We start from the raw sequence: 72,089 nt of genomic DNA on the forward strand, positions 1-72,089 counted from the left end.
TCCTCTTAATGAAGTCCATGAGAAAAGGAATTATGTTTATAATTTCTATCCTCATGACGGAGAGAGCATAGTTCAAGCTTGGGGGAGACTGAAAACTATAATGCTAAAAATTTTGGGGAACGTAGTAAATTCAAAATTTTCCTACGCCATACAAGGATGTATCTATGGAGAGATGATGACCCACGAGTGTAGGGGATCTATCGTAGTCCTTTCGATAAGTAAGAGTGTCGAACCCAACGAGGAACAGAAGGAACTGACAAGTGGTTTTCAGCAAGGTATTCTCTGCAAGCACTGAAATTACCGGTAACAGATAGTTGTGTGACAAGATGATTCGTAGCGAGTAGCAAGTAACAATAGTAACAAAGGTGCAGCAAGATGGTCCAATCCCTTTTGTAGCAAGGACAAGCCTGGACGAACTCTTATATGAGGTAAAGCACTCCCGAAGACACATGGGGATTTCTGTCAAGCTAGTTTTCATCATGTTCATATGATTCACGTTCGCTACTTTGATAGTTTGATATGTGGGTGGACCGGTGCTTGGGTGTTGCCCTTACTTGGACAAACATCCCACTTATGATTAACCCCTCTCGCAAGCATCCGCAACTACGAAAGAAGAATTAAGACTAAGTCTAACCATAGCATTAAACTAGTGGATCCAAATCAGCCTCTTACGAAGCAACGCATAAACTAGGGTTTAAGCTTCTGTCACTCTAGCAACCCATCATCTACTTATTACTTCTCAATGCCTTCCTCTAGGCCCAAATAATGGTGAAGTGTTATGTAGTCGACGTTCACATAACATCACTAGAGGAAAGACAACATACAACGCATCAAAATATCGAACGAATACCAAATTCACATGACTACTTATAGCAAGACTAATCTCATGTCCTCAGGAACAAAAGTGACTACTCACAAAGCATAATTATGTTCATGACCAGAGAGGTATTGAATAGCATCAAAGATCTGAACATATAATCTTCCACCGAGTAATTCAACTAGCATCAACTACAAAGAGTAATTAACACTACTGGCAACCTTACAAGTACCAATCGGAGTCGCGAGACGGAGATTGGCTACAAGAGATGAATGCTACCTCTTGAGCTTGCGTTGGATTTTTTCCTTGAAGAGGAAAGGGTGATGCAGCACAGTAGCAGTTAGTATTTTCCTCAGTTTAAGAACCAAGGTATCAGTCCAGTAGGAGTATCAAGGACGAAGCACCAATGTACCTGCGCAAAAACAGCAAACTTGCACCCAACGCTACAAAGGGTTGTCAATCCCTTCAAGATTGATTGCAAGGTGAGATCTGAAGGCGAAAAGTGCAACAAAGTAAAAATGTAGGGCTGAAAATATGATGTGAAGTAGACCCGGGGGCCATAGTGTTCACTAGAGGCTTCTCTCAAGATAGCAAATATTATGGTGCGTGAACGAATTACTATCGAGCAATTGATAGAACCGCGCAAAGTCATGAAGATATCTAAGGCAATGATCATACATATATGCATCACGTCCGAGACAAGTAGACCGATACTTTCTGCATCTACTATTATTACTCCACACATCGACCGCTATCCAGCATGCATCTAGTGTATTGAGTTCATGACGAACAGAGTAACGCCTTAAGCAAGATGACATGATGTAGAGAGATAAATTAATGCAATAGATATAAACCCCATCTTTTTACCCTTGATGGCAACAACACGATGCATGCCTCGCTACCCCTTCTGTCACTGGGTGAGGTCACCGCACGATATGAACCCAAAACCAAACACTTCTCCCATTGCAAGAATCATAGATCAAGTTGGCCAAACAAAACCCACAACTCGAAGTGAATTACAAGGATATGAAATAATGCATATAAGAGATCAGAAGAAACTCAAATAAGATTCATAGATAATCTGATCATAAATCTACAATTCATCGGATCTTGACAAACACACCGCAAAAGAAGATTACATCGGATAGATCTCCATGAAGATCATCGAGAACTTTGTATTGGAGATCCAAGAGAGAGAAGAAGCTATCTAGCTACTAGCTATGGACCCGAAGGTCTATGGTGAACTATTCACGCATCATTAGAGAGGTCATGGTGTTGATGAAGAAGCCCTCCGTATCCGAATCCCCCTTCCGGCAGGGCACCAGAACGAGTCCCAGATGTGATCTTGCGGAGACAGAAGCTTGCGGCGGCGGAAAAGTATTTTCGTGGATCTCCCGCGTAGTTTTGGATTTTTCGGGAATTTATAGGCGGAAGAGGTAGGGCAGACGAGCCTCAGGGGGCCCACAAGCCTGCTAGGCGCGGTCCCCTGGCCGCGCCTGGGGGCTTGTGACCTCCCTGGTGGCCTCTGCCTTGGTTCTCACGTCCCCTGCGTATCTTCTGTTCCAGAAAAAATCTTTTCGAAAGTTTTATTCCGTTTGGACTCCGTTTAATATTCTCCTGTGAAAAAGGTCAAAAACACGGAGAAAACAGGAACTGACACTTGGCGCTGAGTTAATAAGTTAGTCCTAAAAAAATATAAAAGGCATACAAAACATGCAAAGTTTGATAAGATAATAGCATGGAACCAACAAAAATTATAGATACGTTAGAGACGTATCATCCTCTCTACCCCATATTTGAAAAAAAAGAAGCAGAATTTGAGGCTACCCCGATTTGAGGCACGTGATAGAGCACCTGTTGAAGAGCGTTTTTTGCTCTCCCGTTCCTCAAAGAAGGGTTATTAGAACACCATGGCTAAAATGGGGCATAGATGTTCTTACGAAAAAATGATGGGTCCTTCGTATGGTCCCATGTCCATGTCACCATGTGCACACAGCCTCAGTTCTCACTTTAGTCATCTCCAGATAAGATGTGGAGCAAGAGCCCACCGACGACGAGAGACGAGGGGAAATGCAAATCAGGGACGACGAGAACCCTCTCCCAAGATCCAGAGCTGCCCGTGCCCTGAGCTCCTCGGCCGCAGCGTCGACGATCCCGCCCGGACGCCAGGGGCGGGGGGCTCCGTCTCGCGTGCGGCGGCGGCGAAAGAGGATTTGCATGCCAGTATCCGACAGTTGGGATCCGATTGATTTGCTTGCTCATGGTTCAGGTTCGGTTCCGCTTCCTTTTCCTTTTTCAAGCACGGCTGCCATGTATATGTATTACGGGCTGATTTGAGTGGTTTCCACATGGCACATGCAATCAACAGACGCATTGCTAAATGAGTAATGCTACGCCTACAAAAACTTACGTAAAGATTTTACGTACAAACTGATGTGTAAGATTGTGATTAGTAATTGAGGAATGAGGGGCCCCACCCCCACTGAAAATCAGGGGGGAGAGAAGAGTTAGTTTGGAAGGTTAAGTAAACCTTTGTAAGAAAAATCGGTCCTGGGTGTGGCTAGCAGCTTCAGAATGGACAAAATGTGATTTAAGTTCATTCCTACAGGGTTAGAAAAAAGAAGAACGAAAACTCAGTCCTGGTTGTGTGCTGCTGCTGCTGCTGGTCGCATGGAGGTGGCGGTGGTGAGCGTGTCGCAGGGCGCCATAGGCTTCGTGATTGCCAAGCTTGGCGATCTGCTCGCTGGCAAGTACAAGCTGCTCAAGGGAGCCAAAGGAGAGATCATGTTCCTTAAAGCTGAGCTCGAGAGCATGCGAGCATTCCTGGAGAGGATGTCGGAGGCGGAGGAGGAGCCCGACAAGCAAGCGAAGTTATGGACGAACGAGGTGCGTGATCTGTCCTACGACATTGAGGACAGTGTTGACGAGTTCATGCTCCTAGTGGAATGTGTTGGAACAAATCTTGTGATTAGTGCATAAAGTAGTTGATTAGATCATGTTTATTTTAGAATTCGGTCTTACACTAGAAGTTGCGGCTGGGTACACACGTATAGGCGTGTTCACCTGTGAAAATATGCAAAACTTCTAATGTTAGTTAGTGCATGCAAGACTGGCCAAGTCGTGGGGTTGGTTAGTGGCCGGGAGAAACGGCAGTAGAGTTAGCTCATGCATTAGTTAGTTACAGGACTGGCTGCGCATGGTGGACGTGGCGTGAGTTTAGGATTAGTTGGCAGTGGAGATACTATTGTAATGTCTATTTAAGTTGAGTAAATGAATGAAAGGAGGCTGTGAGGGCCAGCAGAAAATATGTAGGTTTTTGTGTTTCGCCGGGAGAGATGAGGCAAAGCTAGTTTTCTCCTTCCTGTGTGTGTGTGTGTGTGTGTTTTCTTCCCTGGTGTGTGTCCTTGTGTTCATGAGTGTTCTTGAGAGAAACCACAAGGAGAGTTGTGAGAGGAAGAACACGAAGCGGCGCTGCAACAAGGGCGGCGCCAACACTTGGTATCAGAGCTTGGTTGTCTTGGGCGTCGTTCGTCAGGCCGGAGGCGTGCCGGTGAGGACGGCGTTCGTCAGCGGCCGCGCGAAGCTCCGGACCGTGTGTCTGCCTATGAAGGTGCGTGGCGCTGCGGTTGCCATGGTGGACACGGTGGAGGCCACGCGGCGGACTCCATGTGAGGGGGACGTCGGTGGCGCAAGGTGGACGCCGTTGGCGGCGTGATGCTGCTAGCGGCTGGTGTGTCTTCATCATCGTCAAGCTGCGTCACGAGTGATGGAGAAAGGTATGCTGCCGGTAAGTTGTGTCACCGGCGGCAAGGAGGAGATGGCCATGGAGTGGACGTCGTTGCCATGAGGAGTTCATCGTCCATGTGCGAGTCGGCGACAAGGTGTGTCATCGTCGACAACATGGAGAGGAGTCACCGGCGAGTTGTGGCACCGGTGGCGAGGATGAAGACGAGTCATCGGCGAGTTGCGGCACCGATGGCGAATATGAGACAACGAGTGTGTCACATGACACGCTCGTGATGAAGGCATAGGAGGTGTGGCTCTCATCGAAGCAAACGGCGACGACGGAAATCGACGTGACAAGATGGCAATGGCGGCCGTCTCCGTGTTGCACTGACGACATCGACGACCATGAGCTTCAAGAGAGGAGTAAATAATAACAAGATTTGAGAGGAGATTGTTGGAACAAATCTTGTGATTAGTGCATAAAGTAGTTGATTAGATCATGTTTATTTTAGAATTCGGTCTTACACTAGAAGTTGCGGCTGGATACACACGTATAGGCGTGTTCACCTGTGAAAATATGCAAAACTTCTAATGTTAGTTAGTGCATGCAAGACTGGCCAAGTCGTGGGTTGGTTAGTGGCCGGGAGAAACGGCAGTAGAGTTAGCTCATGCATTAGTTAGTTACTGGACTGGCTGCGCATGGTGGACGTGGCGTGAGTTTAGGATTAGTTGGCAGTGGAGATACTATTGTAATGTCTATTTAAGTTGAGTAAATGAATGAAAGGAGGCTGTGAGGGCCAGCAGAAAATATGTAGGTTTTTGTGTTTCGCCGGGAGAGATGAGGCAAAGCTAGTTTTCTCCTTCCTGTGTGTGTGTGTGTGTGTGTTTTTTCTTCCCTGGTGTGTGTCCTTGTGTTCATGAGTGTTCTTGAGAGAAACCACAAGGAGAGTTGTGAGAGGAAGAACACGAAGCGGCGCTGCAACAAGGGCGGCGCCAACACTTGGTATCAGAGCTTGGTTGTCTTGGGCGTCGTTCGTCAGGCCGGAGGCGTGCCGATGAGGACGGCGTTCGTCAGCGGCCGCGCGAAGCTCCGGACCGTGTGTCTGCCTATGAAGGTGCGTGGCGCTGCGGTTGCCATGGTGGACACGGTGGAGGCCACGCGGCGGACTCCATGTGAGGGGGACGTCGGTGGCGCAAGGTGGACGCCGTTGGCGGCGTGATGCTGCTAGCGGCTGGTGTGTCTTCATCATCGTCAAGCTGCGTCACGAGTGATGGAGAAAGGTATGCTGCCGGTAAGTTGTGTCACCGGCGGCAAGGAGGAGATGGCCATGGAGTGGACGCCGTTGCCATGAGGAGTTCATCGTCCATGTGCGAGTCGGCGACAAGGTGTGTCATCGTCGACAACATGGAGAGGAGTCACCGGCGAGTTGTGGCACCGGTGGCGAGGATGAAGACGAGTCATCGGCGAGTTGCGGCACCGATGGCGAATATGAGACAACGAGTGTGTCACATGACACGCTCGTGATGAAGGCATAGGAGGTGTGGCTCTCATCGAAGCAAACGGCGACGACGGAAATCGACGTGACAAGATGGCAATGGCGGCCGTCTCCGTGTTGCACTGACGACATCGACGACCATGAGCTTCAAGAGAGGAGTAAATAATAACAAGATTTGAGAGGAGATTGTTGGAACAAATCTTGTGATTAGTGCATAAAGTAGTTGATTAGATCATGTTTATTTTAGAATTCGGTCTTACACTAGAAGTTGCGGCTGGATACACACGTATAGGCGTGTTCACCTGTGAAAATATGCAAAACTTCTAATGTTAGTTAGTGCATGCAAGACTGGCCAAGTCGTGGGTTGGTTAGTGGCCGGGAGAAACGGCAGTAGAGTTAGCTCATGCATTAGTTAGTTACTGGACTGGCTGCGCATGGTGGACGTGGCGTGAGTTTAGGATTAGTTGGCAGTGGAGATACTATTGTAATGTCTATTTAAGTTGAGTAAATGAATGAAAGGAGGCTGTGAGGGCCAGCAGAAAATATGTAGGTTTTTGTGTTTCACCAGGAGAGATGAGGCAAAGCTAGTTTTCTCCTTCCTGCGTGTGTGTGTGTGTGTGTGTGTGTTTTTCTTCCCTGATGTGTGTCCTTGTGTTCATGAGTGTTCTTGAGAGAAACCATAAGGAGAGTTGTGAGAGGAAGAACACGAAGCGGCGCTGTAACGAGGGCGGCGCCAACAGAATGCGAGCCGGACTGCGAGCCGCATGGATTTAAGGGGTTTATTTCTAGGAGCATCAACTTGTTGACGACGATGAACACTCAGCATAAAGTTGCCAAGGAGTTCCGAGGCCTCAAGAGGCGTGTTGTGGAGGTGAGCGAACGACGCGTGAGGTACAAGATTCATGGTGCTGTCTCCAACCCAAACAAGACAACCATAGGCATTCGCCTGCTGGCACTCTATGCGGACGCAGCGGGCCTTGTGGGTATCGACGGGCCGAGGGATGAATTAATTCGACTGATGGCGTGCGAAGAGGGTGGTTCTGTTCAACAGACGAAGGTCCTCTCCATAGTGGGGTTTGGAGGGCTTGGTAAGACTACACTTGCGAACCAGATTTACCACAGGCTAAAGTGGCAGGACCAGTGTCAAGCTTTTGTTTCCGTGTCCCAGAAACCAAACATAAGAATGATTTTGAGAAGAATGCTCTCTCAAGTTGGCTATGAAGTCCCAGGTGGAACTAACATGGAAATATGGGCTGAGGATGAACTGATCAGTAAACTCGGAGAATTCCTTATAGATAAGAGGTACGCCTGTTCGGAATGAACTGTGATCCAAAGTAATTTGTATTGTTTGGTCTTGTATCTGTTCTTTTTATCTTGCCAGTACTCTCCGGCAAAATTTGTGTACTCTCTGTAGATGTTCTATGCTCGTGGTTCACTAGAGAAACTAGTTAAATACCAGTTTTAATAGCTAGAATCCGATAATTGATTTCATCTATTCTGAAAATAAAGTTCCTCAAATCAACTCCTTCTCACAAATGCAGATACAAGATTCAACTTTAACCACTATTAATTCAATACATAGACAAGTAGAGTTGCATTTTTAACGTTCAAGTAATAAAGGTTTCATTTGGTTTTTTGCTCTTTGAGATAGAGACTGAGTATTCTTTCATGTATATTCTACTTTTGCATATAGTTCACTATTGCCTTGTACTTATTGTAGTTTGTATGAAATAATTTTGCAGGTACTTTATTGTAATCAATGTTTTAAATAACGGGCTACGGCAAATAGCGGCGAGCCTCTAAATCAACTATAGCGGTATATTTGTACATGATACCATTTAGCGGCACCCTGCTGAAAAGGCTATAGCGAGGCTATAGCGGGGCTATTGCGGGCTATTTAAAACTATGATTGTAATTGATGACATTTGGGATGAAACTATATGGAATGTTATTAGATGTGCTCTTCCAGAAAATATGTATGGTAGCATGATAATAACAACTACCAGAATTAATTCTGTCGCTAGAGCCTGCTGCTGCAATCAACTTGACTATGTTTATAAGATGAAGTCACTAAGCAAAGAAAACTCAAGAAACCTATTTTTTGAAATGGGTATTTCGTTCAGAAGATGCTTGCCCACCGTACTTGGAAGAAGTTTCAGCTCAAATTTTAAAAAGATGTGGTGGCTTGCCTCTTGCAATTGTGACTATATCTAGCCTTTTGGCTTTTTTTTTTTGAAAAGGAGGAAACGAGCCTCCGGCCTCTGCATCAATCGATGCATGCAGCCATATTATTCAAAATAAATGAAAATATGTGTGATGTCCATAAATCTCTGAATCTGAATACAAAAATTAAACAAATAAATTGCCCATCCGGCTTAACTGATAACAGACTACGATGCCTATACACCTAGCCTATTATTAGCACGACATCCAAATCGGTTGAAGATAACCCGAGAGACCGTCTCCCATCGGTTGCACCCAATATCCATAAGATCCCTGGATTCCACATGACTGAGTAACGACCACATACGGATCCAGGACGTTGCTCTGAAAATAACCTGCAAAAAGTTGTTGAAATTCTTGGCATTAAAAATCATGTCATTCCTAGCATTCCATATAGCCCAAAATAACACACAGACTCCAATTCTAATAAGTTTCGATATTCTGCCGTCGACTCCATTGAGCCACATTGTGAATAACGAATTCATACATGTAGGTGGAGATATATTAAAAGCTATATGTAGTGTGCGCCAAAGAAGTTTTGCAAGGGGACAGTCTAAGAACAGATATTTAATTGTTTCATTTTGCTCACAAAAACAACAATTCACCCTGCCTCTCCATCTTCGTTTTGTTAAATTATCTTTGGTTAATACCACACCCTTGTGTATGAACCACATGAAAATTTTAATCCTTAGGGGCACCTTGATTTTCCATATATGTAGTGATCTAGATATTGGTGCAATATTAATGAGATCAGTGTACATGGATTTAACTGAGAATACTCCGTTGGCAGCCAAATTCCAACGAATAGTATCTGTCTGGGTAGATAGTTGAATCTGCATTAGCCTTCTGACCAGATGTAACCATGTGTTCCACTGTTGTCCAACTAAAGCTCTCCTAAATTGTATGTTAAGAGGTATGGATTGAAGTACCGTGGCAACATATTCCTCTTTTCGTTGGGCAATGTTATATAGAGTTGGATATTGAAGGGCTAGGGGAGTGTCTCCCAACCAAGTATCCTCCCAAAACCTTGTTGATGCACCATCCCAACTACAAATCTTACCCACTGGAAAAAGGTCACCTTTACCTTCATTAGACCTTTCCAGAAAGGAGAATCCTCTGGTCTAACTTTAACCTGTGCTAAAGTTTTTGAATGTAAGTATTTATTTTTAAGTATTTAAAACCACATTCCTTCGGTTTCCGTAGATAGCCTAAAAAGCCATTTGCTGAGAAGGCATCTGTTCTTGACTTCTAAGTTTTCAATACCCATACCACCCTGTTCTTTAGGTCTACATATAATATCCCAACGTGTCAGTCTGTATTTCTTCTTGGCCCCATCGCTTTGCCACAAGAAACGAGACCTATAAAAATCTAGTCTTTTCCGACCCCCTACTGGTATTTCAAAAAAAGACAAGAGAAACATGGGTAGGCTAGTTAACACTGAATTTATTAATACTAGCCTTCCTCCATATGACATAAGCTTGCCCTTCCAACAACTTATTTTTTTTTCAAATATATCTTCAATACATTTCCACTCCTTATTCGTCAGTCGCCTATGATGAATAGGAATCCCAAGATAGCTAAATGGTAGTGATCCCATTTCACATCCAAAAAGCTGTCTATAAGCGTCTTGTTCCTCTTTTGCCTTTCCAAAGCAAAATAGTTCACTTTTGTTGAAATTTATTTTTAATCCTGATAATTGTTCAAAAAGACACAATAATAGTTTCATGTTCCTTGCTTTGGCCATATCGTGCTCCATGAAAATAATTGTATCATCCGCGTATTGTAGAATAGACACCCCTCCTTCTACAAGACGTGGTATGAGGCCTCCAACTTGGCCTTTTTCTTTGGCTCTATGTATTAATATTGTTAACATGTCTGCAACTATGTTAAACAACACTGGGGATAGTGAATCACCTTGCGTGAGTCCCTTGTGTGTTTGGAAAAAATGACCTATGTCATTATTAACTTTAACACCTACACTCCCTTTTTGGATGAAATTATCAACCTGATTTCTCCATGTATCATTGAATCCTTTCATACGTAAGGCCTGTTGGAGAAAAGACCATTTGACTTTATCATATGCTTTCTCGAAATCCACTTTAAATATAACCCCATCTAGTTTCTTTCTATGGATTTCATGCAACGTCTCATGCAAGACAACAACACCCTCCAAGATATGTCTCCCAGGAATGAACGCAGTTTGCGTCGATTGGACTACAGAATTAGCAATCTTTGTTAATCTGTTTGTACCAACTTTTGTAAAAAATTTGAAACTCACATTCAGCAGACATATCGGTCTAAACTGTTCAATTCGAATAGCTTCCGCCTTTTTTGGCAACAATGTAATTATTCCAAAGTTGAGATGGAATAATTGCAACTGACCATTAAATAAATCATGAAACATACGTGTCAAGTCACTCTTAATGATGTACCAACATTTCTTATAAAACTCTGCAGGGAACCCATCTGGTCCCAGTGCTTTATTTAATTTCATTTGTGTGATTGAGTCATATACTTCCTTCTATGTAAATGGAGCTGATAACACCTCATTTTCATCTGCATTTAGTTGAGGTATATCATGATTGATGCTTTCATCCAGAGAGACCCCCGTCTCTTCTGGTTTAGCAAATATATTTTTGTAAAATTCAGAGATATATAATTTTAAGTTCTCGTGTCCTATAATTGTTCCTTCATCTTGCTCAAGTTGAGTTATTTTTTTCTTCCTGTGTTTGCCATTTGCAATCATGTGGAAGAATTGTGTGTTATCATCCCCATGAACCACCTTTGCCACCTTGGCTCTAGTTGCCCATTTCATCTCCTCTTCTCTTAGGAGTTTTTGCAACCTCCTCTCAGCATCAATCTTCTTATTCCTGTCCGTCAAATTGAGTTGATTAGACTCCGCTTTAATGTCTAATTCATCAATCAGACGACTAAGCAGTTATTTTTCAAGTCTATATTTACCACTCTGATTTTTTGCCCATCCTCTCAAAAACTGACGTAAATTTCTAATTTTATTTTGCCATATTTCGATATTTGTTATCCCACCCGAATCCCTTGCCCATTCTTCGGCTATGAGATCCATGAAACCCTCTCTTTCAAACCAACTTAATTCAAAAGAAAAGATATTTCTATTTCCCACATGATTTGCCTCTCCGGAATCCACTAGGAGAGGTGTGTGATCAGATATAGCTCTTTGCAAGGCATGTACTGTAACCAGGGGGTATTTCTGTTCCCACTCAACACTGGTCAGTACCCGGTCCAATTTCTCATATGTTGGTACCGGTAAAGAATTTGCCCAAGTAAATTGTCTACCAGTGAGATCAATCTCCCTCAAATTGAGACTCTCAATGACCATGTTAAACATAGTGGACCACCGTGTATCAAAATTATCATTATTTTTTTCATCTTGTCTTCTAATGATGTTAAAGTCTCCCCCACCATTAGTGGTAGTCTTTCGTCTCCACAAATCCGTACCAGATCTGCAAGAAAATCAGGTTTGAGTTCTGGTTGCGCTGCCCCATATACAGCCACCAGAGCCCACCTGAACCCATCGATCTTCGACCTCAGTCGAAATTTAACCGTGAACTCGCCATATATCACATTCATCACCTCTAATATTTCACATTTTACCCCAAGTAAGATCCCACCAGATCTTCCCCTTGGCGGCAAACAATGCCAGTCAAAATCAACCCCTCCCGAGAGGATATTAAGAAATTGCGGTGTGAAGTTATCCCTACCCGTTTCTTGTAAAGCTATAAAGTCAAGTTTATGTTCGAGAGATGCTTCTCTAAGGAACCTTCTTTTAGCCAAGTCCGCTAGACCTCTGCTATTCCAAAAAATTCCTTTCATATCTCATCATGAAATTTTTCTTTTGTTTTACTCTGGCACTCCTCCTAACCACTGATTGAGGAAATACTTTTCTTTTCCAAGGTCTCTTGGGTTTGTCTTTAATATCATCTAAGTTATTTTTTACTATTGTGACATTTGGATGACAACCGTCAATGGAAGGAGCCACATACCCCTCCGATCCCATGTCATCCAGTTCTACCTCATCTTCCTCTAAATGTAGTAAATTGTCACATAGATTCTGTAATTGTGCACCTCCTAAGTCATTAATATCTGAATCTTTCATTGGTTTTAACGCTGCTAAATGCTGAATAAAATCAATGGTTCTGTCTGCTTCTAAGTCTAAAATATCATTGATAGATTTAGCTAATTGTTTGCCTGAGGAACCAAGAGAAATACCTATGTCGCTAGCATTATTAATCGCTGCCTGCCGGCGTGGAAGGAAAAAAATGATTTTGAGGAGTATGGTTCAATGCAGTGCTTTCCCTCGAATCCTGTGGCATGCAGTTATTCCAAACCTGGCTGCCGTTGCCCTGCGGCGTACTAGGAAACATAGCCTTGCCTCCGCTATTATCCTGCTGCGCTGGGAGTATTGCACTTTCCTGGACCGTGCATGCATGCTGTATGTGGCTTTTGGCCCCGTGCATGTCCTGGGCCATGCACGCATGCTGTAGCTGATTGGTATTTGGAACATGCACAATAACATTGTTGACCGCAGTGCCATGTATGTCATGTGGCATGTCCTCCTGATGTGCCATCATGCATGTATGGTTGCTAGTGACAGTAGTTGTTAGTGCTTCATTAATCTTTTGTTGAGCACCCAACTTTAATTGAGTTGCACCCCCTAAGTGACCCATGTCGTGGGTATAAGCCTGACAGTAGATGTGTAGGGTACGAATGAGATGGGCAGAGTCCTAGCTACGGCGAGGTTGTATGAGTTCGGGCCCCTCTGCGGTGGAGGTAACAGCCCTACGTCTCCGTGCTCTCGGAGCTTGTTACCGAGTGTGATATGGAGTACAAAGATTTGCTAACCCTTTTACCAGTGGGGGAGGGCGGCTTATATAGAGTGCGCTGCCCTCCACAACGGTTCTGATTCAAGGGTGGAGTAGTGGTGATTGAATGCATACGTTACAGGTAACGTATGCTCTAAATGCTAGTAAATGCACCCGGAAACGTACAGCAGTTTCCCTCCAGAGAGGTTACGGCGCACCGAGTGTATCCAGTCGGTAGGCCCGGTGTTCTCCGAATGTTAGTCCGCGACTGGATGATTCCGGGCCTGCTACCGACTGGATGATGGGGGCACCTTAATTCAGTCGGGGCATACTTAAGGTCCTGTCCCTTGTGTGGGGTATCCCTTGGGTAGGACGTGTAGGGCAGTCCTATGACCCTACCCTAGGACTATGACCCCATCATTAGTCCCCGAATGGATTGGGGTTGAAACGTCGAAGCGGTGCTTGAGGTTCAGATCTGACTGAACTAGGTTCGGCTTGGGCGTTGCTTGCCCTTATCCATTTTATCTTTCTCTCGACCAACGCTCCGAGTGGAAGTGCTTGCGAAACAGACTGTCGGGAACCGAGTGCTTCCACGACATCTTTTGACGCGAGTGGTCAACTGACAGCGGCGGATTTTCCGGGATCTCAAATTTCGGGTTCCGCGCGCTTAGCGGGGACGACGTCAGCGCGCTCGAATAGCGCCTGACTCCTCGATCCTCGCGCCTTCAACTCCTCCACTGATATCGCAGCGGCTGGTTGGGCGGATAAGATTCCGGGCCCGCTCGCCAGCGACCCAGTCGGTGCTCTATTTAACTCTGGGCGACGAGACCTTCCGGTTACGCTCGCCGAATCCTTTGCTCTCGCTCGCTCCGTCTTCCTCGCCACCTCCTGCGCCTATACGCCCTTCTCTTCCCCTCCTTCTCGAGAGTTCACCGTCGCCGCCATGACCAAAGGTCGGACCAGCAAGATGGAGGCGAGGAAGAAGAAGACCAAGGCGGTGGCTGCTCAGCGGCGGCAGCGGCCGTTGCCGGCGGGGTGGATCCAGGGAGACTTTATCCCCTCCACGGTGACGGAGGGAGACCTGCTGGAGCTGGTAGAGCACGGCCAGCTCATGCATAGGTCCTGGAGGCTGCCGGCGGACGACGAGGTCGAGCCGGCGCCACGGGAGGGGGAGCGCGTCTTGCTCCTCAGTCATGTTCACAGGGGTTTCTCTCTGCCCCCGCATCCTTTCTTCAAAGGTATCATGAATCATTTTGGTGCTCAACTCCATCACTTCCCTCCGAATGCCATCGCCCACCTTTCTGCCTTCATTGTTTTGTGCGAGTGCTTTATCGGTTGCCCCCCATTGGGGTTTATTCAAACATATCTTCTCCGCCCGCTCTCAAACCATCAAATGTCTTAGTCAGTCGGATGACAAGACGCATCTCCTCCAGCTCTGCGGGGGTTTAGGGTTTCAGAAGAAGAGTCAGAGCAGCTACCCTGCTCTCCAGTTGAGCGAGTCGGTTAGGAACTGGCAGTCGACGTGGTTCTACTGCCAGGACATAGCCTGTCCGAACGCGTCGACTGGACTGCCTCCATTTAGTCTAGACCGCCCTGCCCCGCCCAAACAACTCGCCCTCTCGAAAGCCGAGAAGAACGACATCCAGCCTTTGGTCGAGGCACTCGTGGATGTTGTCAGGCGGGGGGTCACCGGTATTGACCTGCTAGAAGTCTTCATCGGTCGGCGAATCCAGCCTCTGCAGGCCCGCCACCATGCTATGTGGCACTACACAGGGCCCGAGGATTCCACTCGGACCAACGTGGAGGGCATTCTCGAGGAGAAGGTGACCTCATGGGTGCTCCAAATCACGGGTCCCTGTGAGAACCCCAAAGGAGCCCGCCGAGTGACGCCTTACAGCGCGGACAACCCTCCACCGAATCAGGTGAGTAGCATTAGCCGAGTGCATTGAACTGTCTTGATTTCAGTCGTTTATTTATATCTCCGTGTGATGCTTAATGTTTCCGACTGAACCTCATGCAAGAGTGGACCAACTGGTCCTCCCCCGTCTCGAACGGGAATCCGGAGGAGGAGGAGGAAGAAGGCAGCCAGGAGGGGAGCGTGGAGAGCGCCGAATACGTCTCCGACAGCGGGGAGTCGGAGGAGGAAGACAGCGAGGAAGAGGAAGAGGATGAAGAGCCAGATTCGCCACCTCCACGGCTAGAGCATCGAAGTAAGCGTCGGCATGAGCCTGCCGTCCCTTCAGCCCCTCCTACGTCGTCGAGTGCTCCGCCTGCTGCCCCGGCGGTACCGAGTGTTCGAGGCACCAAGAGGGCCAGGGACGCAGCCGCTGAACTTGCAGGCCAGTCTTCCAGGGCACCCAAGCCGAGTGGGCCCAAACCTAGGAAGGCTCTGCCGCGGATGAGGATGGCCATTCCCGTCACATCCACGTAAGTGAATCTAACTTTCGGTTCTTTCTGTTGACCGAGTGAACTCCTGCTTTACAAGTCAAATGGACTTCACTCGACAGGGTTGCCACTTCTGCGACCTCGCCGGCCCGCCAAGGGGACGACCCCATGGACACGGACGACGTCGTTTCGTCTCAGCCAGGTATGTTGTGGGAGAGTCGGGTATTTTATTCCTGTAGACTGCGCCATCCTTTTCTTTTTCTGAGGCGTTATGTTATTTGGCTTGTCAGGGGCGATCTGCCTGGACGAGGGTGACCAGGGGAGAGCCGACCCCGTCGTGGAGCCTGTCCTAGAGCCTGTCCTTGAGGCCGCTCTTCCTGCTGCCGCACCTGCCGCCAACGCTCCTCCGACCGAAGTGCCTCCACCGACTGAAGTGCCTCCACCGACTGAACCGGTGCCGGTGGGTGAGGAACTTACTGGGGCGAACCTTGGGATGCCCCAGGAACTTCCCACGATTCCCGGTTCGTCGAATGCTGAATTCAGCATTCGGTGTGTCCCAGAGGAGCAGGTGGGGCGGCCAAGGGGGCCATGATCCAGGCGGAGCTGATGGCCGGAGAGGCCAAGAGGGCTTACGACTCCATTGCGGCCTTGTACCGGCGGAGCTTGGAGCTGCGCGATGACATCCGAGTAAGTAGTCTAGTAAGTACTTACTTTTCTTCTGTAACCCACTGGGTGTTGTCTGCTGTTTGCAATGGGTTCACTCCGAGTGAACCCAGTGGGTGTAGCCCCCGAGACTTCTGTCGAGTGCTTGCACCGACAGTTGTCTTTATACATTTGGTCTTTAGTTTAGTTGTGTCCATAGACAATATTTCCGAGTGCGAGTACTTATTGCAGTCGGAGCGCTCTTGCGGTAAGAGTCTCCGAGAGTAAGTTGCACGCAGGTGGAGTAGTATTAGCCCCTGAGGCGTAGGTGAAAACATGCATCTCAATAGGGCGGGCCTGCTTGAGGTGCATGCCAGTGGGGTCACTCTTAGTGAACCCACTGGGTGTAGTCCCCGAGACCGCTGTCGACTGCTTGCGTCGGCAGGGGTCTGAAGAACTTATACTGTGTATTGAGAAACTTGCTGATTACCCTTTGTTTCGTGGTGTAGAAAACTTGTGAAATGGGAACTGCTTATGAAGCCTTGAGGGCGGAGAGGAACCAGTATGCTGGTGAACTGGAAGCTGCAATGCTCGCCATGGCCGGCATGAAGGACGCGCTGGAAGTTCGAGAGAAGTCCTTGGAGGAGGCGCTGGAGGCAAACAGGGTGTTGGTGGCGGAGGTGGAGAGACTGAAGAAACAGAGGACTGAACTGCACAATCAAATGGTTGTTCGGAACAAACGATGGACAGCTCAGGAGAAGTATGTCAACGACTGGGCTGTCCAGATGATGACTCGTCTGGCAGGTAAGTCTTATGCTTTGTCGAGTGGTTGTACCGTGTGACGAACACTCGGTTTTTACTGTCTGTTTGCTCATTTGGTGCAGATTTTTGTGGTGACGCCGAAGCTGAAGCGGCGGCTGTAGAGCGGTCCATGAAGGACAATGTGCCACTCAACGAGGACGCCAACCGGGATCTATTCCGGGCGCATATCCGTGTAGGCAAAGTGGGTCCTTTCGTCAGCCGACTGAGAGAAGTCATCGGCCGCATTGAGAAGGAGCTTTGGCCGGAAGACGAGTCGCGGCAGGAGATGGAGACTCTGTTGGGGCGACTGGAGGAGATTCCGGACCGAGTGCAATCCTAGAAGAAATCGGCAGCGCGTTGCGGTGCTGTCGTTGCGCTGTCCTTGGTCCGAGTCCATTTCAAGGAGGTGCGGGAAGATAAGCTGAAAGCATTGAAGGTCGCCAACACGAAGAAGCTTCAATTCGAAGACTTCATGGAGACGTTCCTTGAGACTGCCACCCGCATCGCTGATGGAATCGACTTGGACACTTTTGTGGAGCCCTCTAGTCCTGACGCCGGCCCAGCTGACGCGTGATCAAACTCTATCCTCGGTATGCCGAGTGTTTACCTGTAAGATACTGTGGCCACTTCTGTTGGCCGTCATACTTTTAGATCGGTGCGGGTAATCTTGATCCGCACTGACTCAGCTATTGTTTTTGGACTTATGTTGTCGGAATGAAAACATTTAGTCTTTTGTTGAAATGTTGTTTCTAGTGGAACACTTAGTGCGTACTCGGAGAAGAGTAAGACTTAGGTGATTCTTGGTCACGTCTAAGTCCCCGAGTGGGACTTGTAGTGCACACTCGGAGGAGATTAAGACTTAGGTGATTCAGGATCGCAGCTAAGTCGCCGAGTGTGACGTATAGTTCACGCTCGGAGGAAGTTATTACTTAGGTGATTCTTGATCACAGCTAAGTCTCCGAGTGCGACGTATAGTGCACACTCGGAGGAGATTAAGACTTAGGCGATTCAGGATCGCAGCTAAGTCGCCGAGTGTGACGTATAGTTCACGCTCGGAGGAAGTTATTACTTAGGTGATTCTTGATCACAGCTAAGTCTCCGAGTGCGACGTATAGTGCACACTCAGAGGATGTTAATACTTAGGCGATTCGTGATCACAGCTAAGTCTCCGAGTGCAACGTATAGTGCACACTCGGAGGGAGTTATTACTTAGGCGATGCAGGATCGCAGCTAAGTCCCCGAGCGCGACGTGAAGTGCACACTCGGAGGAAGGTAGTACTTAGGTGATTCTTGATCACAGCTAAGTCCCCGAGTGCGACGTATAGTGCACATTCGGAGGAGGTTAGTACTTAGGTGATTCTTGATCACATCTAAGTCCCCGAGTGCGACGTGAAGTGCACACTCGGAGGAAGGTAGTACTTAGGTGATTCTTGATCACAGCTAAGTCCCCGAGTGCGACGTATAGTGCACATTCGGAGGAGGTTAGTACTTAGGCGATGCAGGATCGCAGCTAAGTCTCCGAGTGCGACGTATAGTGCACACTCGGAGGAAGGTAGTACTTAGGTGATTCTTGATCACAGCTAAGTCTCCGAGTGCGACGCATAGTGCACACTCGGAGGAGGTTAGTACTTAGGCGATTCAGGATCGCAGCTAAGTCCCCGAGTGTGACGTATAGTGCACACTCGGAGGAAGGTAGTACTTAGGTGATTCTTGATCACAGCTAAGTCCCCGAGTGCGACGTATAGTGCACACTCGGAGGAGGTTAGTACTTAGGCGATTCAGGATCGCAGCTAAGTCCCCGAGTGTGACGTATAGTGCACACTCGGAGGAAGGTAGTACTTAGGTGATTCTTGATCACAGCTAAGTCCCCGAGTGCGACGTATAGTGCACATTCGGAGGAGGTTAGTACTTAGGCGATGCAGGATCGCAGCTAAGTCTCCGAGTGCGACGTATAGTGCACACTCGGAGGAAGGTAGTACTTAGGTGATTCTTGATCACAGCTAAGTCCCCGAGTGCGACGCATAGTGCACACTCGGAGGAGGTTAGTACTTAGGCGATTCAGGATCGCAGCTAAGTCCCCGAGTGTGACGTATAGTGCACACTCGGCGGAAGTGAGTACTTAGGCGATGCAGGACCGCAGCTAAGTTTTTTTTTGTGTGAGAACTCTGAATCTGCGCAAAACTGAATCTGCTGAATATATTATTTCTTCAAACTTGTTCGTTACACTGCTTCAGTCGACGGTCACGTATAAAAACGCTTGAGGAGATCTCCGTTCCATGCACGCGGCTCGTCTGTTGGAAATATGCCCTAGAGGCAATAATAAATTAGTTATTATTATATTTCTTTGTTCATGATAATCGTTTATTATCCATGCTATAATTGTATTGATTGGAAACACAATACTTGGATGGATACATAGACAAAACACTGTCCCTAGTAAGCCTCTAGTTGACTGGCTCGTTGATCAAAGATGGTCAAGGTTTCCTGGCCATAGGCAAGTGTTGTCACTTGATAACGGGATCACATCATTAGGAGAATCATGTGATGGACTAGACCCAAACTAATAGACGTAGCATGTTGATCGTGTCATTTTGTTGCTACTGTTTTCTGCGTGTCAAGTATTTATTCCTATGACCATGAGATCATATAACTCACTGACACCGGAGGAATGCTTTGTGTGTATCAAACATCGCAACGTAACTGGGTGACTATAAAGATGCTCTACAGGTATCTCCGAAGGTGTTAGTTGAGTTAGTATGGATCAAGACTGGGATTTGTCACTCCGTGTGACGGAGAGGTATCTCGGGGCCCACTCGGTAATACAACACCACACACAAGCCTTGCAAGCAATGTGACTTAGTGTAAGTTGCGGGATCTTGTATTACGGAACGAGTAAAGAGACTTGCCGGTAAATGAGATTGAAATAAGTATGCGGATACTGATGATCGAATCTAGGGCAAGTAACATACCGAAGGACAAAGGGAATGACATACGGGATTATATGAATCCTTGGCACTGAGGTTCAAACGATAAGATCTTCATAGAATATGTAGGATCCAATATGGGCATCCAGGTCCCGCTATTGGATATTGACCGAGGAGTCTCTCGGGTCATGTCTACATAGTTCTCGAACCCGCAGGGTCTGCACACTTAAGGTTCGACGTTGTTTTATGCGTATTTGAGTTATATGGTTGGTTACCGAATGTTGTTTGGAGTCCCGGATGAGATCATGGACGTCACGAGGGTTTCCGGAATGGTCCGGAAACGAAGATTGATATATAGGATGACCTCATTTGATTATCGGAAGGTTTTCGGAGTTACCGGGAATGTACCGGGAATGACGAATGGGTTCCGGGAGTTCACCGGGGGGGCAACCCACCCCGGGGAAGCCCATAGGCCATGAGGGTGGCGCACCAGCCCTTAGTGGGCTGGTGGGGCAGCCCAAAAGGGCCCTATGCGCCTAGGAAAGAAAATCAAAGAGAAAAGAAAAAAAAAAGAGGAGGTGGGAAGGGAAGGAAGGACTCCCACCCACCAAACCAAGTCCAACTCGGTTTGGGGGGGGGAGCCTTCCCCCTTGGACTCGGCCGACCCCCTTGGGGCTCCTTGAGCCCCAAGGAAAGGTCCCCTCCCTCCCACCTATATATACGGAGGTTTTAGGGCTGATTTGAGACGACTTTTCCACGGCAGCCCGACCACATACCTCCACGGTTTTTCCTCTAGATCGCGTTTCTGCGGAGCTCGGGCGGAGCCCTGCTGAGACAAGGTCATCACCAACCTCCGGAGCGCCGTCACGCTGCCGGAGAACTCTTCTACCTCTCCGTCTCTCTTGCTGGATCAAGAAGGCCGAGATCATCGTCGAGCTGTACGTGTGCTGAACGCGGAGGTGCCGTCCGTTCGGTACTAGATCGTGGGACTGATCGCGGGATTGTTCGCGGGGCGGATCGAGGGACGTGAGGACGTTCCACTACATCAACCGCGTTCACTAACGCTTCTGCTGTACGATCTACAAGGGTACGTAGATCACTCATCCCCTCTCGTAGATGGACATCACCATGATAGGTCTTCGTGCGCGTAGGAAAATTTTTGTTTCCCATACGACGTTCCCCAACAGTGGCATCATGAGCTAGGTTCATGCGTAGATGTCTTCTCGAGTAGAACACAAAAGTTTTTGTGGGCGGTGATGTGCGTTTTGCTGCCCTCCTTAGTCTTTTCTTGATTCCGCGGTATTGTTGGATCGAAGCGGCTCGGACCGACATTACTCGTACGCTTACGAGAGACTGGTTTCATCGCTACGAGTAACTCCGTTGCTCAAAGATGACTGGCGGGTGTCGGTTTCTCCAACTTTAGTTGAATCGGAATTGACCGAGGAGGTCCTTGGATGAGGTTAAATAGCAATTCATATATCTCCGTTGTGGTGTTTGCGTAAGTAAGATGCAATCCTACTAGATACCCATGGTCACCACGTAAAACATGCAACAACAAAATTAGAGGACGTCTAACTTGTTTTTGCAGGGTATGCTTGTGATGTGATATGGCCAACGATGTGATGTGATATATTGGATGTATGAGATGATCATGTTGTAATAGTTAATATCGACTTGCACGTCGATGGTACGGCAACCGGCAGGAGCCATAGGGTTGTCTTTATAACTAACGTTTGTGCTTGCAGATGCGTTTACTATTTTGCTAGGACGTAGCTTTAGTAGTAATAGCATGAGTAGCACGACAACCCCGATGATGACACGTTGATGGAGATCATGGTGTGACGCCGGTGACAAGAAGATCGTGCCGGTGCTTTGGTGATGGAGATCAAGAAGCACGTGATGATGGCCATATCATGTCACTTATGAATTGCATGTGATGTTAATCCTTTAATGCACCTTATTTTGCTTAGAACGACGGTAGCATTATGAGGTGATCTCTCACTAAAATTTCAAGACGAAATTGTGTTCTCCCCGACTGTGCACCGTTGCTATAGTTCGTCGTTTCGAGACACCACGTGATGATCGGGTGTGATAGACTCAACGTTCACATACAACGGGTGCAAAACAGTTGCGCACGCGGAACACTCGGGTTAAGCTTGACGAGCCTAGCATGTGCAGACATGGCCTCGGAACACATGAGACCGAAAGGTCGAGCATGAATCGTATAGTTGATATGATTAGCATAGAGATGCTTACCACTGAAACTATTCTCGACTCACGTGATGATCGGACTTGAGATAGTGGATTTGGATCATGTACCACTCAAATGACTAGAGAGATGTACTTTTTGAGTGGGAGTTCTTAAGTAATATGATTAATTGAACTAATTGTCATGAACATAGTCTAATGGTCTTTGCGAATTACGATGTAGCTTGCGCTATAGCTCTACTGTTTTTATATGTTCCTAGAGAAAATTTAGTTGAAAGTTGATAGTAGCAAACTTTGCAGACTGAGTCTGTAAAACCGAGGATTGTCCTCGTTGCTGCGCAGAAGGCTTATGTCCCTAATGCAACACTCGGTGTGCTGCACCTCGAGCGTCGTCTGTGGATGCTGTGAACATCCGACATACACGTTTCTGATGACTACACGATAGTTCAGTGCAAAATACTTAAATGGCTTAGAAGCAAGGCGCCGAAAACGTTTTAAAACGTCACGGAACATAAGTGATGTTCTAAAGAGATGAAATTGTGATTTCATGCTTGTGCCCTTGTTAAGAGGTACGAGACCTCCAACAAGATTCTTTGTCCACAAAGTAAAGGAGAAAAGCTCAATCGTTGAGCATGTGCTCAGATTGTCTGAGTACGACAATCACTTGAATCAAGTGGGAGTTAATCTTCCAGATGAGATAGTGATGGTTCTCCAAAGTCACTGCCACCAAGCTGTGAGAGCTTCGTGATGAACTATAACATATCAAGGATAGATACAATGATCCTTGAGCGATTCGCGATGTTTGACACTGCGAAAGTAGAAATCAAGAAGGAGCGTCAATAGTTGATGGTTTGTAAAACCACTAAGTTTCAAGAAAGGCAAGGGCTAGAAGGGATACTTCGTGAAACGGCAAAACAGTTGCTGCACTAATGAAGAGACCCAAGATTAAACCCAAACCCGAGACTAAGTGCTTCTGTAATGAGGGGAACAGTCACTGAGGCGGAGCAACTCTAGATACTTGGTAGATAAGAAGGCTGGCAAAAGTCGAAAGAAGTGTATTTGATATACATGATGTTGATGTGTACTTTACTAGTACTCCTAGTAGCATGAGGGTATTGGATACCGGTTCGGTTGCTAAGTGATTAGTAACACGAAATGAAAGCTACGGCATAAACGGAGACTAGCTAAAGGCGAGGTGACGATACGTGTTGGAAGTGTTTCCAAGGTTGATATGATCAAACGTCGCACGCTCCCTCTACCATCGGGATTGGTATTAAACCTAAATAATTGTTATTTGGTGCTTGCGTTAAGCATGAACATGATTGGATCGTGTTTATTGCAATACGATTATTCATTTAAAGAGAATAATGGTTACTTTGTTTTCTTGAATAATCACCTTCAATGGTTTATTGAATCTCGATCATAGTGTTACACATGTTCATGATATTGGTGCCAAAAGATACGAGTTGATGATGATAGTACCACTTACTTGTGGCATTGCCGCTTGAGTCATGTTAGTATAAATTGCATGAAGAGGCTCCATGCTGATGGATCTTTGTACTCACCTGATTTCGAATCACTAGTGACATGCAAATCATACCACATGAGCAAGGCCTTGTTTTCATTGAGATGAAATAAGATAGTAACTTGTTGGAAGTGATACATTTTGATGTATGCAGTCCAATGGGTGCTGAGGCACGCAGTGGATATCATTATGTTCTTACTTCACTGACGATTTGAGTAGATACTAGAGTATTTACTTAATGAATCACAAGTCTGAAATATTGAAAAGTTCAATTCTGTTTCGGAGTGAAGTTCGTCGTAACAAGAGGATAAACTGTCTACGATATGATCATAGAAATGAATATCTGAGTTACGAGTTTTGGTATGCAGTTAAGACAATGTGGAAATTATTTCGCAGTTCATGCCACCTGGAACATCATAGTGTGATGATGTGTCTGAACGTCATAGCCACGCACTATTTGGTATGGTGCATACTATGATGTCTCTTATCGAATTACCACTATCGTTTATGGGTTATGCATTAGAGACAACCGCACTCACTTTAAATAGGGCACCGCGTATTTCCGTTGAGATGACACAGTATAGACTGAGGTTTAGAGAAATCTAAACTGTCGTTTCTTGAAAGTTTGGGGCTTCGACACTTATGTGAAAAAGTTTCAGTCTGATAAGCTCGAACCCAAAGCGGATAAATGCATCTTCATAGGATATCCAAAACAGTTGGGTACATCTCCTATCTCAGATCCGAAAGCAAAGTGTTTGTTTCTAGAAACGGATCCTTTCTCGAGGAAAGGTTTCTCTCGAAAGAATTGAGTGGGAGAGTGGTAGAACTTGATGAGGTTATTGAACCATCACTTCAACCAGTGTGTAGCAGGGCGCAGGAAGTTGTTCCTGTGGCACCTACACCAATTGAAGTGGAAGCTGATGATGGTGATCATCAAGCATCGGATCAAGTTACTACAAGCCTCGTAGGTTGACAAGGTCGTGTACTACTACAGAGTGGTACGGTAACCATGTCTTGGAGGTCATGTTGTTGAGCAACAGTGAACCTACGAGTTATGGAGAAAGCGATGGTGGGCCCAGATTCCGACAAATGGCTGGAAGCCATGAAATCCGAGAGAGGATCCATGTATGAAAACAAAGTGTAGACTTTGGAAGAACTACTTGATGGTCAGAGGACTATTGAGTAAAGATGGGTCTTTAAAAGAAAGACAGACGATGATGGTGATAAATCACTATTAAGAAAAGCTCGACTTGTCGCCAAGATGTTTCCGACAAGATCAAACTGTTGACTATGATGAGTCTTTCTCACTCGTAGCGATGCTAAAGGTCTGTTAGAATTATGTTAGTTGTTGATGCATTATTTATGAAATATTGCACATAGGATGTCAAAACATTGTTTTCTCAACGGTTTCTTTGAGCAAACATTGTATGTGATACAACCAGAAGGTTTTGTCGATCCTAAAGATACTAGCAAGTATGCAAGCTCCAGTGATCCTTCAATGGACTGGTGCAAGCATCTCGGAGTTGGAATATGCACTTTGATGAGATGATCAAAGATTTTGGGTTTGTACAAGGTTTATGAGAAACTTGTATTTCCAAAGAAGTGAGTGGGAGCACTATAGAATTTCTGATAAGTATATGTGGTTGACATATTGTGGATCAGAAGTAATGTAGAATTTCTGTAAAGCATACAAGGTTGTTTGAAAGGAGTTTTCAAAGGAATACCTGGATTGAGCTACTTGAACGTTGAGCATCAAAGATCTATGGAGATAGATCAAAAGCGCTTAATAGAAGTTTCAACAAGATGCATGCCTTGACAAGTTTTTGAAAGAGTTCAAAAATAGATCAGCAAAGAAGGAGTTCTTGGTTGCGTTGTGAGGTGTAAATTTGAGTAAGACTCAAAACCCGACCACGACAGAATAAAGAGAATAGACGAAGATCGTCTTCTATGCCTTAGCGGTAGAATCTAAAGTATGCCATGCTGTGTACCGCACCTGATGTGTGCCTTGACTCAAAATCTGTTGAGAGGTACAGAGAGTGATCCATGATTGAATCACTAGCAGCGGTCAAAATTTATCCTTAGTAACTAATGGACTAAGGAATTTTTCTCGATTATGGAGGTGCTTAAAGAGTACGTCGTAAAGGGTTACGTCGATGCAAGCTTTGACACTAATCCGAATAACTATGAGTAGTGAAACGGATTCGTATAGTAGAGTAGATATTTGGAGTATTTCCGAATAGCACATAGTAGCAACATCTATAAGATGACATAAAGATTTGTAAAGAACACACGGATCTGAAAGTTTCAGAACCGTCAACTAAAACCTCTCTCAAGAGCAAGATGTGATCATACCCCATAACAATATGGGTGTTGGATTCGTTGGAATCACATGGTGATGTGAACTAGATTATTGACTCTAGTGCAAGTGGGAGACTGTTGGAAATATGCCCTAGAGGCAATAATACATTAGTTATTATTATATTTCTTCGTTCATGATAATCGTTTATTATCCATGCTATAATTGTATTGATTGGAAACACAATACTTGTGTGGATACATAGACAAAACACTGTCCCTAGTAAGCCTCTAGTTGACTGGCTCGTTGATCAAAGATGGTCAAGGTTTCCTGGCCATAGGCAAGTGTTGTCACTTGATAACGGGATCACATCATTAGGAGAATCATGTGATGGACTAGACCCAAACTAATAGACGTAGCATGTTGATCGTGTCATTTTGTTGCTACTGTTTTCTGCGTGTCAAGTATTTATTCCTATGACCATGAGATCATATAACTCACTGACACCGGAGGAATGCTTTGTGTGTATCAAACATCACAACGTAACTGGGTGACTATAAAGATGCTCTACAGGTATCTCCGAAGGTGTTAGTTGAGTTAGGATGGATCAAGACTGGGATTTGTCACTCCGTGTGACGGAGAGGTATCTCGGGGCCCACTCGGTAATACAACATCACACACAAGCCTTGCAAGCAATGTGACTTAGTGTAAGTTGCGGGATCTTGTATTACGGAACGAGTAAAGAGACTTGCCGGTAAACGAGATTGAAATAAGTATGCGGATACTGACGATCGAATCTCAGGCAAGTAACATACCGAAGGACAAAGGGAATGACATACGGGATTATATGAATCCTTGGCACTGAGGTTCAAACGATAAGATCTTCGTAGAATATGTAGGATCCAATATGGGCATCCAGGTCCTGCTATTGGATATTGACCGAGGAGTCTCTCGGGTCATGTCTACATAGTTCTCGAACCCGCAGGGTCTGCACACTTAAGGTTCGACGTTGTTTTATGCGTATTTGAGTTATATGGTTGGTTACCGAATGTTGTTCGGAGTCCCGGATGAGATCACGGACGTCATGAGGGTTTCCGGAATGGTCCGGAAACGAAGATTGATATATAGGATGACCTCATTTGATTACCGGAAGGTTTTCGGAGTTACCGGGAATGTACGGGGAATGACGAATGGGTTCCGGGAGTTCACCGGGGGGGCCCACCCACCCCGGGGAAGCCCATGGGTGTTTGGGGTGCCGCACCAGCCCTTAGTGGGCTGGTGAGACAGCCCAAGAGAGGCCTATGCGCATAGGAAAGAAAATCAAAGAGGAAAGGAAAAAAAAGGAGGTGGGAAAGGGAAGAAGGACTCCACCTTCCAAACCAAGTGGAGTTCGGTTTGGGAGGGGGAGACCTTCCCCCTTGGCTCGGCTGCCTCCCTTGGGAGTCCTTGGACCCCAAGGCAAGTCTCCCCCCTCCTCCTCCTATATATAGTGGGGTTTTAGGGCTGATTTGAGACGACTTTTCCACGGCAGCCCGACCACATACCTCCACGGTTTTTCCTCTAGATCGCGTTTCTGCGGAGCTCGGGCGGAGCCCTGCTGAGACAAGGTCATCACCAACCTCCGGAGCGCCGTCACGCTGCCGGAGAACTCTTCTAACTCTCCGTCTCTCTTGCTGGATCAAGAAGGCCGAGATCATCGTCGAGCTGTACGTGTGCTGAATGCGGAGGTGCCGTCCGTTCGGTACTAGATCGTGGGACTGATCGCGGGATTGTTCGCGGGGCGGATCGAGGGACGTGAGGACGTTCCACTACATCAACCGCGTTCACTAACGCTTCTGCTGTACGATCTACAAGGGTACGTAGATCACTCATCCCCTCTCGTAGATGGACATCACCATGATAGGTCTTCGTGCGCGTAGGAAAAATTTTGTTTCCCATGCGACGTTCCCCAACATCGTCTGTCTCCCTCTGAATGTTGTATAGTATGTATGCTCTCTTGTTCAGCACCTTGGAAATGATGAAAGGCCCTTCCCAGGCCGGAGCCAACTTGTGTGGTCTTTGCTGATCCACTCGGAGCACTAAATCGCGAGCTTGGAATGTGCGACTCCTGACGTGACGTGCGTGAAAGCGTAGCAGATCTTACTGGTAAATTGTTGAGCGAGTGAGTGCCATCTCGCGCTCCTCCTCTAGAAGATCGACTCCATCTTGCCTTGCTTGTTCCGCTTCGGCTTCGGAGAAGAGTTCGACTCGCGGGGCATTGTGAAGCAGGTCACTCGGAAGGACCGCTTCTGCTCCATAGACGAGGAAGAACGGCGATCGCCCCGTTGATCGGTTTGGAGTGGTGCGGAGGCCCCAAAGTACTGAAGGTAACTCGGTGACCCATGCACCAGCAGCATGTCCTACCTCTCGCAAGAGTCGAGGCTTCAAACCTTGAAGGATAAGTCCATTCGCACGCTCAGCTTGTCCATTGGATTGTGGATGTGCTACGGAAGCAAAATCCACTCGGATACCCTGACTCGCACAGAAGCCTTTGAATCTGTCCGAGTCAAAGTTTGTCCCATTGTCTGTGATTATGCTGTGAGGCACCCCGAATCTGGAAATGATGTCCCTGACAAACTTGACAGCTGTTGAGGCATCGAGTTTCTTGATGGGCTTGGCTTCTATCCATTTGGTAAACTTGTCGACTACCACCAACAGATGTGTGTAGCCTCCTTGGCCTGTCTTGAATGGTCCAACTGTGTCTAATCCCCAAACTGCAAATGGCCACACAAGTGGGATTGTCTTTAGTGCAGATGTTGGCTTGTGGGACTTGTTGGAGTAGAACTGACAGCCTTCACATCGGTCGACCATAGCTTTGGCCATCTCGTTAGCCTGCAGCCAGAAGAATCCAGCTCTGAACGCCTTGGCGACGATTGCTCTCGAAGAAGCATGATGGCCGCAGGTTCCCGAGTGGATATCCTCTAAGATCAACTGTCCTTCCTCTGGGGAAATGCAACGTTGGAGGACGCCCGAAACACTCTCCTTGTACAATTGACCGTCAATGACAGTGAATGCCTTCGACCTGCGAACTATTTGCCGGGCTTGGACTTCATCTTCTGGAAGTTCTTGTCTCAAGATAAATGCCATGATCGGCACAGTCCAATCGGGAACGATTACCAGAATCTCTGTGACCAGATCAACCACAGCAGGCACATCGACTTCAGTCGGATCTGTTGTGCTTTTGGGTTGTACTGGTTCTTCAGTGAAGGGATCTTCTTTTACTGAGGGAAGATGGAGGTGCTCGAGGCAGACGTCACTCGGGACTGGTCTCCGAGTGGATCCGAGTTTCGCCAACTCATCAGCTGCTTGGTTCTTCAGTCTCGGAACATGATGAAGTTCTAGACCTTCAAACTTCTTCTCCAGCTTCCTGACTGCATTGCAGTATGTCGTCATGGTGGGGTTCCTTACGTCCCACTCTTTCATCACTTGGTTGACCACCAAGTCCGAATCGCCGTAGACCATCAGGCGACGGACGCCGAGTGAGATGGCCATGCGCAATCCGTAGAGAAGAGCTTCATACTCTGCCTCGTTGTTAGAGGAATCAAAGTGTATCTGGAGCACGTACTTGAGTTTGTCGCCTTTGGGTGATATGATCACAACGCCAGCGCCGGATCCATTCAACATCTTAGACCCATCGAAGAACATCGTCCAATGAGCCGAGTAGATGTGAGTCGGTTGCTGTTGTTCTACCCATTCTGCTATAAAATCAGCAATGGCTTGAGACTTAATAGCTTTCTTGGCCTCGAACTTGATGTCACAGTACAGCATCTCCATTGCCCACTTCGCCACTCGGCCTGACGCGTCTCGATTGTGGAGAATTTCCGACAAAGGAGCATCAGAAACGACAGATACCGAGTGGTCTTGGAAATAATGGGCCACCTTCTTCGCAGTCATATAGATCCCATAGATGAGCTTTTGATAATGGGGATATCTCTGCTTGGAGGGGGTCAGGACTTCGGAGACGTAGTACACTGGCCGCTGAACTTTGTATGCTTTGCCTTCTTCTTCTCGCTCGACTGTAAGAACAGTACTGACGACTTGATTTGTAGCCGCGATATATAGAAGAAGGGGCTCTTTACTGAGCGGAGCAGTAAGAACCGGCTGGGTGGAAAGTAGGACTTTGAGGTCGTCGAATGCGACTTGGGCTTCGTCTGTCCACTCGAAGGTATCTGACTTCTTCATGAGTCGGTACAGAGGAAGTGCTTTTTCGCCGAGTCGACTGATGAACCTGCTCAAAGCCGCTAGGCAACCTTTTGAGTCGTTGAACATCGTGTATTCTGACCGGCCTATCCATTCGGATGATGGTCCCGATCTTTTCGGGCTTAACATCGATTCCTCGTTCGGAAACGAAGAAACCGAGTAACTTACCGCTGGGAACACCGAATGAACACTTGGCTGGGTTTAGCTTGATATCGTACCTACGAAGGTTGGCGAATGTTTCTGCCAAGTCAGTCAGCAGGTCGGAACCTTTGCGTGACTTGACTACGATATCGTCCATGTATGCCTCCACATTGCGACCGATCTGGTCGAGGAGACATTTTTGGATCATGCGCATAAAGGTAGCTCCTGCATTCTTCAGACCGAAAGGCATAGTGATGTAGCAGAAGCACCCAAACGGGGTGATGAAGGCTGTTTTCAACTCATCGGGACCATACAGACGGATCTGATGATAACCCGAGTAGGCATCAAGGAATGACAAACGCTCGCATCCCGCAGTCGAATCGACAATTTGATCTATGCGGGGAGCGGAAAATGGTCTTTCGGGCAGACCTTATTGAGGTGTTTTAAATCAATGCACATTCGGAGTGATTTGTCCTTCTTGGGCACCATGACGACATTGGCGAGCCACTCGGAGTGGTGAACCTCGCGAATGAAGTTGGCAGCCAGCAGCTTGGCCACCTCTTCTCCGATTGCCTTCCTCTTGTGCGCGGCGGACCGACGCAAGCGCTCTCGGACGGGCCGAGCGACGGGATCCACATGCAGTCGGTGCTCAGCCAACTCCCTGGGAACACCTGGCATGTCAGAAGGCTTCCATGCGAAGAAGTCCCAGTTATCACGAAGGAATTGGGTGAGCTCGGCTTCCTATTTAGGATCGAGGGTGGTGGGGATGTTCGTCGGGGCGGCAGACTCGTCCGTCGGGTGGATGCTAATTTTCTTCGTCTCTCCCGCCGACTGGAACGCGGACTCAGAAGCTGGTTTCTTCGAGCGCATCAGGTCGGCAGGGTCGACTGTCTTCTTGTACTCTTCGAGCTCAAGTACAGCCATCTGCTGGTCAGCGATCCTTGATCCCTCTTGCACACTCCTCAGCTCGCTGACGGTTGCCGGTGATGGTGATAACGCCTTTTGGACCTGGCATCTTCAACTTCAAGTACACATAGCACGGGCGTGCCATGAAACTCACGTACGCCGGGCGGCCCAGAATCGCATGGTAAGCGCTCTGGAAATCCACCACCTCGAATGTGAGCTTCTCCTTGCGAAAGTTTTTGTCGGAGCCGAAAGTGACGTCCAACGCGATCTGACCGAGTGACTTGGCCTTCCGCCAGGGGACGACTCCGTGGAACTGCATATTGCTCTCGCTGAGTCTGGACATCGGAATGCCCATTCCCTTGAGGGTGTCAGCGTACATGATGTTCAGTCCGCTACCGCCGTCCATGAGGACTTTGCGCAGTCGGACTCCTTCCACCACCGGGTCGACGACCAGAGCCTGTCTTCCTGGAGTGGGGACATGCGTTGGATGGTCCGACTGATCAAAGGTGATCGCAGTCTGAGACCATCTAAGGAACTTGGGAGCAGTCGGAACGGCCATGTTGACCTCTCTGTTCACTAGCTTCAGTCGACTCTTGCTTTCGACGTCAGCAAAAATCATGAGGGTTGCATGGACTTGGGGGAACGGATCCTCCTTATCCTCCTCATCTTGTTCAGGATTCTTCTCACTCGGTTGTCCTTCGCTGAACCCCTGGATCAGGAGACGACACTGCCGAGTGGTATGCTTCGCGTATATGGGATTGCCTTCTTCGTCCATCTTCGTGTGTATTGGACAAGGCTGATCTAGGATGGGATTATTAAACGGCTTCTTCTTGGGGGTAAACTGCGCTTTCCCTTTGCCCTTGAACTTGGCGCTGGTTACAGCTGCAGCTTCTGCTTGCGGTGTGGGTGGAACCTTCTGTTTCTGCTTCCGAGTGTTACCTCCGTCGGTATCGCCGACTGTCTTGTGTTTGCCGCTCCGGATGCGGTCTTCTTCCTCGCCATTTGCATAACGAGCAGCTATCTCCATCATCTTGCTCATGGAGATGTCGCCTGTCCGGCCGAACTTTAGGTACAACTCTCTGTACCGTACGCCTGCCTTGAATGCGCAGACCGCTTGATGCTCGATGACGCTCTCCACCGTGTGATAAAGAGTCGTCCATCGCTGGATGAAGTCGCGCAAGGGCTCATTCGGCTTCTGGACACAATGCTGAAGCTCCACAAGGCCTGCAGGGCGTTTGCACGTCCCTTCGAAGGTCCTGATGAACACTCGGGCAAGATCTGCCCAACTGTAAATGCTTGAGGGGGCTAACTGGTTCAGCCAAGCTCGCGCCGAGCCGTCGAGCATCAGAGGGAGGTGCTTCATAGCGACATAGTCGTCCCCTCCTCCGATCTGGACTGCCACTCGGTAGTCGTCTAGCCATGTTTCAGGCTTGGATTCCCCCGTAAATTTACCGATTCCCGCTGCCAATCGGAAGTTGGGTGGGATGTCAGCCGAGCGGATGGCTCGACTAAAACACTCGGGGCCGGACACGATGGTCCTGCCGCCACTTGGACGATCCAGATCGTGGCCATCGCGGTGGGCTCGACCCCTGTCGACTCTTCGCTGGGCGATTCGCCCTCTTGCGTCGGGTCTCGGGTCGTAAGTGTCGCCGACTGAACGCCGATCATCATGATGTCGGGACCCATAGGGCCCACCCCGCGGAGGGGTGCGCGAACGGCAACGATCTTCACGGACCATGGAACGACTGCCTCCCCTGTGGTGCTGATAGGAGCCGGGGCTGTGAACCGACCGATGTGTGTTTGCATGGGCGGAACTATTGTGGATCCGATTGTGCGACTGGGAGACTGCCGAATTATGCTGCTGCGCCGTGTGCAACAGAGCACGGATCTGCTCGATTACTCTTCCTGCCTCTGAATCAGTCGGCTGGAGGGAATCGGCGATCTTGGCTGCCGCAGCCAAGTTGAGGAGAGGTGTGCGGAACAACTCTACGTTGCTCTGCCGGGTGTGCCGACTGGCAGAACGGCGAGGCGGACGGCGTGCACCGGATGCTTCACCGGCTTCGCGCTCGTTCCGGCCAGCCTGATGGGGATCTTCATGGTTGTTGGCCATGTGAACTTCTGCTGCAGGCCCGAGGCACATGTACTCGGAAGGGAGCTCAGTCGGAACCGAGCCCGAGCATTGGGGACGCGGGGCAACCACAACAGACTCCAGAACCGCCACTTGAGAGGACGCGAACTGACGCGCTCGGGCATGTTGCACCCAACGTTGTAGACGCGGACTGCGAGATCGTTTGCTGCGGCGCGTGACGAAGGTGCAAGCCGGCAACGGAGCCGATTGTTGGAGAAGAAGAACGCCGCGAGCGCCGACACAGAAGTGTGTGGCCCCGCGACGGGGAAGCGCCTTGACGTCGAGAGGTGCCTCCCGAAGCCACGCCGAATCGTCGACGACGAAGGAGAGAGCGCCGAAAAGGATCTGGTGACCCATGCTCGAACCTCCACCGGACGACATGACGAAAGGAAGTAGTCGCAAACTCGCCGGAAGTCGCTTAGACGCCTGCCCCAAGGTGGGCGCCAACTGTCGTGGGTATAAGCCTGACAGTAGATGTGTAGGGTACGAATGAGATGGGCAGAGTCCTAGCTACGGCGAGGTTGTATGAGTTCGGGCCCCTCTGCGGTGGAGGTAACAGCCCTACGTCTCAGTGCTCTCGGAGCTTGTTACCGAGTGTGATATGGAGTACAAAGATTTGCTAACCCTTTTACCAGTGGGGGAGGGCGGCTTATATAGAGTGCGCTGCCCTCCACAACGGTTCTGATTCAAGGGTGGAGTAGTGGCGATTGAATGCATACGTTACAGGTAACGTATGCTCTAAATGCTAGTAAATGCACCCGGAAACGTACAACAGTTTCCCTCCAGAGAGGTTACGGCGCACCGAGTGTATCCAGTCGGTAGGCCCGGTGTTCTCCGAATGTTAGTCTTCGACTGGATGATTCCGGGCCTGCTACCGACTGGATGATGGGGGCACCTTAATTCAGTCGGGGCATACTTAAGGTCCTGTCCCTTGTGTGGGGTATCCCTTGGGTAGGACGTGTAGGGCAGGCCTATGACCCTACCCTAGGACTATGACCCCATCAACCCATATCATGCATCACCTCAAATGATCCGAGACGTAGGGTATCCATATGGGCAGAAGAAGATGAAGGTGCAACCTCATTAAAAGGTGACTTATCCTTCGCAGAAGATGATGAAGGATGAATGCCATCCTTAGACCTGTCAGAGCTCTTATCTTTATCTGTATCACCATGATCCTTATCACGCTCATCTCCATCAGTCATATCAACATCACCATCGTTAGACTTTGTAGGTACGTCCACCTCTACCTCCACATCAAGATCGTAATGAACTCCATCATATGACCAAGGTGCGAAATCAGGAATATATTCAACATCCAACACCATCACTAGCAATCTGGCTATCCCCCTTTTGCGAGTGAACGGCATGTCGACCTTTTCGGTCTTGCCAATAAGTGATCCAAGGCTCCATACAATAAGGAAATCATTAAGTAAAGTTTCTGGTATGCCTGAAAACCTGATCCATACCTTCTGTAACCGTGTACCCTGTGGTTCCGGTTTTCTGCACTCCTCAAACTCAAGCATACATTTGCTCCCACTGACCCTGCTGACCCCAAAAGTAAGCAAACGTTGGAGATCCTCTCTTCTAGGAAACTCCACTTGAAAGCAATGATCATCAAGTCGTTCTGGTGCCCACTGGTATGTTTCGGACACAAGTCTTCTCAATTGTTGCGAGACTTGGTCAGCTGAGAGCGATGCTAGTGAGCGAAACAAATTGAAGGAGCATTGGGTGCACATGATGAATTCGCTGGGCCCCAGTTTTGAGGTGAATCCAACATTGGAAGGAATGAGGCGAATACTGGGCCTTAGTTACCTAAATCTTCCTCATTATTTGAAGACATGCATGCTATATTTGGGTATGTATCCAGAAGACTATATAATATGGAAAAATGATTTGGTCAGGCAATGGTTAGCCCAAGGCTTTGTAAGTAAAGCACATGGGCAATATCCAAATGATGTTGCAGAGGGCTATTTTAACGAGCTAGTTAACAGAGGCATCATTCAGCCAGTTGATACCGATCATAATAATGAGGTGTTATCTTGCAGACTGCATGATATGATGCTTGACCTTATTATGCACAAGTGCAGAGAAGAAAATTTTATCACTGCAACAGATGACATCCAAGACATTATAGGTTTATCCGACAAGGTCCGCCGACTCTCCCTCTATCTAGACGGTATAATAGATGGCACAATATTGGAAACCACCCAGCTCTCACAAGTAAGAGCACTTGCCAGATTTGGTAACTCTGCATATGCACCTCCTCTCTTGAAGTTCAAGCATCTCCGAGTTTTAAGTCTTGAATTTCAGTGGGAGATACCTGACCTTACTGGAATATCTCATTTGTTCCAACTGAGGTATCTGAAAATTAAAGCAGATGGTAAAATAGTTTTACCAAGGATTCGGGGACTAGAGCAATTGGAGACTTTGGAGTTAGGAAAATACTATCTTGAAGTTCCGTCAGATGTTATTCATTTGCACCGGTTGCAGCACCTGATCGTCCCTTGGAGGACGAATTTGCCCGATGGAATTGGCAACATGAAATCTTTATGTACGCTGCAAGAGTTTGATGTGGGCTTGAATTCTGTAGACAACATCAGAGACCTTGGGGATCTCATCAATTTGAGGGATCTTCGAATATGTCATAAACTTTCCAACATGGATGCACATCGTTTGGATGTCTTGAAATGTTCCCTTAAAAAACTTTGCAAGCTCAGATATCTGCACATGGATTCTAACATCAAAATTAGTTATGCATTGAGTTCGCTATTTCTTCAAAGGCTTCATATGTTGTGCCTGTTTCCAAGGGTTCCTACCGCGATTGGAGAGCTCCATAACCTCTTTGACCTTGATCTCACAATTGAGGTGTTGGAGGATGATATTGCAGTTCTTGCACAGTTGCAATCTCTTAACCGCCTTAAATTGCAGATCAAAGGGAAACATGAAACCGAAGAGAAGGTACTCATTTGTAGAAACGGATTCCCTGTTCTCAAGCGTTTCTGGCTGTTCTGCAAGAGGATGTCACAACTGACATTTGAGGCAGGGACAATGCCCAGTCTCGAAAAGCTTGAGGTAAGAATCAATTCGCCGTACGGCGCTGCACCTATGGGCATCGAGCACCTATTAGGCCTCAAGGAAATCCTTGTAATTATTAGGGGTTATGGTGCCAATGGATCCAGCACAAGAGCTGCACTGTCGGCGTTAAGGAAGGCCATTGATACACGCTCAAGTCGTCCTACAGCTAACATTATGTGTGTTGACAATTCGCTGTTCCGTGGACTCCTCGACGACGGCTTCAGCTGGAAGAAGTACGGCCAGAAAGATATCCTTGGCACCAAACACCCAAGGTTACCAGAGGCTTCTTCTGAACTCACATGAAACTAACATTTTCCTTTCCTGGTTGCACATGGTGCATGAGGGAGGCTGACCTGTGTTCTTGTTAAATTGAACTCTTGCAGAGGTTACTTCCGATGCTCTCGCCGGGAGTCGGAGGGATGCCGAGCGACCAAGGAGGTGCAGCGCACAGACGATTGCGATGAGATCTTCGATTTTGAGTATAAAGGAAAGCACACTTGTACACCGTCTGAACAGGAGCAGACCATCCAGCCACGTATCGACCTTCCTGTCCTTTGGGCCCCATAGATTTTAATCCCTGCATCATTCATCTGTGGCAAACTGCTTGATGTCGTGCTGTCCTGAATGCACTTGTGCTTTCATTTCGCAAGGCACACCTGCCCGATTATAGCATCAGTGGTGTAGCTTTCTGAATGAACCTCCCCTGTCTCAGAATACATTGGTTTTTTTTTTTTACTGCAGTTTATTGGTACAAAACTACAGTGTAAATAATTGTAATAATATTATTAGTAGAGTCAAACCCAGTTGTGGTCAGGTCAGGTACCCGATCTCCTCTTGAAGGTGAGGGAGAATCTTAAATGTAGAACCATCCTTGTGGACCTGAGTGCTCATTTTGGTAAACCTGGCCGGTGTTTTGCGAATTTTTGTCCAAAAGGACCCCCTGTCGAACGTGATTGCCAAAAGAGACCAGCTGCGAATGGAAAGAAGGGAAAGGACCCCCACCCCGGGTGGCGGCAGGCACGCCAGGCGGCACGTGGCACCTGCCGCCACCGCACGAGGCGGCTGGGGCCTGCCGCCACGGGCGCAGGCGGCCGGCAGGGCTGCCGCCACGAGGCCAGGCGGCCGACGCCAGATCCCGTTCCCGCCCCGCTGCAACGTAACGGCGACAGAGCGGTGGGCCCTGCCGCCTCGGGAGCAGGCGGCCAGGCGGGCCCTGCCGCCTCGGCAGGAGGCGGCTGACACTGTTTCCGCGCGGCAGACATGTCACACTGTTGCTGACTGCGCTGATTTCCGTACGCGCTGATTCCCAGGCTGAGACAGATATTTCCCGCTCCCACCAACGAAACAGTGGGAATTTTTCCCCCTCCCACCGACGAAACAGTGTGAAACTTCTTCTTTATAAGCGAACCGCGTCGCTGCCTCCTCTCTCACTCTCTTCTCTTGCCGTTGCCTCCCGTGTCACTCTCTTCTCTTTCTCTTTCTCACTCTCTTCTCTTTCTCTCAAGAGCTACTCCGTATGAATGTTTAAGTGGCGATTTAGGATGGTTTAAAGTTAGATTTTGAAGACGTTGTAGTTGAAGAAAAGATAGATCAAGGTAAGAGCTTTCCATATCTGTTGGTCGTGTTTGCATGCATGATGTATTTATTTTATTTGATTAGTTTCTAAGTATGTGTTTTCTTTTGTCTTAGGGAGCGTATTATCACTTTTGTGGAACTATTTTGAAGACGTAGTTGAAGAAAAGATAGATCAAGGTAAGAGCTTTCCATTTGTGTTGGTCGTGTTTGCATGCATGATGTTTTTATTTTGTTTGATTAGTTTCTAAGTATGTGTTTTCTTTTGTCTTAGGGAGCGTATTATCACTTATGTGGAACTATTTTGTCATGCGATATGAACTACTAAGTTGAAGATCAAGGTATGAGACTCTGTTCATATTTGTGTTCATGTGATAATAGGTCGACTATGTTCATATATTACCGATGATTTGTTCGTGTTTGCATGCAACTGGTATTTAGAAAGGAGCCGGAAAAATGCCTATGTAACTAGCATTTTTGTAAAAAACTTGTAATAATATGTTAGCTCCATTAATATTATTACATGCAAGACGCGTGTGTAATATATTTGTTTATGTGATAATTTGTCAACCCCGTAGAAATATGACTCGTGATATATATATATATATATATATATATATATATATATATATATATATATATATATATATATATATATATATATATATATATATATATATGCATGCAGTATGTATCTTTAGACTTTTGCTAGCACGGAAATAATTATGTGTGTAATATTTTTGTTCATATGAAAATAGGTGGAATTCGCTGATATTATTCTGGTGATATATTATATTCGGAAGGATATCATTATTTAAACCAGAGGTATGAATGACATATTGTAATTCATCTTCTATTTATTTTATAGATGTAGTGTCACGATAAATGATACAATATAAATTATTATGCGTAGATGTAATGGATGTTGTTAAATTGTTATATGTAAAAAAGATAAGTAATGGATGTTGTTATTACAATGTAAATATAAAAATATGATTTTTAATGGACTAACGATGTAAATATGGCTGCTCGTTAGGTACTATGGAAAATTTGTTAGTGTTTTATGGGCACATCGTACGTGAGGGTCCTTCTGGTGTGGATGTGTCTAGGTGCGGGATGACTACGGTTGTAGTGAAAGACATGGTTAATGTAGAGTATGCGGCAGTTAGAAGGTGCATCCGATCGGTGTTTGGTTCAGCGATGAATGGAAAAAAAATGACCCTGGAGGCTTTCGTGGTTGAGGGAGGAAATCGTTGGGTTCTGCGACGGGTTACTGGTGAAAGAGCATGGGCGTCGTACATGGGTTTTGCAAGCAATCCCAATAACTCCATGTATGGACAACCCATGGTTTATGTGGAGTTCATTTCTGCCAGTGATGTCGCCGAGTGCAGTAGCGGTGCCGGTGAGGCCGAGTTGGCCATAACTATAACCCCCGACGCCGGCCCATCGGAACCAAGGGGTGGCCAACAAGTGGCCATAACTGTAGCCCCCGACGCCGGCCCAACGGAACCAACAGGTGGCCAACAAGTGTATGACACGGGATATTGGTCTGCGGTCGTTGACATGAGCGAACATGTCGAGGGATTGCCGGAGGCGCTAGATGATGACGATGATGGTCATTCTTCTGCGTCTTCAGAATCAGATGATGATGAAGTTGTTCCTCCTGAGAAGGCGGTCGCTGCAGCAACCAACCCAGAGTTTTTACAGGTTATGAGCATCACCAATGAATTTCACTCTGTTGTTGGCCTAGACGCGGGGAGTCTGGCCGTTGGACAGATTTTCCCAGATAAGAAATCTGCTAAACAAGCAATACATAGCTATGCAATTGCTATACACAGGCAACATAGAGTGAAGCAGTCTGATAAAAAGGAGTTGAAGCTCATATGCATCCATCGCGAAGCGGGTTGCCGCGGAAGAGTTATTGCTCGCCAGAAGCCTGGGGTATGTCAGCCATGGCATGTCACAAAAATAGAGCAACATGGTTGTGAGCAAACCGGCACTCTTTCGGAGCACCGCAATGTGACTGCAGAATATGTGTCACGGGTGATGCAAACCATTGTGCAGCAAAGTCTTAATATTAGTATTAGGGCTTTGCGTGCAACTGCATCTGATCTGATTGGTTTCCCTGTCAGCTATAGCAAGGCTCGTCATGCAAAGGAAAAGATATTTCATAGGTTGTATGGAACCTATGAGGAGGCGTACTCTTTTGCCCCTAGAATGTTGCATCAGATTTCAGTTGCTAACAGGGGGACTCAAGTTTTCCGGAAAGAACGTCCAAATCCATTGAACCCGGACGAGCAAATCCTGGACCGCTTATTCTGGGCATTCGCCCAGACTATACAAGCATTCAAGCATTGTCGTCCGGTTGTATCAATTGATGGTACATTTCTCACTGGAAAGTACAAGGGCACACTCTTAGTGGCGATGGCAGCTGATGCAAACAATCAACTTCTTCCTATTGCCTATGCACTAGTGGAGAGCGAAAACAAACATAGTTGGCTATGGTTCCTGTGTTGCCTGAAGATGGGTGTCATCAAAGATCGGGAAGGGGTTTGCATCATCTCTGATCGCAACACCGGACTATTAAGCGCGCTTGAGATAATTAAGGCTTCACAAGATCCAGATTGGGGGTGGCCCGATCTGGAGACAAGGTGGTGCATGAGGCATTTGGCAGCTAATTTTTATTCGAAATTCAAAAACAAAGATTGGTTCAAGCTATTCAAGAGGATGTGCATGCAGAAAACTACAGCAAAAATGAATGCTATCTGGGCAGGTATCAATGGTCAGATCGAGCGCGCATCCCTCCCGGCGAGAGAAGACCGGAGGGGTCGTCGAACAGCAATAAATTTGAGCCAGTGGATTAATGAGAATTGTCCCAATTTGTATAAGTGGGCGCAGTCTCATGACACTGGCGCTAGATACGGTATAATGACAAGCAACATGTCCGAGGTGTACAATGGTGTTCTTAAAGGGGTGAGGGCACTACCTATCACAGCACTAATTGATGAAACTTGGAACCGGACTGTGTCATACTTTGCAGATAGAGTCACCGTTGCCAAGGCACTAGTTGATTTGAACAAGACCTGGTCTGAGAAGATGCAAAGACGTCTTGATGACAAAGCAAAGAAGTCGCAAAGACATGGGTGCAAGCAGGTAGATGCACTTAGGAATAAATGGGAAGTTAGTGTGCGAGCAAAGTTTGTGAAGGGTCACCACAGGGGAGCAAAAAAACAAGCTGTGACGCTTGGCGCAACCTCGTGTGAGTGCACTTGCAACAAGCCCAAGCTTCTGGGATATCCTTGCAGTCACGTATTGCGGGCAGCTGCAGATCAACAAATTAGTGTCGAGCCATACGTATCACCATACTTTAACATGCACAATTTGTACAACACTTGGAACGGTGAGTTTTGTGCATGGGGCATTGATACGAACTACAAGCAATTATGGCCAGAAGGCACCACATGGGTTCCAGATCCCGCATTGATGCGAACCAGCAAGGGACGGCGCCAGTCTAGGCGTCATCGCAATGACATGGACCACAGCCAGTTGGGAGAACCAAGGCGATGCCGCGTATGTAGGTGTGCTGGTCACCCGCGTAGGGAGTGTCCGTATCGTAACAACAACACTGTGTGATATGTAATCATGCTATGTATTTTAATTTAATCGTGATGTAATATTCGGAATATGTATTTTAATTTCATCGTGATGTAATATTCGGAATATGTATTTTAATTTCATCGTGGTGTAATATTCGGAATATGTATTTTAATTTCATCGTGATGTAATATTCGTAATATGTATTTTAATTTCATCGTGATGTAATATTCGGAATATTTAATTTAATTTCATCGTGATTGCAGGTTATGGCTGAAATGCCCCATCTTTTGAATGGTTATCACGACAACCACCACCGTTGCCAGCTTTTCATAAATCCAAATCATGAAAATCCTCCTCAGACCTTCCGGCTTCGAACTGTAAAGACGCCCTGGTCAATACATAATCGGTTCCTTGAACACCTTGAGGCTTATGGACTCCTACATTTTGCGAACATCACAGCTCGTCGAGGTAGTTTTACTGCCGACCCATCCCTTTTGACATCCCTCGTTGATAGATGGAGACCGAAGACCCACACATTTCACTTTCGATGTGGAGAGCTTGCACCTACTCTAAAAGATGTGTCAATGATCACAGCTTTACCAATTAGAGGTGTGCCAGTGGTACATCCACGAATTTCTCCTAATTGGCCAGCAGATGTCTCTGCCCGTCTGAGGCTCGAAATGCCCATATCAGATCGTTCTGGTCCGCCTCGAGGTGTCCCACTCAGCTGGCTTCGTATTAACTTCGAAATTTTATCTACCCATGCTGATCCTGAGACAACGAAGAGACACTTGTTTGCATATTTGTTGTGGCTCTTCGGTGTGATGTATCCTAATTCTCACGGGGAGGTAGTTTTGCCTGGTCTCATCTATTTTGCCGCAAAGATAGTAGACGAACCTTTACCCCAAAATCCATCATATAGCTTTGGTTCTGCTTTGCTTTCTCACACATACCGAGGGTTGTGTGATGCCATTCAAAAAACTGCATTCACATCTAAAGCTCCATTACTTTGTGTCTCCTACGAGTTTCTACAGTTGTGGTCGTGGGAATACTTACCTGTAGGACGATCGCAGATAGTAGAACCCGCAACCCCGTACAACTATGGTGAGGGTGTTGTAACTATGTCCAGTCGGTGGATGATGGGTCGAAAAAAATGGTCTACTAAAATTGCAAAAAATTGTTACCCCATATACCATGATCAGTTTGAGCTTCTTAACGACTCACTAATAACATGGAACCCGTGGACTGAGGCGACATTGATATGGTATTTGGTTCGCAACACATGCCAGTGGAATGCGTGAGAGATAGTGCCTTTTGGATGACTCGCTGCAATTTACTCTACCTATGGTTTGTGGAACCGTATAATCCTGACCGTGTCATGAGACAGTTCGGTCTATATCAAGATATTCCACCACCGGTTCCAAGATGTATCGACGAAGAAACTCATAAGTAAGTAAGATGTGACCTAGCTAAATAGATATTCCATCAACTATTCTTGAATTTTTTTTGTTATCTATAATTACAGGATGAGCAATATGGGCAGATCTGGTGTGGACTGGAATGCAGAAAACATTGAATGGATAAATCAGTGGAATAATGAAGCTCTACAAAATATAGTGCCTCAGCAACGATAATTTTACTAATGTTAATTTAATTATGTGCTTATAAAATACAGAATGTGATGTCAATTTAGTAATGTTAATTTATTTATGCAGAACGTACGATGCAACTACGACAGAAGCGTACTATAATTGGTATCGCATGAGCACGCGTACTAGACTGACGAGTGAACCACGTACGATGCCAACACATCCAACGCATATGGAACAGTTGCAGAGACAGATGGACACATCATCAGCTTACTATCGTGACTCCGCGGTAATAATCAACATCTTGCTATTCAGGTCCATCATTTCATGAACAATTTAACCAACGAACAACGATTTTTTTCAGATTGATATTTGCACCCAAGTACAAGCGATGGCGAGGGAAGGAATGCGAGCCCAGGGAATTGATCCTAAAGGCAGGTCCTTCTTTAAAAAAATTAGCGAATTCGTCAGCACAAGGTTTACGAGATGCAGTACAGAGAACGACGTTGTCACTGCAGCGTACAACATTCCGGAACCGAGGTCAGCTAGACCGAGTGCGGCGTCGTCGTCGTCCATGCGGTGGGGAGAGGGTCCTAATACTACGTCGACACTTCCACGACATGACTCGTCTCTACCAATACATGGGCAGACATCACAGGTAAATGCTCCAGATTTAGGTTCGACGCCCGAACAGACTCATTTCGTGGAGCAGGATGCATATACAGCATATGGCGCACACACTCAAGGATCTCAGCCATATCTGCCCAAGCGAGGGATTAGGATGCCCAAGGAGAATCGTTGGGCTGAGACAAGCGAGGGAGCACAAAGCTACAACAGCGGTCAGGTATGTACAATTATAATAAGCAATTACATAACTTCTATTTACACATATTTTTGCTACACACAGTTTATTTTAAAAACATTTTTTCGTGGAGCAGGAAATTAATGATCCATCATGGGGAGATGAACATACCCAGCGTGGCGTACAGAAAGAAATACTCACAGAAACCCATGATACTCAATGCACGCTCCCAGGAATGATAAATGATTTTTTCGGGCAGGACATTAGTGGTCCATCTTATATCAATTCTGAGTCACAGCCATTCACCTACAATTTAGAATCATCATCTCAATATGGATTTCAGACTCCACCACCTATGCATGAGTCGCAGACACAGGAACACGAGGGACAGTACGGTCGTGGTCTTCGTGAACACAGACCCCCTGATCGATTGTCATCCTCCGGTCGTCGGGCAAGGCCAGCTGGTCGTCGTCGCATAGGGTGATTCGTCTATGTATGTGTGCGAACAATTGCATCTCTCTATGTCAGTTTCAAACTTTCAGATGTACGTACAAGACATCTATGTAGTTTCATGAAATAAAAGTTCTCGATATGTTTGAAGTTGCTTCCATAAAATAAGATACATAAAATAAGATTCATAAAATAACATACATAAAATAACATACATAAAATAAGATACATTAAGATGTAGAGTTCATAAAAAAAAACTATATAAAGTCGTCGTCATCCTTCGACGATGCAGAGCTCTCGTCCTTTGACGAAGCGCTACTCTTGGCCTTCGTCGATGATGCGCTCTTGGCCTTCGTCGATGACGCGCTCTTGGTACTCAGCATGAAGATATCGTCTTCGTCCTCACTATCGTCAATCCATAAGAAGGGATGTTTTACTCCACCTCCACCGCGTATGTGTTGGCATTTCTTCTTCCATCTTTCATTCAACCGCAGAAGTTCTTTCCGAATCTCCTCATATGTCCTTGCAGGCCACCCCTTCCTAGCTAATGCGTGGGCAACCTCATTCAGTAGCGTGTCACTATGATGAGTTCGTCCCATGAAACTATTCTATTATCTATCTTGAAATTGCTAGCTAAGCGCAGAAGACACTCGGACATACCACTATGAAAACTACGATCGAAAGGATAATGAGACATTTTCAGCACACTCCTTACCCACCTTGGTCTGGAGGGGGTTTTATAGGTGCAGCAGAGCAAGACGAATAACTAATGGCGGGAAAACGAGGAGGGAAAGCGAGGCGGGAAAGCGAGGGCGGGAAAGCGAGGCGGGAACAAAATGGCGGCAAAGCTATACGCGGGATAAAATGGCGGGAAAGCAAGGCGAGAAATAAATGGCGGGATAAAATGAACATACACGTAGCTGAAATTAAGATACCCATTGCGGAAACTAAGATACACATTACTGAAAATAAGATACAATTTGCCGAAATTAAGATACATCTTACAGAAATTAAGATACAACTAAGACAACTTAACATACAATAAAATAAATCTACTAAGTCCAACGTGGATATTTTCCTTTTCCATCACCAGCTTCTTCTGCTGCCTTGGCGGCACGAGCCCTTTCTCTCTTTCTCTCCCTCTCAGCTTCACGGGCCTGTTCCCGCTGTCTGTAAACCTCCTCTAGCCGAAGTTTCTCTTCTTGATTTTTCCTTTTCATCTCATCAAGAAAAGCCATCTGCTCCACACAGTAATCTTCCCACTCTTTCTTCTGCTCTGCTTTCTCCTCTGCTTCAGCCTTCTCACGACGCTCTTCCAAGTCCAAGCTAGCCCATGCACGATGACCTCTTTCACGAATCTCGGTCACCGCCCAGTCCGGCATTTCCGTGCCAATCCAACGATAGTACATGCAGAGAGGAGTAGGAGACTAAAGGATGGATCAGATTCAAGTAAACAATAATATCAAATAACAATAATCTGGATGACTGGAGCATACCGGAGGCCTGACGTACGCAGAAATAGATTCGGCTGGATCAGATTCATAATTGGCGCACATGAAAAACTTCATGCCCAACCAATCTGAAAAATTCGTCACCTCCTTCACCTTGCAGACATCTCCGCACCAACATCGAACTGCTTCCACCCCCCGAGGCAAGCTTGCACTCTGCATTTTCCTAGGCCTAATGCTCTGATCCGAACAAGGCAAACTCATACTGACTATGGAGGTGCAGGTGCTTTGAAGTCTGGCTGATGGTGAAGAGAGTTTCACTCCCTGCCTCCTTTTATAGGCCCTGCCGGATGTCTACGCGGGAAAAAAGGGCGCGAAAACGAGAAACTGCTGCGGGAAACTTAGGCGGGAAAATAACGCGTGGGAATTTAGCCGGGAAACTGCAGCGGGAAACTTAGGCGCACATGACTATATACAAAGCAAAATGACAGAATCTACATTCTAAAATGAGTCCATATACATCATATGTAGTCTTCTAGTACAAACTTCTTAAAAAACTTATATTTAGGAAATCTCCCTCCGTAAAAAATAAACTCCCTCCGTTGCTAAATATAAGGCATTTTAGAAATTGTACAATAAACTACATACGGATGTACATAGATATACTTTAGAGTATAAATTAACTCATTTTGCTCCGTATGTAGTCTCCGAGTGAAATACCTAAAAGGTCTTATATTTTGGAACGGATGGACTACATCCAATACCGCATGCAACTTAGAGCGGCAAAATTTCGAGCGGGAAGCGCGGCCAGTGCCTCGTAGTCAGCGAAATCACCCAGTGCCTCGAGCGGGAAGAGCAGCGCAGAGCGGCCGGCCGCCTTGGGAGGTGGCGGCAGGGCCCACCCAGCGCTGTCCGTTACGGGCAGGCGTGGCGGGAACGGGGTGACCAGCCGGCCGCCTCAGCTGGTGGCGGCAGGCGCCAGCCGCCTCGGGCGGTGGCGGCAGGTGCCACGTGCCGCCTGGCGCGCCTGCCGCCACCCGGGGTGGGGGTCCTTTCCCTTCTTTCCATTCGTAGCTGGTCTCTTTTGGCAATCACTTTCGACAGGGGGGTCCTTTTGGACAAAAATTCGTGTTTTGCTGGTGGTCAAGGCGTAAGTTTAGCATGCTCGAGATCATGTTGCGGTTGGGACCCTGATGACAGTATCCTCAACTCATTTTGTGTTTGTTTTTATAAGTACCAAATGGATGAAACTGGTGTGGAACCCCTTGGATCGAAAGAGATACCCTCATAGATTCGAATCGAACCCAATATAACTTGGATTGCAAATACTCGGATGGATGGTGATAACGAGAAAGCACAAAACGATATTATGGTGAGGTCGGATCCAACGCGCTACTACAGGTAATTGCATTTGTAGGGATAATCCCATATTAATCACCCAAAGAGTACAACTCGAAACAATCGGAAATCAACCGCAGCCTTTACAATGTCTGATGATTCATTCCAATGCCCCAAGAACTTACAATGTCTTTTTTTTTTGTGAAGAAGAACTTACAATGTCTTGATGCAGTAAGATCACAAACGCTCTTGAACTCTGGACAAGGAATCGCACTCTTTTCCAATCCAATAAGGCCACAGAATTGCACTCTTTTCAAATCCAATGTTACTAAATACACTCCAGATGCTTCAAGTAATCGACGCCATCATACATACATACATACATACATGCTCCAGAGTGCTCCTGGCGCGGCGAGCTTTTGATGGTTCCTGCACGAACTGCATTCTACTGATCCGTCTGCCAGCTTGAGGTCAGGCCATGGCGCGCGCTGAAAGGAGTCTGCTCGATCACTGCGTCCACAGGTCGGCGCTGTATCTGGAGCTGGCCTTCCTGGCGCGCTTCGATCCCATCATGGCGCAGCACGACCCCGCCGGTCCGGCCTGCTGCGGAGCGGCCGCCATGCGGGAGCAGCTCGCCGCGCCGGCGTCGGCGACGTAGTAATCCATCCGTCTCTTCTTCATTGGAGGAGAATCCAGCACAAGAGATGATGAGGAGGAGGTGGTGGAGCTCATCGGCCTCTTCTTCGGCGGCAACAGCGATTCCTGGATCTGCATGGCAGTGGGGAAGCTGAAGCCGGCGGCTAGCTGGAGCTGCGAGCCCGTCGTCGTCGTCGTCGTCGTTGCAGATGGAGATGCCGCTGCGGAATTCGGCGGCCTCTTCTTCGGCCGCAACAGAGATGGATCGATGATGGCGCGGAAGCTGTGCCCGGCTGGCTGGAGCTGGACCTTCGAGGCGGTCGTCGTCGTCGTCGTTGCAGATGGAGATGCCGCTGCGAACCTCTTCTTGGGCGGCAACAGCGATGGATCGATGATGCTGCGGAAGCCCGTCGACGCCATTGGCAGAATTCGACGACCTCTTAACTTTGGGTATGGGAAAATTGGTAGACCATGGGAGGGAGGGCGGGCGTAGGTATATATAAGGATCGGTCCTCCAGTACCATGCCTGCGCTGTACCTGGAGTAGAGTCGGAGACGCGTCCCACAGCAATTTCAATCCGAGTCCCGGCAGGAATCGGCCGGAAATGTTTTCCACAGATTTCTCTTCAATAATTTAACAACTAATTTCAAATCTTTCAGAAAAAAACAGATTTATTTATTTTTGACGGAAAGATTTCGATCTATCATGCTAGTACAACGAACATCATCTGAAATATTCAATCATGCTACTACGACGAACATCAGAAATAATCAACCATGTTATTGGGTTTCGTAAAATATTTGTTTCAAAATATAAGGTGTATTGTTTTTTCGAAAAGCCAAACCTTTTAAATTTTATCAATTTTGTGAAGAAATATGTCAAAATCTGTAATATCATATCGGTATTTTTTAGATTAATCATGAAATGAATTTTCACACTTATTTCGTTTAATACTGTCGATGTCCATATTTTTGTTGCGAACTTGGTCAAAGTTAAAGAAATTTGACATTTCAAAAAACTAATAGCCCTTTTATTTTGCAATTGATGGAATATTTAATTTGATGGGTGGGAGAGATGATAGAATGTGTTTTTTATTTTTATTTATAGTGCGATGATTTGGTGGGACTTTCATGGTGTAATTCTGTGTTATCAGCTAACCAACCTATATTTATATGGGAAATTTCTTGTGTCGGTGGTTGTATGTACTATATTGGTGCTAAAATATCATATGGTAACGATTCTTTTTTTCTATGTGGTGGATGGGTGTGCATAATTGATATGTTTTTATAGACCATTTGCAGCTGATTGGTTTAAAAAATTATTGGTCCGATCAAAATCGTAAACCAAATCCAATTGAATACCTCAACCGGATGAAAGAGGTTCAAAACTAGGGAACATAGTGAATTAGAAGAAATGAATGGAAGAGCTTGAGAAATTGTTGGCCTAGTCAAAATTATATGATGGAATTATAAATTGAATACCTCAATTAAATTTATCGTCTTAAAATTTGGAAGCATAGTGTATAATATAGAAGAATTGAATAAGAGAGCTTTTAAAAATTGTTGACCTAAGTCAAAATCGGGTGACCCAATTCTAATTAAAGACCTCAATTGAATGTGGGGTTTTTAAACCTAGTGAGCTTCGTGTTATAGAAGATTACATCCACATCCATAAAACAACTAGCGACGATTACAAGAACTGATGTGAGCCGATGGCATGTCACCGTCATCACCTCTCCCTCATCGGAATCGGGCAAAACTTGTTGTAGACGGTAGGGACGTAGTCGTGCTAACACCGTAGGACCAATGCATCAGAACAACAAACTGTTTTCGATGAAGATAAGCGTAGGGCAAAAGGATTCAACCTCAAGACACATTCATACACGGTGACATAGCCGATCAAAGAATGAATTCGAGTGAATCCATCAAACACAACCATCAACAGAATATTGTGAGATCCGTCGAAGGCACACCTCCACATGCATTCCAACGATGTTAGATGCACCACCAGGATGGAGGCTAGGCTGGGAGATCCTTATTCCATCTTCAGAACCCCGTCGTCCTCTCGTCTTTCTACATAGGATAGAAACCCTAGAAAAACTCAAAGAGACATATAAAAACGAAGCCCTTTCACCGATAAGGACCAGGATCCACCGTGCCCCCATAGCCCTAAGGCCACACGAGACAAGTAGATCGGCGGGAGGCAAAAACCCTAGCCACATGTTCGCTCTTGTTCGCTAGGAGGACGAGCAAAGGGGCAGATTCAATTAGTACAAACAACTAATTTCATCCATTTCAAGAAGTTGCTTGAAATATTCAAAAAGAAGAACTATTTTAGTAATTTTAAAAGGCTAATTTCACCCTTTTCAATAAACTGATATCAGTTATTTCAAAAAATAGATTTCAGTAACTTGAATAAATGAACCGCACTCATTTGTTAAAACTAATTTCACTCATTTCAATAAATCGATCCCCATAATTTTCAAATTTGATTTCAACTCTTACAAAAAACCATATGTAAATTAATTCAAAAACTATTTTCACTAATTTTAGAAAACTAATTGCATGTATTTCAATAGACTAATATCATGCATTTCAATAAATCAATTTCTGTAATTCCAAAAACTGATTTGTCATTCAGTAAACAGATTCAGTTATTAGTAAGGACGAATTTCACTTAGTTAAGTAACCATTTTTCACATTTCAAGAACTAAGCAAGTGTAACACGAGCGAACTATGCCTTGTATGCCAACTTGGTCGAATAGATACCACTTGCCATGAACTTCCAATAAATGGCATCCTCCACATTCCTCATTGATTTGGACATGCGAGATAATGTCCCAAAGCTCAAGGTACTCAAATAAATGCTCCATGGAAAAACTCTCGGGTTAACTTGATGTCCTTGATCCACACATTCTGAACAAGGACCTAGTGAATCATCTACGTCTTCCTCTCTAAACTAATATAAGATTGTTTACATCAGTAAAGTAGACCACCCCCATTGGAACGCGTCAACCGGATGACAATCCTGCTACACTAGCGGCACTCGCCCATGGCCACCTCCAGAACAGACCACCCCCGCACAATGCACCACTTAGCCGCATTCTCCAACATCCACGCCTGTCGGTGCACATCGCTCTTGCTCCCACACTACCTCCAAGCACTCGTCGTGCTCCTCAACCTCAAGCACGCCCGCACTCAACGCCGACAGCCCGTGCCGCTGGTCGGCGACACCTCAACCTTTGCCTGGGAAAGGCCTCCCGGCGGCTGGAACCGGGGGCTCCGGTGCAGCTCGCTGGAGCCACACGAGAGCCTGTTTCAAACCAGTGGAGGAAGGGTGCCCCTGACCTGAGATAGACACTATTATGCTTTGCCCCAGCCGATTTCAAGAAATAAAATCCCTTGTCGTAATGTTTTGGTTCTGTTAACGGTAGACTGTTTCTTCGAGTATCAAAGCAGCTTGCCAGCAATGGCATCTCTTCGGCCTTGGGTTTGCTGGCGGATCCTTGAGTGATCGTTTTTTATGTTTTGGTCCCCTTGTGTTTTGTTTGTTATTCTAAAGACCTTTTTTGCAATGTGTGTTGGGATAATCGTGTTTTTGGACCCTTTCTATGAATGTTGTATGTATGCTGTAATCGTGTTTTTTTATTTTTATTTCTCTTTCTTTTTTTCTATTTCAAAAAATGTTCTAGATTTTTGGAAAATGTTTTTGAATTAAAAAAAATGTACTTGATTTAAAAAAATCTATATTTACTAAAAATTGTTCTCAGTTTCAAAATTTGTTCTCAAGATTCAAAGAATAGTCGTACTTTAAAAAAATGTTCACGCTTCCAAATTTGTTCAGGTTTTTTCAAAATCATTCTCTGTTTCAAGTTTTTGTTCTCAAGATTCAAAAAATGTTCGTGCTACCAAATTTGTTCAGGATTTTTCAAAATTGTTCTCGGTTCTAAAATTTGTTCTCAAGATTCAAAAAATGTTCGTGCTTTAAAAATTTGTTCGCGCTTCCAAATTTGTTCTGGGTTTTTCAAAAAAATTCTCCTTTATAAAATTTTGTTCTCAATATTCAAGAAATGTTTGTGCTTTAAAAAATTGTTCGCGCTCTCAAATTTTTTCAGGATTTTTCAAAATTGTTCTCAGTTTCAAATTTTGTTCTCAAGATTCAAAACATGCTCGTGCTTTCAAATTTGTTCATGGGTTTCCAAAATTGTTCTCCTTTTCAAAATTTTGTTCTCAAGATTTAAAAACTGTTTGAGCTTTAAAAACTTGTTCGCGCTTCAAATTTGTTCACAATTTTTCAAAATTGTTCTCGGTTTCAAAATCTGTTCTCAAGATTGAAAAATATTTGTGCTTTACCTTTTTTTTAAAAAATCAAATATTATTGATTTTAGAAAATGTTCCAAATTTAGAAATATTGTCATTTTTCAAACTTCATTCATAAATGCAAAAAATATGTTAGATATTCAAAAAATGTTCTTCAGATTCATAAAAGTGTTTTTGATTCAGATATTAAAAGAAAAAGAAAGAAAAGCGAACCAAAAATAAAAAAAAAGGAAAATAGCAGAAAAAGAAAAAAAGAAACAGAAAAAAAATAAAAAAAAAATCAGAAAACTATAAGCTGGGGCGAGCCCCATGTGTGTTGCAGCGCTTCCCTGCCCCAAAATGCAGCAGGTAGGAGCTCCCGGGGGAATCATCCACTTCGTGCGCACAGTTTAGAGCCTTTGGACTTCATCCTTAAGTTCGAATGTTTGGAGTTTTGGGGCCCGCATTGTGTGCTCTCTAGGCGAGTTTGACAATTCGGAATTCATCAGGAGCTCCAACCACCCCCGAGGTTTGGTCACTTTAAATACTTCAAGCATTTTTCATGGAAGCATATAGGGTTTCATGACCCATTCAAAAGTCACCCAAAGGCTCCACACACGTTCGGGGACACAAGAGGGGCAAACACACCAGATTACATGGGCTTCGTTTCGAGGTTTCTCTCTTAAAAAAATATGTACCAAATGTCCTATAGGCAGTTGATTCCCAAACTTAATACAACTTTCTATGACTCAAGCATAAGAATAAAATATACAGAGTATAATTTAAACATGTCGTCTTCTTCTTTGCAAATACTTCAATTGCTAAATTTCTCGACGTTGTCTATCGCCGGTGAGAGCTATGGTGGTAAGTTTGACTGCGGCTTCAGCAAGAAATTTGGGCCACGTGGTCTTGTTGTACCAATTTTTTTAAGTTATTTTATGTTTGTGGGTTTTGTCACATCATTATTTGGTTTTATCCAACGTTCGCTTGAGAACGGATGTCGGGAGGCCGAGCTTCATGGAGCTTGAAATTTTTGAAAAAATCTCAAACTTTTTTATTTCAAAAATTATGCAAGTAAAGAATGATGTTATGTGTACGTGTGTAAATTTTTAGGATGAAATATCCTAAAATATGATCTACACAAAACTTGTGTTGGTAGATATGACATCTGGAAATCTTTTCAGTTCATTTGGTGACAGCAAAATAGTGGTCACATTTCTCATCCCTTTCAACAGCATGTAATGTAGTGTGATAGAACATATGTGCACAGAAACCACATATATGACAAGCCATCAAGCCTTTTGAGAATAAGGTACTTATATTAAACAGCCACAAAGTTGAACAGCAAAAATTCTTCAAGATAAGGTTAAGGTCACATGAAAATAACCATAGAGGATCAAGAGAAGGCACAACTGTCCAGCCTACCAGCAACCAGCAACATTCTCGCCACGTTCGCAAAATACAGATTTCACTGATTTCACAGCGGTTCTTTCCTTCCACTGCAAATTTCAGCCAAACCTCTCCGCCTACCACACAACAGCAATTCTCAAAATTGATCGCGCGCGTCTCGAACATGATGCTCCTACTACAGATTGTACAACACAACGACACATCCACCACACTAGTGCAGGTTCCCTGAATCCGCGGCATGACCGAATGATCAGATTCAGATCATCACCCTTTCCAGCAGCAGTAGTAGTGAGTAGTGAGTAGCGACTAGCACTAGCATTACATTGTTCTGCATTTCATCTTGTTGTGCGTTCAGTGTTTGGTGAATGTGATGTGAGTTTACCTGGGCTGGTTGGGGAGACGATGCTGCTACTCCTGTAGCTCGTCCATGGCCTGGAGTAAGAAGGGCTGGAATCTGGTGATGTTCAGCTTGACGTCCTGCTTCATGATGGTGCCGGCAAGCGCCTGCCACCCCTGCGTGTGGAGCGCCTTGGGGTCCTTGAACACCACGTGATCCCTCGGGTACTTGTCCTTGAGGCTCGTCTCCTCCTCGTCGACGTAGTACTCCACATACCGGAGCTGCATGTCCCGCGCCGGCTGCCCGTAGAAGTTGGTCGCCATCCAGTCCATGTTCCCCCACGGCACGATCTGCAGCACCACCCCGTTCGTCGGCAGGAAGATCTGGTTGGTCAGCCCGGCGCCGTGCACAGCCAGAAGCACGTCGGCGGAGTTCACTAAGGCCGCAAACGCCGGCACGTCATCACCAGCCTCGGCCACGGTCACGTTGAACCCGAGCTCCGAAGCGGTGGTGGCCACCTCATCCTGGTTCAGCAGCTTGCGCGTGCCGTTGCGCGAGATGATCAGCATCCGGGGCTGCATTCCGGGCTCTGCCCCGAGCACCGCCGACTGGTCGCGGCGGAGCCCGTACGCAGCTCGGAGGAAGCGAGTGTAGTCCACCATGGTGTAGTTGCGCGGGTTGCGGGTCGGGTGAGGGGCGATGATGAGGTCGCGGTCACGGTACAGGCCGAGATACCCACGGGAGAAGCAGTGCACGTCGGCATCATCGTCGAAGTTGATCACGTCGTAGTTGGAGAGCTTGTGCAGCACCGGCGTGTACTTCTGCACCCACCACGGCTTGTAGTTGGTGATCAGCAGCTGCACCTCGCCTTTCAGGTGCGCCGTCGTCAAGAACAATGGGATCAGCACGTCGGTGTTGTCGTGGAAGAAGTTGTCCGTGTACCCGGCGACGGAGAACACCACCGCGGGGACGCGATGCTGCTTCGTGCACTGTGGCGCGGCCTCAGGGGAGGCGACAGACTTGACAGTCACCTCCACCACGGCAGGCAGGAGGAACTCATCGTTACGGGCGTACGGCCGGAGCCGCTTCTCGCCCTTCTCGTCGAAGCCGCCGCCGCCGGACGGGTTGACGAGGTACATGGTCTTCTGGCTGGGGCTGACCCGGATGTCGCCGGACAGCTCGCAGACCGCCGGCCGCGCGTAGGGGAACCCCTCGTCCACTCCATTTTCGTCGCAGCTCATCGGACCGGCGGTGACATTGCTGCTGCTGCTGCTCTTCCTCTTTCCTTCCTCAGCTGAATTCACCATCAAAAGCCGCATTATAACTCAGCAGATCTAGCACATTTCCCTTTTCTATAAAAAGATCTAGAACATTTCTAACAACTACTAATCCGGAAAAGTAATTATGACTGAAGTCGGCATTGTGGTGGGCGCAACCAATTTTTGCCCAGATTGCAGAGTACAGAGCATTAAATCTGTGAAAGACATTGCCTGCCTGCCTACCTGGGATTGATAATTTTGCTCTGCTTTCCTTCCATTTAGTATTATTAAGGTGCCAAGAGAAAAAAACAGAGCTCGAGAAGAGATTCCTTACATGGCATTGGTGCCGAGGTGTTCGCCGGCGCCGGCGCCTTCTCCGCGTGTTCCTTTCCGGAGACCGCCTCCGGCACCCCGGGCTCTTGAGAGCCGGCCGTCGCCGGGGTCAAATCGACGCGATCCACGGCGCTGCCGTTGTTGCTGCCAATAAATGCCGGTTCTTTGGGCGGACGCGGAGCGGCCACCGCCACCGCCTCCGGCGCCGAGGACGAGGACGACGGCGACGGCGGGGCGTTCTGGAGCAGGGCCGAGGTGGTGGCTGGCGGCGGGATCGACAGCAGCACCGCAGTAATCGTCAGATCAGGGCGGGATCAACTGAACGTGGTACAGTACGGCCAGGGGATTAGCGGATCGGGACGGCGCGTACCGAAGACGGGGGAGTAGACGGCGTAGAGCTTGGCGAGGGAGACGTAGGTGAGGAGCGCGAGGCAGCAGCCGGCTAGCAGGCCGGCGCCGAGCTTCCTGGGCTCGATCTTGGCGCCGGAGCCGAAGAACGCCCTGATTAGCCGCGGCGGCGGCGGCCTCCTCTCGCCGGCACCGCTGTTCGGCAGCTTCGACGGCCGCGAGTACGCCGTCGTCGACGCCATCCGCGCGCTCCCGACGTCAGGCGCTCCGGGATCTGTGCGGCGCTCAACCGAGTGAGTGAGGGAGAGAGAGAGGCTGGATGGATTTGCTCCGTGGAGAGAGGGAGGTAGAAGAGGAGGCAGGTTGGTGGGGGTGGGGGTGGCGGGGAGCGCGTGGGGGTGGGGATGGGAGTACGGGGAAAGCTCTGTGGCCGGTGACCGACCGTGCGGGTGGGACGCCGCGCTGTGGTGGCGGTGGTGGGCTGGTGGCGGTCTTTTCCCATTGACACGCGCTGCCGCCGTTTGACTCACGTGGCCCCGCGCCACCGACAGGCATTCTCCCGTGCCCCGACGAAGGAAAAATGCCGCCGGGATGCCGACGCGTCCGTGGTCGACGGAGGCCTGGTGTCGTCCACAACATCCCACCACGACGCTCCATCCGGTATCATTGTACATGCTCTTAGTCTTATCTTCAATAACTACCTATTCCTAAAAACATAATGAGACATATTGTGTTAAGAGGCTTGTTCTCATGTACAATGGTACTATCTTAAAAATGACATGTAAGATAAATGATGAGGTGAAGGAGAAAGAACTCATGAGAAAAAGTATGTATTCTCTTATTTAAGAAAGAACAAGAGGTGATCTCTTAGCACAATATGTCTAGCCATATTTTTTAGTAATAGCCAGTTATTTAAGATAAAGCTAAAATGTGACCCATTATAACATTTTTTTTGTCATCTCTAAATTACATGTAAGACTTAAGATACGATCATCTTATTAATCATTGTACATGTCCATAAATAAGAGAAGATAAAAAAAAATTATGAGTTTTCTCTCCTCCACCTCATCATTTATCCTACATGACACTACTAAGATAATATTATTGTACATGCCCTTATTATATCACTTCAACTGCATGATGCCGAACTCACGGAAAATCCCAATACAAAACTGAAACAACTCTTGCAAATAATGTAAACCAAATTGGTAAAAAAGAATAGCATGGCATTCAAATCGCATTTTTGAAAGTGAGACACCATCGTGATCCATCAACCAAGCGAGAAATCAAGTTTGTGGCCACGATCGCCAAGCCTTTTGAACGAATTCATTCTTGAGAAGGATTTACGTATGATCAACACGTCAGTTATTAACACATGCAGTCAAACAAGTGAAGTTATGCAACAACTGCTGAATTCGAAGGAGTTGTTTGGTAGTGAGGGAGCAGCAGGGCCGGAGAAGCGCCGGGGGAGGGGGAGCGAGCAGGGGCCTGCACCCCCCTCCCCATCGATCGTCAAAACCTGAAGTATTTACTGTATATTTCACTGATACGCGCAAGTGTGTATATATTTGGCCCCTCCCTTATCAGCCGCTATATCCAAATCCTGGCTCCGTCACTAGGGAGCAGGTTATTGCTGGGGCGAAGGATTTTTTCGGACGGGAATAATGCCGGAGGGGGTGAACAACACTTCCTCAGTGAGATATACCGTGAAATTCAATGGAGCCCTCTTGGATTTGTTTGCACCGTCATGTGAACTACGGAAAAGTGATCAGGTATCTCCGTTCCTATTTCTTTTTGTGGCTGATGGATTGTCTGCTTTGTTGAAAGATGGGAAGAAAAAAGATGGTTACTCCTAGTTAAAAATATGTCGCAGAGCCCTCGGAGTGTCTCACTTGCTCTTTGAAGATGACACTTTACTGATTTTTAAGGCGAATGAGGAGCAAGCTTCAACAGTACATGATGTGGTAACCACATATTCCCTCCGTCTCAAAATAAATATCTAAAACTTAGTACAAAGTTAAGACACTAATTTTGAGACGGAGGGAGTATGAGCAGGGCCGGTTCATACATACTCGGGGCCCTGGGCGAGACGATAAAATGGGGTCCTTGTGTATAAATGAAAATTAAGATTATAATGTATTTCTATATTTCAAAAGCAATTCAGTACATATCATATATTGAAGAACTACATCATAATAGTATGGAAACAATATAGTTCTACAAAAGAGTGCTCTTCTAAGTTGCACAAAGAGACTATCATCTCACTCTTCTAAATATGAAAACCTTGTCAAAACTGATAGCAACTTGAACCGTTTATGTTTTTTTTTCACTTTATTTTTTCATAGATAAACATTTTTTAGAAAACATGTCACCAAACAATTGCAGAAAAACTGTCAATATATACACGAAACAAAAGGACCTGAGTACGGACATATGGCTTGATGTCGAATTGTCGATGTAGTTTCCAAGATCTACAAGGCTGCAACACTCATTCGCCGTCCCCCCTTCTCATCCCTGGATCGAATGAAGGTTTGAAGAACATGTCAACAAAAGAGTAGGAACTAGGAAGAGAACAATTGAAGATGTTAGATGGAGCAATCATAGGTGGAGAGGCGGGTTGTTTAACGGGAATGAAAAAGAGTACTTGATTAGGCGAAGAAGGGAGACGTGTCATCTCTGATGTGGTGATGCCTCAAATTTCTATTGATGGGAAACATTGAGGATGCCATGAGAGATGATTGGGGAAAGGAATAGCACCATCAGTCTCCATTAATGAATGCACGGAAGCATCACCTCGAATTTGGAAGTACATGGAGGGGGAGCGGCACTGTTCTCTAGGATTGAAGAATTTAGGGAAGTAGCCAAGGAGGCGAGTTTTTTTTTTCTTGAGGAGCAGGGGAGGAGATCAGCGGAGTGCTCCAGCAGCGTAGCGAACGAGCGACCGATTCTTTTCGTCCGGGAGTGCTAGCTACGTAGTGGGCTTGGGCCTTTTTTCCTCATATTTTTTTAATCTAAAAAAGAAAATACCCTAATACGTATACTGTACTAATACGTATACTGTACTACTACCTGAATCGTGGCCCCTACCTTCCACGGGCCCAGGGCGGTCGCCCTGTTGCCCCGGCCTATGGGCCGGCCCTGAGTATGAGCGGGCTACAGGGCAGAGCATTAACCCAGCAAAGTGTAGTGCACTCTTTAGACCATCTTGTGCGTTGGATGAGTAGGAAAAGCCCGGAAATTAGCAATGGTGCACGGGCACCACTGTGTCCGTTTTCAAAAATCATATTTCCATAACGTAAAAAAAATTGAAACTTTTTGGAGACACACACAAACATGTATATTATGTATCTGCAAAATTTTAAATCATTTTACTTTCACACGTGGCATACAAAAAAATAACAAATATGTATTTTTAAATGGGCTTCTTTTTTTTGTTATTGTGCCAAAATTTTGTTATTTTTGTACAGCTTACAAATTACATTTTTTCAAAACGAAATTTCACTGATTCGTAATGAATACATAGAAGTTTCCACAGAATTATTTTTGAATTTTATTGAAACTTTTTAATATGTTTTTTTGATTTTTTTCAACAAAAGGGCACCAAGGTGCCGGAGCACCAAAACTTCACACTCAGGAAAAGCCGCCGTTTTGGCCTATGGAGCAGCTGCAGAAAGTAGGCCCAATATACTGTCCTTGATTACTACAGTCATTTAAGGAAAAATACCTTGGTCTGCCAATACCCGAAGGCCGTATGTCAAGAGGGAAATTTGCAGTCTCTTCTATTGAAGTGGATCATTGCATGAGGACACTCTCTCACCAGCAGGAAAGGAAACCATGATTAAAGCTATTGCTCAAGCCATTCTAAATTATATAATGGGGGTCTTCAAATTACCCATGTCAGTCTGCGACAACCTGAACATAATGGTATGGAACTTCTGGTGGGGCTCGGCAGAAGGCAAGAAGAAGACATATTAGTTAGCATGGCCGAAAATTCTAGCAGACAAGACCAAGGGAGGCTTGGGCTTCAAATATTTCCATCTCTTCAACTAGGCTCTCCTTGCTCGAGAGGCATGGCAACTGTTAATTAAGCCTAACAGTATATATGAGCAGGTACTAAAAGCTCGCTACTATCCGTACAGACGCCTTGAGGGTATGATTTTCTCGGGGAACACATCCTCGACCTGGCAGGCCATACAATATGGCCTTGAGCACTTGAAAAAGGGCATCATATGGAGTGTTGGCATCGACCAAAACATCCGGATATGGTGCAACCGATGGGTGCCAAGGGAACCCTCGCACCCACATATCACGAAGAAAGGCACCTGCTGGGTGAGGAGAGTGGCGGAGCTCCTCGCAGCGAATGGGTCATGGTGTATAGACCTCCTCTGCCGATACTTCATCCCGACGAACGTCAATGCAATATCCAGCATCCGCACCTCACCGCTTGCACTGCACCGTCGACAGCATCACTTGGGCGCCGAACAAGCATGGTATCTTCACCGTTCGTTCCGCCTATCAGTTCGCCATGAACGACCGCAAGAGTCCATCAACAACCGCCATGAGTAGGGCATAGGTTGGTCGGCGTGTCATCTGGAAGATCATATGGGGGTGTGCTGCTCCCCCGAAGGTACACGTGTTTACTTGGCGGATTGTGACCAACTCAGTAGCTACTTGGGCAAATAAATGCTCCCGTCATCTTGAGCTTTCTGACATATGCCCCATTTGTGGTGTCGTACGAGGGGATGGGTTCCATGCGATGTGCAAGTGCCCCCTTGCGAAGGAACTTTGGCATGTCGTGAGGCTAGATTGGGTCATTTCGACGGTTGAATCCATTCGCAACACAGGGCCAAAATGGCTACCTCAGGTTGAGGAACAACTCCTCGTGCTTCCGTTCGTGGTCAAGATACCCCGAACAAACTCCTCAAAGGAACAGTTTCCATAGTGACAAGTGACAATAAATTTCAGCACGGTATATAAATGTTTCCTTACCAAATTTCACTTACCAAAGGCGCTTCCCTCCCCGGCAACGGCGCCAGAAAAGAGTCTTAATGACCCACAAGTATAGGGGATCAATCGTAGTCCTTTCGATAAGTAAGAGTGTCGAACCCAACGAGGAGGAGAAGGCTCTGATAAACGGTTTTCAGCAAGGTAATAACTGCAAGCACTGAAAGTAACGGTAACAAGTGATGGTGTAGTGAGGTGAAACGTAGCAAGCGAAAAGTAACAAGTAGCAAGTAGTATCAACGGTGCAACAAGTGGCCCAATCCCTTTTGTAGCAAGGGACAAGCCTGAACAAAGTCTTATAAGAGAAAAACGCTCCCGAGGACACACGGGAATTTCTGTCATGCTAGTTTCATCATGTTCATATGATCCGCGTACGTTACTTTGATAGTTTGATATGTGGGTGGACCGGCGCTTGGGTACTGCCCTTACTTGGACGAGCATCCCACTTATGATTAACCCCTCTCGTAAGCATCCGCAACTACGAAAGAAGAATTAAGACAACGTCTAACCATAGCATTAAACTAGTGGGTCCAAATCAGCCCCTTACGAAGCAACGCATAGACTGGGGTTTAAGCTTCTGTCACTCCAACAACCCATCATCTACTTACTACTCCCCAATGCCTTACTCTAGGCCAAATATGGTGAAGTATTGTGTAGTCGACGTTCACATAACACCACTAGAGGAAAAACAACACACAGCGTATCAAAATACCGAACGAATACCAAATTCACATGACTATTATTAGCATGACTTATCCCATGTCCTCAGGAACAAAAGTAACTACTCACAAAGCATAATCATAATCATGATCAGAGGTGTAATGAATAGCATCAAGGAACTGAACATAAACTCTTCCACCAAGTAATCCAACTAGCATCAACTACAAAGAGTAACCAACACTACTAGCAACCTTACAAGTACCAATCGGAGTCGCGAGACGGAGATTGGTTACAAGAGATGAACTAGGGTTTGGAGAGGAGATGGTTCTGATGAAGATGTTGATGGAGATGCCTCCCCTCCGACGAGAGGAGTTGTTGGGGCATAGTTTATGCCTAAGTAATTTTGGTGATTGATGACAGTACCATACAGGACTAACCGTGTGTGTCAAGGTTTCAGATAACACACGTCAACGGCACAAGACGACACGTCTCCTCTCTCATGGAACGGAAGCACGGCGCTCTCTACGATTCTCTTTATTTGAGTCATAGGAAAGCCGTACTATTAAGAGGGGATCCGTAGTGGAAAGGTTTGGGTGGAATCTATCTTTACACACGCACACTTCACATTCTCCCTTTCCTTATCTTTGGAGCGGCCCTCGCCTATTTGTCTTTAGCTCTGTGCAAAATGGTCCCCGGCGGTAGTACCGCTGGTTCCAGCGGTAGTACCGCTGGACTGCTAGCGGTAGTACCGCTGCCGCCAGCGGTAGTACCGCTGCCGCCAGCGGTAGTACCGCTAGCTGGCGGTAGTACCGCCCCTGGTCAGCGGTAGTACCGCTCCAGGTGCTTTGTTCCACCTACCTAGCGGTAGTTCGTGGACGGACCCTTTTGCGAAGACTTTCTCGGCGGTAGTAGTGTTTGTGCACTACCAAGGGGCCAGCGGTAGTACCGCTGGTGTCAGCGGTAGTACCGCTGGAGGCCCAGCGGTAGTACCGCTGGTGTCAGCGGTAGTACCGCTGGAGGCCCAGCGGTAGTACCGCTGCATCCAGCGGTAGTACCGCCAGGCAGCGGTGGTACCGCTCCTGCTCAGCGGTAGTACCGCTGGAGCTCGGGCAGAGAGTGGGAAAACGTTCTAAATTTCCCCCCCACTATATAAAGGGTTCTTCTAGCTGAGGAACCCTATCTCTTACCTCTCCAAGCTCCATTGTTGCTCCCTAAGCTCAAAAGTGCCCGATCTCTCTCCCTAGCCAATCAAACTTGTTGATTCTTTAGGGATTGGTTGAGAAGGCCTAGATCTACACTTCCACCAAGAGAAAAGTTGATTCCCCCACCAATCCCTTGCGGATCTTGTTATTCTTGGGTGTTTGAGCATCCTAGACGGTTGAGGTCACCTCGAAGCCATATTCCATTGTGGTGAAGCTTCGTGGTTTAGTTGGGAGCCTCCAAGCTTTGTGTGGAGTTGCCCCAACCTTGTTTGTAAAGGTTCGGTCGCCGCCTTCAAGGGCACCTATAGTGGAATCACGGTACCTTGCATCGTGCGAGGGCGTGAGGATAATACGGTGGCCTTAGTGGCTTTTTGGGGAGCATTGTGCCTCCACACCGCTCCAACGGAGACGTACTTCCTATCAAAGGGAAGGAACTTCGGTAACACATCCTCGTCTCCATCGGTTCCACTTGTGGTTATCTCTATCCTTTACTTTGTATTTGCTTATGCTTGTGACTATATCTTACTTGTTTTAATAGCTCTCGTTGTTAGCTTCTATAGGGTTCACCTCATTGCCATATTATTTGTGAACCCGTATAGTGTTTACCTTAACTTGCTAAGATTAATTAAAAAGTGGTCGTTGTCTATTCATCCCCCCCCTCTAGCCAACCATATCGATCCTTTCAATTGGTATCAGAGCCACGTCTATTTATTAAGGGTTTAATCACCTGAAGAGTATGGAAGGCGGAGAGGAAGTTAACCATGGGCAACCCGAGGACATGGACTTGACTTCGGTCACAAGGGACGACTTGAGAATACGGCTATGGCAGCCCTCAAGACGTCCTTGACAAGCGAAGTCAAAACCATGCTTAAAGAATTAATTGAGGGTCTTAAAGTTCACCCGAACCGGCTTTAGTGGTTAAACCCACCATTTCCGATTCGGAGGCCAACTCCTCTAAGGAAGCGGCTAAAGGTATGCGACCCGCTTCACCTCACGAAAAGGATGGGACTGGAACATATGCCTCAGTTCCACCCCCCATGGTCTATGGAGGACCCGTTCCCGCACCTCGTCTTAATCCTGTTGGTCCTCCTCCTAAACTTGTGAAAGGTGACTTTGCTAACTGGGTATTTTCTATTAAGTCTCATTTGAATCACAGCTCAACAAACTTGTGGAGAATTATTAAAAAGGATATTATCCCCATGACCCAAGCAACCTCACTCCAAGAGAAGATGCAGACAATCAATATAATCACTCTGCGTTGTTTATTCTCCAGTCTGCTGTGCCACCTGAAGATCTTCCTCACTTACGTCCCTTCACATTGGCCAAGGATTGTTGGGAGCATATTATGGTGCTGTACAAGGGAAGCTCAAGTATTCAACGATCCAACTATGAAGTGATACTTGATAAGGCCGATGAGTTTGTGATGAAGGAAGACGAGGACCCTCGTGATCTCTATCGGAGGGTGACTGCTATTGCTGTGGCACTAAAGGATCATGGGAGTAAGGATGTGGATGATACATGGGTCAAGCGCAAGTTTCTCAAAGCCATCATGCCTTTCAATAAAGCCATGTCATCTGTCATTCGTCAGCGGCCAGACTTCCACTCTTTGTCTTCCAGTGAAGTGTTGGATGAGTTCATTGCAATGACAATCATGAACGAAACAGCCGACAATGCACTTGCTCGTGTTCGATCAAAGACTACTTCACCCAACCTTGCGTTGAAAGCAAGAGCGGTGCTTGAAGAAGAAGAAGAAGATGAGGGAGAGGAGAGCTGTCCTAAAGACACAAAGTATGCTTATCATGAGCACATGGCTCTTGCATCAAGGCAATTCTGGGGAAATAAAAGGAACTCAAGACCCACCTTCACCAAGAACAACTCGAGTGGATTCAAACCCAAACAGCGAGTAAGGACATGTTATAACTGTGGCAACGTGAGTCACTTCGTGGCAGAATGTCCCTATGAGAAAAGGGAAGACAACGGAGGCAAGCTCATCCGCAAAGACAAAACCAAATCATTTCCAATCAAGAACAACTTTGTGAAGAAACCTCACCCAAAAGGGATGGTGGCCCTGGAGGAGTATCCTTCCGATGATGATGGTGATGATGATGATACAATGGCAACGGCAACTGTTGCTATTGCCACTACCTCTTCCCTGAAGGTGTCTCTCTTCAACGCCCCCAACGAGAACCACATCACCAAGTGCCTCATGGCAAAAGGTACCAATCAGGTAACTCCCATCATTAAGACCAACATTGCTTCTGCTCCTTCATTGTTAAATTGTGTTGAAGATAGTGATGTTAGAGAACTTAATGAGCATGATCTTGATAAGTTTCTGTGCACTACTAAGGGAGAACCCAAGAAGCACTTTGTTGCTCTCTTGGAACAACTGGGTGAGGCCACTGACCTCATTGAGTCTCATGAGGAGACCATCTTCGAGCTTCAGGGACATAGTCGTGACTATGCCGATGAAATTGCCGAGTTATCTGGTGCTCTAGAAGAAGTGTGCACTCTTCGTTTGGCTCTTGAGGAGTCATATAACGATGACTACGCTAAGATGCAAAAGAAACTAGATCATGATGTTGTTCTTACTCGCATGCTTAAATCTGAAAAGTGTGCTCTTGAGGTTGGCCGAGACAGACTCAAAGAGGAGTTTGACATACTTGACAAGGCCCACAAAGCCTTGAAAGGTGTTCATTTCTCTCTGAAAAGAGTCTCATGATCAACTCCAAGCAAAGCTTACCAAGGAGATCTCTACTTGTCCTCCCTTTGTGTTAATTGATAATACTTGTGCAACTAACCCCTGTTGTGAGCATGTTCATCTTGTGGAGGAAAATGCCAAGTTAAAGGAGAAACTTGAGAAGGGCCTTGTGGCATGCAGACAAGGTGAGAAGAGCCTGAACGATCTCTTGAGCACTCAAAAGGGTGTTGTAGGAAAGGAAGGACTTGGACTTACCTCCAAGTCAAAAGGTAAAAGGAAGAACAAGAACAAACGATCTCTCACCCTCATGGACATCTTTGTCAAAGAGGGTGAGGGGACTCAGAAGGTGAACAGGAACAAGGTGGACTATGGGAACCCCAAGAAGGGCAAAACCGTTCCTACTAACACAGCCGGCAAACTCAATTCTTCTTATGTTTTATGTTGTGCTAGTGATGGGCATGTTTATGCCAGATTTGTTGGTTCCTACGATGAAGATATTGAATGGGCTATCTGGGTTCCTAAGACCCTTGTCTCTAACATGAAAGGACCCATTAAAAAATGGGTACCTAAAACCAAGTCTTGATCTATTGCAGGACTTTGCTTCCGGTGGGGTGTCATGGTTGCTCGATAGTGGAGCAACAAATCATATGACCGGAAGCAAGGACTTAGTGGTGGATGTGCATCCTTCTCCACCTATGCCCAGCCATGTCCAATTCGCCGATGCATCCTCGTCAAAGGTATTGGGATTTGGTAAGGTGGTCGTCTCTCAAGATTTATCTATTGAGAAGGTCATGCTTGTTGAGTCACTTGCCTACAATTTACTTTCGGTTCGTCAACTTGCAATCATGGGTTTTTCCACATTCTTTAATATTGACACTGTGGTCCTCCTAAGGAGCAAGACTCTTAAAGTAGCCTATGTTGGACATGTCGAAAATGGTCTCTATGTGGTGAACTTCTCAAAGCGACCCACTAAGACTGCGACATGTTTAATGGCTAAAGTTGACGTGGGCTGGCTTTGGCATCGCCGTTTAGCTCATGTCAATATGAGATCTTTGCAAAGTCTTCTGACAGGGGACCATGTTCGTGGACTAACAAATGTGAGCTTTGCTAAAGATCGTGTTTGCAGTGCTTGCATTGAAGGAAAGATTCATGAAACTTCTCATCGTCCAACGACTCTTATCTACACTAAGAGGCCATTGGAACTTCTCCATATGGATCTGTTTGGTCCTCCAACATTTGATAGTCTTGGAGGCAGAAAATACTGCTTAGTGATTGTTGACGACCACTCAAGATTTACCTGGGTATATTTCTTTAAAAGGAAGAGTGAAACTCAACAAACGGTCATCAACTTTGCTAATGAAGCGCAGCGTCAACATGAAGCAAAGATCTTGATGATTAGGAGTGACAACGGCACCGAGTTCAAGAACTACACCCTAGATGAGTTTCTAGGTGATGAGGGAATAAAGCACCAATATTCTGCACCATATACCCCTCAGCAAAACGGCGTGGCAGAAAGGAAGAACCGGACCTTGATAGACGCTGCAAGAACAATGATGGCAGAATTCAAATCTCCATATAACTTCTGGGCAGAGGCCATCAACACAGCATGTCATGCGTCCAATCGGCTCTACATCCGCAAAGGCTTGAACAAGACTCCGTATGAGATTCTAACTAGAAACAAACCCAATCTCAAGTACTTCCGGGTATTCGGTTGTAAGTGTTTCATTCTCAAAAAGGGAGCTCGGTTAGCTAAATTTGATTCTAGAGCTCATGAGGGTATCTTTGTTGGTTATGCTACAAACTCTCATGCTTACCGTGTCCTCAACAAGTCCACCGGACTAATTGAGGAGACGTGTAACGTAGAGTTTGACGAAAATAATGGCTCCCAAGTGGAGCAAAGTGGGCTTTGTGATATAGGTGATGAAATTCCTCCCGAAGCCATAAGAAGAATGGGGATTGGTCAAATATTCCCCATTGAGGAACCCCTTGTGGCCGAAGGAGAAGGACAATGCTCTACTCAAGTGGAGCCATCACCCCCACAAGCCCCACACGCTTCCGATGAACAAAGAGAAGACTCTCAACACGTTGATCAAGCTCACGGTCAAGATCAACTACCTAACAATGGTGATATGCCCCATGATATTCAAGCACTACCCCAAGACCAAGTAGAAGCACAAGATCAAGATCAAGAGCAACCACTAATACAAGATCAAACTAGTGAACCTGCTCAAGTCGAAGGACAAGATGATCAGGAGTCTGTCTCACAATTCCCGTCTGGAGCTCCAACCACCGGCTCAAGACGCAAGGGCAAACAAAAGAAACAAGTCGATGCTCCCCCGTTATCTAATGAAGAACTCTTGGAGCGTCGAGCAGCCAAGAATGCGAACAAGCTGAGAGCCAAGTCACATCTTATGAAGAATGTTCTTGGCAGTTTAAAAAGGGGAGTATCCACCCGTCAACAGCTTTGGAATTATTGTGAGCATCACGCGTTTGTCTCGTATTGTGAACCTCAACAGGTACAGGAAGCGCTCGATGATGAGGATTGGCTTATGGCCATTCACGAAGAACTTAACAACTTCGAGCACAACCATGCCTGGGATTTAGTGCCTCGGCCAACGGAGGAACATAATGTCATCGGGACCAAATGGATATTCAAGAACAAGCAAGATGCAAATGGAATTGTGATTCGAAACAAGGCAAGATTGGTGGCTCAAGGCTACTCCCAAGTCGAGGGTATCGACTACGGTGAAACCTTTGCCCCTGTTGCTCGTCTAGAATCTATTCGCATGTTACTTGCATTTGCTTCTCATCATAACTTCATATTACAGCAAATGGATGTGAAAAGTGCATTTCTTAATGGTCCTTTGAACGAGTTGGTCTATGTCAAACAACCCCCGGGATTCGAACACCCCAAGCTCCCCAATCATGTGTACAAACTCAATAAGGCACTCTATGGCCTTAAACAAGCCCCACGCGCGTGGTATGAGTATCTTACTGAGTTGTTACAAGATCGTGGGTTTGAAATTGGGAAGATTGATCCCACTCTTTTTACTAAGAGGGTTAAAGGGGATTCGTTCATATGCCAACTATACATTGATGATATTATCTTTGGCTCTCCTAACATTTCATTCAATGAAGAATTTGCTGCACTAATGACTGAGAAGTTTGAGATGTCCATGATGGGAGAGTTGAAGTTCTTCCTCGGGTTCGAGATTAGATAAGGTCTAGAAGGGACATTCATCAAACAAGCCAAGTACACTCAAGACATGCTCAAGCGTTTCGAGCTCGAAGATGTCAAACCGGTCAAGTTCCCCATGCCAACCAGATGCAAGCTTGACAGTGATCCCAATGGTAAAGCAGTGGATCAAAAGGTATACCGCTCCATGATTGGATCCCTCCTTTACCTATGTGCATCTAGACCAGATATTATGTTGAGTGTAGGGATATGTGCACGGTTTCAATCCGCACCAAAAGAAAGTCATTACATGGCTGTCAAACGAATCTTTCGATATTTGGCTCATACCCCAAACTTTGGCATCTGGTATCCCAAAGGAGCAAACTTCAATATAGTTGGCTATTCTAACTCCGATTGGGCTGGAGATTGTGTGGAGAGGAAGTCAACGTCTGGAGGATGCCAATTCCTTGGTCGCTCTTTGGTAAGTTGGTCTTCAAAGAAGCAGAACTGTGTCTCCTTATCATCCACCGAAGCTGAGTATGTGGCAGCTGCAAGTTGTTGTGCACAATTGCTATGGATGAGGCAAACTTTAAAGGATTATGGTGTCACTTGTGACAAAGTGCCTCTTCTATGTGACAATCAAAGCGCCATCAAGATTTCCCTCAACCCAGTGCAACATAGCAAAACCAAACATATTGATATTCGTCATCACTTCATTCGTGAACATATCAAGCTAGGTGATATTGAGGTCCACTTCATCCACACTGAAGAACAACTTGCAGATGTTTTCACTAAGCCTCTAGATGAAGCAAGGTTCCGGGAGTTAAGGCATGAGCTAAATATCATTGATTCAAGTAATGTGGATTGAAACTAGGCATATTGCACCTCACTTCACATTCCATATTGGTCTAGATGTAGTCATGGACATAGGGGGAGTGTTGTTCTCTCAATGAACTTTCCCTCTCCCCATTATGCGTAACTCAATCTAGTCTTTCACTTTAGCCATTGTTAAATGACACTTGTGCTTCAAAGACGAGCATTGGTCATAAACCCAAGGATAATTCTTCGCGGTGTCATACCATTGTCTCAAACATAGGTGGCCTCGGCCACCGCCCCTCCATCCTTTCTTGCGTATAGAAGAAAGGATATACAATGACAAGTCAGTACATTTTCTTGGATGCCATCTCTTTTTACTCACTTGTCCTGTGCCCAAGTTCATCCTTTTTCCTTAGTCGTGTTGCAACATTTACAGCGGTACTACCTCCAGGGTAGCGGTACTACCGCCAGGACCCCAGCGGTACTACCGCCAGGGGTAGCGGTACTACCACCAGGGGTAGCGGTACTACCGCCAGGACCCTAGCGGTACTACAGCCAGTTACGGCGGTACTACCGCCAGGATTCAAAATCTAACACGACCGGCTAAAAATTTCTAGGGTTTCAAGGGGGGGAGCGGTACTACCGCCAGGACCCCAGCGGTACTACCGCCAGGTCAGCGGTACTACCGCTGCACCCCAGCGGTACTACCACTGGCCCGTACCCCTTGGGCTATATAAAGGGAGGGGGAGCCCGATTTTCTCATATGTTTCTTCTTCCTCGCGGCTCCTCCCTCCCCTAGCCCGAAATCTCCCTGGTTGGATCTCACTTCGTGGAGCTCCTTCTCCCCGTTGGTTTGGAAGGGTTGCTTCACCTTTTCTTCCTCCTCCAAGAGCCATGAATCCCAGTAAAGCTCCTCCCTTCTTCTATTTGGTTGATGTTCGTGTTCTAGGGTTAGGAGCATTGGGGATTGGTTCCATATCTTTGATCTTATGGCTAGTTTTTGGATGGCATGAAGGAGATATTTGAGGGGAGTATAGGTTCTATGGTTTGTTGTTGAGTTGGTTGCCATGCCCTAGGATTTACTCGTTTTAGATCTAGCACTTGAACTTTTGGATTAGATCTAAAATGTGTTCTCTCTTGCCTAGGCATGTACTTATTTCGTGTTACTAAGTGTTCCTCATGACAGTAGGGCTGGGGTGTAAGTCTTAGTGTTCATATTCAGCCCATGCCCTCGAAAAACGATTTTTATATATCAGATCTGAAAGTCAAACCCCCAGCGATACTACCGCCAGGGGTAGCGGTACTACCGCTATGACCCCCAGCGGTACTACCGCCAGGGGTAGCGGTACTACCGCTAGGCCCCAGCGGTACTACCGCCAGGGGTGGCGGTACTACCGCCTTGAGCACTCACTATGTATTTTTTCTGTGTTTTTTTTTTGCTTAGCAATGCGTGTTTACTTGTTTTGTGTTTTCAAGATTCATTGCCTTGACTCTTCTTGTCGCCTCTTTTTTCGCTATGTGTTCTGTGTCACAGGTGGCTCTTCTCGCCGTTCGAACCTCCCACGGGACACACAGTCCAAACAATACAGCAACCAAGAGGCGCCCGAGGGGTCTGCCACCTCAGGTCTGCCACCAAAGAAGAAGTCCTTCAAGAAGGTCGCTCACAAGGATAAGAAGGTCAATATCCGAACAATGTCCCCCAATGACTTTCTGCAGTTTCACACCAAGAACCCCTATCTCAACGAGAGGGAAGTGATCAAGGATGTACACCATGTCTGGGCAAAGGACCAGTGCAGGATCTACCGTGATGTGGTAGCTCATTTCAAGAAGAACTATGTCTCTGTTCAGTGGATTGACCTGGCACATCTTCAGCGGAACATGGACTACTTTGGTGATGCCCTCTCTCTGGTTGACAAACTGGGCATCAAGGATATCATCACCTTCAAGACGGATTTTGATCCCACTGCTGTTGCTCAGTTTTATGTCACAGTCCATTTCTCTCTTGATGCAGAGCGTTCCATGGTGTGGATGACTGGGTCAAAGAAGATGACCGGTACCTGGCATGAGTTCATGCAATTCCTTCACATTGACTTCCACGGTGCTGACACTCCTCTTGGGCTGCGTCCTCATGCTGCAGCCCCCACCGATAGGCCCTCCACAAAGGACAGACTGCAGAAACTTTATCTGAGGAAGGGGGTGCTTCCCAAGCACCTGGACATCATGCACCGGATCTTTTGCAACACCCTCTTCCCTCGCATTGGTAACTTCGACGAGGTTCATGGCTCCTTGGCTGAGATGCTGCTACTGTGTGAGGAGGCTATGTCTCAGGAGTCTGCTCAGCTGGATATTTCTGATGTGATGTTCACAGAGCTTTGGAACTGCATCATCATGCGTAAGGTTCCCATCTACGGGCCTTACCTGTTTGCATACATTCGCCATAAGTGGCAAGAGGCTTTTCCGGAGGAGCTGCTCTACGCTCAGTCTGATTACATTGTGCATGACCCGATCAGGCTTCGCATCAAGGACAAGTGGGCCAACCCATCTACATCCTCTCAGCACATGGATACTGATACAGAGACTGCTGCTGACAGAGGAACCGCCTCTCAGTCCCGCTCGTTTGCCATGCCATCTTGGGCTATCAAACTACAGGACAAGATGAAGACACTTTTCTGTATGCAGGCCAAGGGTCAGTACCAGACACACGTGGCTCAGAAGCAGAGCCGCCAGAGGCATAAGCGTGTTCT

The 72,089-nt window shown here is 46.6% G+C and overlaps 1 protein-coding gene and 1 pseudogene across 1 annotated transcript; one reads left to right on the plus strand and one right to left on the minus strand.

The window, feature by feature from the left end:
- The first annotated feature begins 3,487 nt into the window (after positions 1-3,487).
- Positions 3,488-36,676, plus strand: LOC123439219 (annotated as a pseudogene).
- A 16,726-nt stretch (positions 36,677-53,402) lies between these two features.
- On the minus strand, positions 53,403-56,143 carry LOC123442478 (beta-1,2-xylosyltransferease XAX1-like). Its single transcript, XM_045118529.1, has 3 exons — positions 55,813-56,143; positions 55,444-55,704; positions 53,403-55,144 (listed from the first exon to the last, which is right to left on the minus strand). The coding sequence occupies exons 1-3, from the start codon at positions 56,030-56,032 to the stop codon at positions 53,922-53,924; spliced, it is 1,704 nt and encodes a 567-aa protein (XP_044974464.1). The 5' UTR covers positions 56,033-56,143; the 3' UTR covers positions 53,403-53,921.
- Positions 56,144-72,089: the final 15,946 nt, after the last annotated feature.

The sequence above is a fragment of the Hordeum vulgare genome, chromosome 3H, assembly GCF_904849725.1.
Source record: "Hordeum vulgare subsp. vulgare chromosome 3H, MorexV3_pseudomolecules_assembly, whole genome shotgun sequence".
In the NCBI taxonomy this organism is placed as follows: Eukaryota; Viridiplantae; Streptophyta; class Magnoliopsida; order Poales; family Poaceae; genus Hordeum; species Hordeum vulgare.

Excerpts from the sequence above, each read along its gene's own strand:
- LOC123442478 (XM_045118529.1), bottom strand. The coding sequence starts at position 56,032 with ATGGCGTCGACGACGGCGTACTCGCGGCCGTCGAAGCTGCCGAACAGC. Across the intron at positions 55,705-55,812 it reads CGTCTACTCCCCCGTCTTCG|CCACCACCTCGGCCCTGCTC; the intron begins GTACGCGCCGTC and ends TCCCGCCGCCAG. Across the intron at positions 55,145-55,443 it reads CACCTCGGCACCAATGCCAT|CTGAGGAAGGAAAGAGGAAG; the intron begins GTAAGGAATCTC and ends TGGTGAATTCAG.